At 62.8% G+C, this 60,948-nt stretch overlaps 8 protein-coding genes across 14 annotated transcripts; 4 read left to right on the top strand and 4 right to left on the bottom strand.

Moving 5' to 3' along the window:
* The first annotated feature begins 5,549 nt into the window (after nt 1-5,549).
* CLDN9 (claudin 9) lies at nt 5,550-6,203 on the top strand. Its single transcript, XM_004474879.1, has one exon. It carries the CDS (start codon nt 5,550-5,552, stop codon nt 6,201-6,203), a length of 654 nt encoding a protein of 217 aa, XP_004474936.1.
* A 1,336-nt stretch (nt 6,204-7,539) lies between these two features.
* CLDN6 (claudin 6) lies at nt 7,540-8,205 on the bottom strand. Its single transcript, XM_004474878.2, has one exon. It carries the CDS (start codon nt 8,203-8,205, stop codon nt 7,540-7,542), a length of 666 nt encoding a protein of 221 aa, XP_004474935.2.
* Nucleotides 8,206-10,385: 2,180 nt separating this feature from the next.
* On the top strand, nt 10,386-12,323 carry TNFRSF12A (TNF receptor superfamily member 12A). Its single transcript, XM_058286586.2, has 4 exons — nt 10,386-10,512; nt 11,238-11,342; nt 11,525-11,659; nt 11,740-12,323. The coding sequence occupies exons 1-4, from the start codon at nt 10,422-10,424 to the stop codon at nt 11,793-11,795; spliced, it is 387 nt and encodes a 128-aa protein (XP_058142569.1). The 5' UTR covers nt 10,386-10,421; the 3' UTR covers nt 11,796-12,323.
* Nucleotides 12,324-12,579: 256 nt separating this feature from the next.
* HCFC1R1 (host cell factor C1 regulator 1) lies at nt 12,580-13,903 on the bottom strand. The gene is made up of 4 exons (XM_058286585.2): nt 13,724-13,903; nt 13,377-13,433; nt 13,137-13,265; nt 12,580-12,918 (listed from the first exon to the last, which is right to left on the bottom strand). Exons 1-4 carry the CDS (start codon nt 13,816-13,818, stop codon nt 12,783-12,785), a joined length of 417 nt encoding a protein of 138 aa, XP_058142568.1. The 5' UTR covers nt 13,819-13,903; the 3' UTR covers nt 12,580-12,782.
* A 50-nt stretch (nt 13,904-13,953) lies between these two features.
* On the top strand, nt 13,954-17,217 carry THOC6 (THO complex subunit 6). Of its 3 annotated transcripts, none has more exons than XM_058286584.2 (13): nt 13,954-14,259; nt 15,160-15,275; nt 15,385-15,449; nt 15,537-15,640; nt 15,724-15,761; nt 15,846-15,894; nt 16,027-16,098; nt 16,180-16,282; nt 16,368-16,417; nt 16,494-16,556; nt 16,655-16,765; nt 16,852-16,986; nt 17,057-17,217. In XM_058286584.2, exons 1-13 carry the CDS (start codon nt 14,221-14,223, stop codon nt 17,135-17,137), a joined length of 1,026 nt encoding a protein of 341 aa, XP_058142567.1. In that variant the 5' UTR covers nt 13,954-14,220; the 3' UTR covers nt 17,138-17,217. The 3 variants fall into 3 exon arrangements, with proteins under 3 accessions (XP_058142567.1, XP_071067537.1, XP_071067536.1); XM_071211436.1 differs by lacking the exon at nt 13,954-14,259 and adding an exon at nt 14,311-14,347; XM_071211435.1 differs by lacking the exon at nt 13,954-14,259 and adding an exon at nt 14,774-14,848.
* A 29-nt stretch (nt 17,218-17,246) lies between these two features.
* On the bottom strand, nt 17,247-24,536 carry BICDL2 (BICD family like cargo adaptor 2). Its single transcript, XM_058286583.2, has 10 exons — nt 24,454-24,536; nt 22,827-23,122; nt 20,191-20,406; nt 19,962-20,078; nt 19,708-19,854; nt 18,707-18,892; nt 18,482-18,631; nt 17,989-18,116; nt 17,765-17,885; nt 17,247-17,680 (listed from the first exon to the last, which is right to left on the bottom strand). Exons 2-10 carry the CDS (start codon nt 23,106-23,108, stop codon nt 17,513-17,515), a joined length of 1,515 nt encoding a protein of 504 aa, XP_058142566.1. The 5' UTR covers nt 23,109-23,122; nt 24,454-24,536; the 3' UTR covers nt 17,247-17,512.
* Nucleotides 24,537-28,873: 4,337 nt separating this feature from the next.
* MMP25 (matrix metallopeptidase 25) lies at nt 28,874-38,666 on the top strand. Its single transcript, XM_058286582.2, has 10 exons — nt 28,874-29,279; nt 29,683-29,815; nt 31,539-31,674; nt 31,752-32,041; nt 35,429-35,605; nt 35,707-35,791; nt 35,914-35,996; nt 36,237-36,389; nt 36,473-36,730; nt 36,855-38,666. The coding sequence occupies exons 1-10, from the start codon at nt 29,184-29,186 to the stop codon at nt 37,124-37,126; spliced, it is 1,683 nt and encodes a 560-aa protein (XP_058142565.1). The 5' UTR covers nt 28,874-29,183; the 3' UTR covers nt 37,127-38,666.
* An 8,905-nt stretch (nt 38,667-47,571) lies between these two features.
* Nucleotides 47,572-54,672, bottom strand: ZSCAN10 (zinc finger and SCAN domain containing 10). 5 transcript variants are annotated; one of them, XM_023587418.3, is made up of 8 exons: nt 54,442-54,672; nt 54,190-54,235; nt 53,083-53,331; nt 50,520-52,199; nt 50,046-50,313; nt 49,798-49,862; nt 49,607-49,664; nt 47,572-49,317 (listed from the first exon to the last, which is right to left on the bottom strand). In XM_023587418.3, the coding sequence occupies exons 4-8, from the start codon at nt 50,913-50,915 to the stop codon at nt 47,765-47,767; spliced, it is 2,340 nt and encodes a 779-aa protein (XP_023443186.2). In that variant the 5' UTR covers nt 50,916-52,199; nt 53,083-53,331; nt 54,190-54,235; nt 54,442-54,672; the 3' UTR covers nt 47,572-47,764. The 5 variants fall into 5 exon arrangements, with proteins under 5 accessions (XP_023443186.2, XP_023443188.2, XP_023443187.2 ...); XM_023587420.2 differs by lacking the exons at nt 54,190-54,235; nt 54,442-54,672 and having other exon boundaries at nt 50,520-50,990; nt 52,034-52,199; nt 53,083-54,037; XM_023587419.2 differs by lacking the exons at nt 54,190-54,235; nt 54,442-54,672 and adding an exon at nt 53,664-54,037.
* Nucleotides 54,673-60,948: the final 6,276 nt, after the last annotated feature.

Genomic DNA, 60,948 nt, shown 5'->3' with positions numbered 1-60,948 from the left:
GACTGTTTCTAGAAGGGAGTTAATAGAAGTTGGGGGACCTGGGGAAAGTTGCTACGGCTTCCTACTGATATCTGAGGCAGACTGGCTGGGTTTCTAGATTTTGCCTCTGAGTAATTCCCCTGACCTCATAATGGACTGGTTTGGTGGGGCATTTCCTCATCCCTTTAAGGAGACATGACCGTGTGGTCCCTGGACCTCAGATCTGTCTGTCCCCTTCTTTCCTCTTACTCATATTTAACTGGAATTCAGGCTCCCGCACAGAGGCCATGCTTGGCTGTACTGCTGCCACGTGACATGGCAGGAAAAGATTAGCATCTTCCTTTTTAGATCATAAGTAGTTGGGTTGCCCTGAATCCTGAGAAGTCACCCCAATGGGGGGTCTGCTGGAATGCCAGAGAAGCCACATGCATTGTTCAAGGGAGAAAAGGGGAACAAAGCCCATCAGCTGATCCCACGTCCCATATCCTGGCCTGACTGAACTTTTGCTCTCCAACCTGAGGCTCCCAAGCCACGTGAGTCTTGCGGGATGCTTGGAGTAGCCTCCAAACCAAAGTGCCCAAGTTGTTTACGTCTTAGGGGACATTGAGCTGCTTCTCTGGTTCCCAGCATCCTGGAAATTGCAGAGCCCATGCGCCCGGGCATCCCCGGGATGAACTGGGTCTTGGGAGATGTCCAGACCTGGGTTCTGGACCAAAGCTACTCAGCTGCCTTACTCTTCCTAGAAAAAGGGCTGACTCAAAACCTTTCTTTTGGCCTACCCTTGCAGAAGTCTTAGAAAGGCTGGCCATGAGAGGGCGCATTTTATGGCCCCTGCCGAGGACTGAGTTTATAGTTGAACTGGACATTAAGAGGCACATGAGGGAAACGGACTTTGGCCCAGTGGTTAGGGCGTCCGTCTATCATATGGGAGGTCCGCGGTTCAAACCCCGGGCCTCCTTGACCCGTGTGGAGCTGGCCATGCGCAGTGCTGATGCGCGCAAGGAGTGCCGTGCCATGCAAGGGTGTCCCCCGCGTGGGGGAGCCCCATGCGCAAGGAGTGCGCCCGTGAGGAAAGCCGCCCAGCGTGAAAAGAAAGTGCAGCCTGCCCAGGAATGGCGCCTCCCACACTTCCCGTACCGCTGACGACAACAGAAGCGGACAAAGAAACAAGACGCAGCAAATAGACACCAAGAACAGACAACCAGACAACCAGGGGAGGGGGGGAAATTAAATAAATAAATAAATCTTTAAAAAAAAAAAAAAAAAAAAAAGAGGCACATGAAGAAGCAGAGGCTGACCTGTGGCTCACAGGCAAACAGCCTTGAGGCCCCAGAGGTAATGGATTACCAGGAATCTCATGGCCTCCTCGGGGCTGAGTAAGGAATAAACCTCTGGGCATGGCCCAGAGTGAGAGTTTTGGGGTCTTTGCTGATGAAACAAAAGAGGGCACAGGCATACTTCCATTACAAACTCACCAGTAAGGTGTTGGGGAGTGTTACTTGCCTTTTTGTCTCCTGGCTGGCTCGCCAAATATGTTAGTGGAAGGCTCTGGGTTCTGGGCCTTTAGGTTCTTGGCTATGTCACATAAAATAGTCTAAGGACATGCCATAGGTTAGGCAAGGGAGTAAAGAATTTATTAAGAAACAGGAGGGAAATGGACTTGGCCCAGTGGTTAGGGCATCTGTCTTCCAGTGGTTAGGGCATCCATCTACCACATGGGAGGTCCGCAGTTCAAACCCTGGGCCTCCTTGACCCGTGTGCAGCTGGCCCATGTGCAGTGCTGATGCGGGCAAGGAGTGCCCTGCCATGCAGGGGTGTCTCCCCTGTAGGGGAGCCCCACGTGCAAGGAGTGCGCCCCGTAAGGAGAGCCGCCCAGCGCAAAGGAAAGTGCAGCCTGCCCAGGAATGGCACTGCACACACAGAGAGCTAACACAACAAGATGACGCAACCAAAAGAAACACAGATTCCCGTGCCGCTGACAACAACAGAAGCAGACAAAGAAGATGCAGCAAATAGACACAGAGAACAACAGGGGGGTTAGGGTGGGGGGAGAGAAATAAATAAAATAAAAACAAAAAAAACAAAAAAAAAAAACAGGAAAAGAGCTAAGTGCACAGTCGGAGGCATGGACCGTGGGCCGGGCTGCATGGTGAGCTGTGCACAGTGGCCCCGTTCTAGGCCTTTAGGACCTTTCCTCTCCCTTTTCCTAATGTTGAGGAGGGGGCCCCGGCTGTTTGTTGTTCTGACTGGTTACCTTACAGTCCTTACCTGTTAGTTCTCAGGGGACCAATGAGGAGGCCTGTTGTTTGGAGGTATCTGTGGCTTCCCCTTGACCCTGGAAAGATTTCCAAGTGGGACCTCATGGCCATTTCCGGTGGGGTCTTTCCAGCTTTGTCTGCAGTAGCAGGGGGTTTCCGGGCAGGGTGTCATGGCCATGTTCTCTGCCAGCTCTATTCTCTGCCAGGTCCCAACCGCCTTCCCTTTTTCCCTGTAGTAACCTGCCTCACCACCTCTCTCATGGCTGGCCCATTCTGGACAGATTAGGGGTTCCTTCTTTTTTTTCTTTTTTTAAATTTTATTCATTTTGTAAAAATATTACATTCAAAAAATGAGGTCCCATTCAACCCCACCCCCCCACCCCACCACTTCCCCCCCAGCAACACTCACTCCCATCATCATGACATATCCATTGCATTTGGTAAGTACATCTCTGGGCATCGCTGCACCCCATGGTCAATGGTCCACATTATAGCCCATACTCTCCCACGTTCCATCCAGTGGGCCCTGGGAGGATTTACAATGTCCGGCAATTGTCCCTGAAGCACCACCCAGGACAACTCCAAGTCCCGAAAACGCCTCCACATCTCATCTCTTCTTCCCATTCCCTGCACCCAGCAGCCACCATGGCCACTTTTCCCACACCAATGCCACATTTTCTCTGTGGACCTTGGATTGGTTGTGTCCATTGCACCTCTGTTAGGGGTTCCTTCTTGATTATGCACAGATATGGGGTCAAAGAGGAAAGAGGACCTAAAAATGGGGTTCTCCTAGTGTCCTCTTAGTGCAGACAGCTGCCCCCCACCGGCCCCATTCCTGAGGGTTGTGAGGTTCGGGGTCTAGAGCTGCCTGTGGAACTAAGGGCTCCTTAGGCAAGGCTTGATGGTGGGATGACAGAGGGTTCTGGGATGCAGGACTCACTGCTAAAGCCAGGGAAGTCCCAGGCAAACCAGGACAGTTGGTGACCCAGGGCTGAAGCGAGTGAGAGGCAGGGGGAGGGGAGAAGCCCCCCCATCCCCCTGGGGTTGCTGGTGGGGGGGAGACTGGGCGGGTCAGGGAGCCCCTTCAGAGACCCAGGCCCGTGGCCCCGCTGCCTGACACCTACCCAAACCTGTGCGGCTGGATTCCTGGAGGCCCCTGGCTGGAGGCTGCAGGGGGAGCCGGGACAAGGCGCCTCTATTTGCCATCCTCTGCCCCGCCCGTGCCTCTCAGCCCTGAAATCCGAGGCCCAGCGCCTGGGTAAGCTGGACAAACCTGCCCCAGAATTCCTCAGCGCGCATCCATCCCAGCAGGCGGGGGCAAGGGGGCACCGGCTCTCCTCCAGCCTGCCGTCATCGGCGCCCCCCCCCCCCGGTAAAGAGCCACGGGGCAGCCCGAGACCCCCGCTGCAGAGCCCACCCTCCTCCCCCCATCTGCAGGGCCACCCATTCAGCCCCTCACTCGGATGGGAGCCACTGTCCTAAAGCCCATTGGGAGGCAGCGAAGGGCTCTGGCCTCAGACTCTCGCATTTGGAGGCATTTTGGGGTCACAGTCTGATGACAGCCATAAATCTCTCCTCAAAAAAAAAAAAAAAGCTAAAGCCCTTTTCCAGGGGCAACGCCCCCACCCCCGGGTTCTTGGAGTTAGAACCCTTTGTAAATCCTGGCGAACAGGTGGCACCCAGCAGGGATGTCCCTAGGCCCCTGTAGGAAAGGCCTTGCGGAGGGGGCGTAGATGGGACAGGGTACAGTCCCCAAGGCAGGCCTTCCCTGGAGGAGGGGGGAGGTGAGGAGCCCCCCAAGCCAGGACCCACTCTGCACTTGACAATCCTCCCAGCCACCTTGGGACATGGACGGAAGGTACGGCCTCGCTGGAATTGAGGGACCCCCTGAGATGCGGGGTGCATGTCTGTGGGGACACAGTCCACGGCTTCCGAAGGGGTCTTTGCCCTAAGGAGGCTAAACCCTTGACCTTGACCTTCCAGGGCCAAGGATCTGAGCCTTGGTCGGACTCTCGGTGCCCTCCCGTGGGGGAGGTCTTCCTGGGGCCCGGAAGTCAGCGTTCAGGGGCACCTCGAGTGTCTCCACGTCACCCCCTTGCCCACCTCTGTAGTGTCTCGGCCAGAAAGGCCTGGCCGGCCTCTCATTTCCCACGGAAGAGCGCGGGGTCCTGGGCCGCAGTCCCCCCACCAGGTCCCTGCAACCCCCGACCCCCTCCCAGGCCCCCGGGTGCCCTGCCCCCCCACCTCCACAACAGGCTCTTTATCCCCTGGCCTTCAAGGACCTGCAGCAGCTCGGCTCAGCCCCCGCCAGTTTCAGCAGCGGGGGTGGGGAGGGCACACCTGAGCTGAGGTAGAAGTGGGGGGGGGAGTTTTCTAGGCCGTTGCCTGGGCGATGCCACCTGAGCTGGGCCCAGGCACCTGTTGCCTGGGGAACAGGGCGGGCGGGGCCCCTCCCTCGAGAGCTTCCAGGGCCACTGGGCTGAGGCAGGAGACAGATCAGATTCCGGAGAGTCCCGGTGGGGGGACAGGGGCGGGGTGTGCGATACTGGGGCAGCTGGGGAGGGTTTGCACGGAAAATGAGGGGGCCCCTGCAAATCGGGCAGGGGGAGGGCGCAGGCAAGGGTCCCCTTTGGCCACTTCTCTGTCCCTCTGCCTCCCCGCGGCCTGTCTCCTCACTGCTTCGTCCCTGGAGCCCCTGCCTTACACCTCCCTGTCCCCTCCTGGCTACTGTGTCCCCCCTATTTGGCCCTGAAGCTCCCCAGCCCTCCCCCGCATCATCCTGACCCCACCCCCTCCTCCCTGTCGCTCTGGTTTCCCCAATCACAGCCTCCCTGCTCTTCACCCCGCTTCTCGCCAGCCTTAAAACCCCGCCCACCAGCCGAGAGTCCTCTGTCCCCAGGTGGCACCCAGCGGAGGGTGCACGGCCCAGGGCGAACCTGCGCCAGCCAGAGGGGTCCTCTCGGTCCTGAAGGGCCCCGGCGAGCTCCGCCAAAGCCTGGCGGCATCTGCGAAGAGGCGGGGGTCGGCCAAGGCGAGCCCCGGGCGAGGTCCAGCGCCCAGGAGAAGAGCCTCGGGTCTGAGGTCGCTTGGAGTCCAGCGCGGGCCAGAGACACACTCGTGAGAGGGCAGGAGCGGAGAGGAGGCCCCTTGCAAGAACCCCACGGATGTGACGACTGTCCTGGCCCGAGGACCCTGCCGGACCTTCTCCCCCTCCTGCCGGCCACCGAGACCCCACCCCCACCGGGCGTCCACCCCCAGCGCCCGGAGTCCACCAGGCTGTCCAGTAGCCAGAGGACCGACCCTGGGGGACCGATGGCTTCGACCGGCCTGGAACTGCTGGGCATGACCCTGGCCGTGCTGGGCTGGCTGGGGACCCTGGTGTCCTGCGCCCTGCCCCTGTGGAAGGTGACCGCCTTCATCGGCAACAGCATCGTGGTGGCCCAGGTGGTGTGGGAGGGGCTGTGGATGTCGTGCGTGGTGCAGAGCACCGGCCAGATGCAGTGCAAGGTGTACGACTCGCTGCTGGCGCTGCCCCAGGACCTGCAGGCCGCCCGCGCCCTCTGCGTCGTCGCGCTGCTGCTGGCCCTGCTCGGCCTGCTGGTGGCCATCACGGGCGCCCAGTGCACCACGTGCGTGGAGGACGAGGGCGCCAAGGCCCGCCTGGTGCTCACGGCCGGCATCCTGCTGCTCCTGGCCGGCCTGCTGGTGCTGATCCCGGTGTGCTGGACGGCCCACGCCGTCATCCAGGACTTCTACAACCCCCTGGTGGCCGAGGCCCTCAAGCGCGAGCTGGGCGCCTCCCTCTACCTGGGCTGGGCCGCCGCGGCCCTGCTGCTGCTGGGCGGGGGGCTGCTGTGCTGCACGTGCCCCCCGCCCCAGGCCGCCCGGGCCCGCGGCCCCCGCCTGGGCTATTCCCTCCCCTCCCGCTCGGGCGCGTCGGGGCTGGACAAGAGGGACTACGTGTGAGGCTGGGGCCTCGCGGACCCCCGCGGCAGGAGCCCCCCTCCGCCTCCACGAGGCCCTCTTGCTTGCTCGCCCGGCTCATCTCTCACCTTATTATACCCTCACCAGGCCATTCCCACAGGTGAAATCCACTTTCCAGAAAGCCCGAGGCAGACCCGGGCTCTCAGCGGTGCCCCCACCCACAAGGGGTGGCCCCGAGTGCACTCGCCTGGCCTTTTCCCCCCCAGATTTTCCCGTTCTTTTGAAGTATCGGGGATCGAACTCGGGACCCTGTGCACGTGAAGCAGGTGCTCAACCAGAGCTGCAGCTGCTCCCCCCAGGCAGGTTCTTACCTTCTGAGCTGGCCGGGCTACTGAGCCTCTGCCTCCCTGGAACTTGGCCACACCCCAAGGGCAAGCAAGGAGCTGATCGTGTCCTTGTCCCCCACCCCTTCCCCCCCCCCGAACTGCCACCACCACCAGCACCCACCAGGCCCTAGCGGAGATGCCCAGACCGCCGCCCCACCCTCCACCCCACCTGAGTTGGGAATAAAAATCATTTGTAACTTGGCTCCCTCTGATCTGTGCACTGGCCGCTGGGCAGGGCTGGCTGGTGGCCTCCCCGGGGAGGTCAGACCAGGACTGCTGCAGTCCTTCGAGGATGGGTGCCCCCCCCCGCCCAGGCCACATGGGGAAGGAACAAACAACGAAGGAGTGGGAACAGCAGGCACGACTGTCCTGCCCGTTCCAGGGACGCCAAGAGCAAGTAACAAAACACCATTTATTTTAACAAAAGTTTTGCGAGCAGGGAGCAGGGCTTAGGCCGGAAGGGGCAGGGCATGGGGAGGAGGGTGCTGGAGCTGAAAGGGCCGGGGGTTCTGCTACCCAACCGGGGCTCAGGAGGGGGACGGAACCAGTGTGTAGGAGCCACGTCGGAGACGGGGACACGGGGTGCTCTGGCCACTTATCTGCTGCTCTTCTGAAGCCAAGAGGCTCAACAAGCTCAGGGAGGGCCCCCAGAGGCCTGACCGGGGCGCACAGTGTCCCTGCAAGGCCAGGGAAGTCCCTCCAGCAGCGCCTCTTGGGGACAGGCATCTTGCTGCTAGAGAGAGCAGCCCTTCGCACTGGGCTCACAGCTCCAGGTCTGTGCCTCTGCGACCGGGACATGTCCACGGGCTCCAGTTTCCAGGGTTTTGAGGAGAAAGATCCAGAACCCAGGGCGGTAAGGAGTCATCTTCTGGGCTCAGTTATCCAATGGATTAAAAAACAGACACAAAAACAGCAAAAAAAGCAAACAGAAGAGATGAAGAGATAACAGCCCCGCCCTAGGACGGCCAAGCCGGCAAGGCTCCCCCACCCGCTCATACATAATTCTTGGTGGGGTACTCGGAGGGCCCCCGAGAGGGGTTGTGCGGGGCGGAGGCTGCATAGCGGGCCATGTAATTGCCGGTGCCCGGGGACCCCCCGGAGGGGCACGTGCAGCACAGCAGCCCCCCGCCCAGCAACAGAAGGCCCGAGGCCGCCCAGCCCACGTACAGGGAGGCCCCCAGCTCCCGCTTTTGGGCCTCAGCCACCAGGGGGTTGTAAAAGTCGCGGATGATGGCGTTGGCCGTCCAGCAGACGGGGACGAGGGTCAGGACCCCCGAGATGATGAAGACAACGCCGGAGCCGAGCACGAGGCGCGCCTTGACGTCCCTGTCCTCCACGCAGGTGGTGCACTTGGCCCCGGCGAGGTAGACCAGCAGGCCGAGCAGGGCCAGCAGCAGGGCGACGACGCAGAGGGCGCGGGCGGCCTGCAGGTCCTGGGGCAGCGCCAGCAGCGAGTCGTACACCTTGCACTGCATCTGGCCCGTGCTCTGCACCACGCACGACATCCACAGGCCCTCCCACGCCGCCTGGGCCACCACGATGCTGTTGCCGATGAAGGCGGTCACCTTCCACAGGGGCAGGGCGCAGGACACCAGGCCGTTCACCCAGCCGAGTAGCGTCAGGACGATGCCCACCAGCTGCAGACCAGCCGAGGCCATGGCGAAGCAGAGTCAGGCTGGGGGCAGGGGCAGGGCCGTGTTAGGATGGGCTGGGCCGGACCCCTTGATCCCCCCCCCGAGGCTAACTACCGCCACGTGCCTCTGCCACCGCGCAGGACCCGCAGGGACGCTTCTCCACCGCAAAGCCGACCCCGGATCCTTCAGCATTTCCCCTCCTTCCCAGTTATGTGGCAGCCACTGGCTTTTACGAGGTGGGACGGGCAGGCCAGCCTACCCTGGCCATCTGGAGCCCAAACGAAGGGGGAAGGTCGTCACGCAGTAGTGCTGGGCCCCTGAGCCACTCCAGCAGCCACTTGGACGGCATTCCATCAAGCAGCAAAGTGGCAAAAAGGGCACCGCGCAATCTGCCGTTGGTGACTGCAAGGCGCACAGGCGGCTGATGGGCCTGAGCTAGGAGCCCCACGGCCACCTGGATCCACACCCTGGAGACAGTGACCAGATGTCCCCCCCCCAGGCTTGACCCTCCCGCTGCCCTGGGCGGGGACTCCTCCGAGGGGTGGGCCTCAGGCCAGCCCCAACCAAGCCTGCGCGGGGCAGGAGAACCGGAAAAGGGGAAAACCCACTAATCCTTTGATCCAAGGCCTCCCTCCCCCAAGGGCACTGGTGGCCTCCCAAGCCCGCCCTCCAGCTCTTCCCTCGGGCCACACAGCCAACTCCCAAGGTTGGGGACCCGGGTCTCTGGTGCTTTCTTCCCACCAAACGCCCTGCTAGGGTCCTCTCTGATCACAAATGTCCTCGAAGGAGCTAGAAACCCCGGGTCTGCCCAGCGAACCAGCTCCTCTTGCGGCCCGGCCGGCCCGGGCCACGCACCTGTCTCAGGTCACACCTCGGGGCTGGCGGGGTGGCCCCGTGGATCGGCTGCTCGGGTTGACGGTCCAGCTGGGGCTGCCTTGGGCCCCGGGTCCTTCCCACCCGGCGAGGGTCTGAGCCTGGCGCCGTCGCAGCACCCCACTCACGCCCAGGCGCGGGCCCCCCGGGGAGCCTGGCCCCGCGGGCCGCCGGCCCTTGCCCCTTCCCTTCCGCACTCCAGGCTCGGCTCGTCCGAGGGACCCGCGCGCCCTCGGCCCCTATTTCCCTTCCGAGCCGGCCCGAAGTAGGGTCCCCCTGGCCCCCCGCCCGGAGCCGCGCGTCCCGAGGGGGCTAATGGCGGCGCGGGCTGCAGGGTCAGCTCCCGCAGGTGAGGGGGAGGGGCACCCCGCCCCGCCCCGGAGAGGCAGCGCAGGTGGGGGAAGGGCGCCCGGGCATCTGCGCCTTTGTCCCGGGGGAGGGGGGAGGGGCGGTTAACCCTTGCGGAGCCCCGCAGGAGTCCACCCGCACCGAGCCCGGGTGGGCCCGAGGGGCCGCCACCCGCAGCTCTGCCCCGGGGCCCTGGGCCCCCTGCCCCGGCGCCTCCAGGCTCCCCCCACCCCGCCCGCAGCGCCCCCACCAAGCACACCTGTAGAGGAGACCCGAGCAACTCGCTGGAGCCGGCGGAGTGTAGGTACTTGGACCTGGGCGGGGGTCTTAAAGGGGCGGTGACGTCACTCGACCACCGCCCCCGGGGAGGGGCTGGGACCGCGACCCTGGCCCTGACGACGGTGGGCTCGCGAATCCTGGCACCATCGGAGGGGGGCGCTCGAGAGCCGGGCGCTGCTCCCGCACACTTCCCCGGGCGGGACCCCGCGGGCTGCGTTGGCGGCGGTGGGTCAGGGCGCGGCGCGAGGAGCCCAGGGAACCCGGCTGCGCCGCTCACTAGTGCAGCGACCTGGGGGAGTCACCTCACCCTCCCGAGCCTCAGTTTCCCACTCTGCGCGACAGGGATCGCGAGCCTGCGGTCCAGCAGGGACCGCGTCCTCAGAGCCTGATGAAGCGGAATGGTTAAGTATTTTTGTCGTTTTCTAAGGAAGTTGCGGTTCTCTCTGCGGGGCGGGGTTTCGTGTCCGAACCCCCCCCCAAACACCCCCTCGGATTGAGCTCCGAGGGGCAGGGCGGGCGTCGGTGCCTGCGGGGTCCCGCGGCCAGCGCGCCGAGAGGCGCTTGTCGACTGACTGGCCGAGCGCGCCGCGCGGGGCGGGGCGTCCCGGGGCCGAGTGGCCGCGGGCGGGAGGCGGGGCGCGGCGGCTCCGCCCCGGAAGGCGGGGGCGGGCGGGGCGGCTGCGGCGAGTCCGGGCCGGCTGGCGGCGGGAGCAGACGGCGGCGGCCGCGGGACGCGCACCATGGCTCGGGGCTCGCCGCGCCGGCTGCTGCGGCTCCTGCTGCTGGGGCTCGGGCTGGCGCTGCTGGGCGCGGCGGGGGAGCGCGCGCCAGGTATGCGGGGCGCGGGGCGCGGGGCGCGGGCTCAGGCCCGAGACCGGGACCCGCGACCCGGGTCTGGAGGACGGGGCAGAACCGGGCCCAGGCGGACGCGGGGATCCGGGGCCGGGTGGTTTCTAGACCCAGCGCTCCCTGGCCGGGTCCGGTCCCATCCCCTCTCCGAACTTCATCATCAGTCCGGGCCTCAGTTTCCCCGCCCGGCCAATGGGGGCGGGTGTCTTCGGTCTTGAAAGTCGGGACTCGAGGAGAGGGAAAGTTTGGGGGCGGGATGTCTTCTCTGGGAGGGGCACGCCCCCGGCCTGACGGTCAGTGCGGGGTCTGCGCAGCCCCGGGGACCGAAGACGGGGCGATCGAGAGGCGCGGGGGTCTGTGCCCCCCATGCCAGGGGGGGGTGCCCCCTTCCGTCCGGTGACTTCAGTGCCCAGCTATGCGGGGGGAGGGGTTGGGGTCGGGCCCAGCGCCCGGGAGTGAGTCACCCGCCGACGGCGGGGGGGGGGGGGGAAGCTGCGGGGGACCTGACCCCCCCAGCGGCCCGCGCTGCGGCTCCCCTTTGCCACTGCTGCCGTGTCCCGGTCGGGCCGTGCGGTCACCTGTGAGGAATGCAGGGGGGCTGGGGGAGGACGCCGGTGACTCAAGTTATTCGAGCCGGCCGACCCTGACCTCAGCCCCCAGAATAGCGCGGCCCGCCTCCAGCCTCTGACCCGCGGCCCCCTCCCCAGGCACCGCCCCCTGCTCTCGCGGCAGCTCCTGGAGTGCGGACCTCGACAAGTGCATGGACTGCGCGTCGTGCCCCGCGCGACCGCACAGCGACTTCTGCCTGGGCTGTGAGTGGGGGCGGCTGTGGAGGACAGGGGGGCAGTGGCCCTCGGGACTGGAGGCAGAATTAATCGGGGAGAGGTGGGAGTGGGGAAGGGAACTCTGATCAGGGAGGGGACCACTGAGGGTCGGAGGGTGGGGGCGGGGCTGGCCCGCAGGGGGGCGAGGTCTGACCAGGCCCCGCCCCCAGGCGCTGCGGCCCCTCCAGCCCCCTTCCGGCTGCTGTGGCCGGTCTTGGGGGGCACCCTGAGCCTGCTGCTCGTGCTGGGGCTGCTTTCTGGCTTCCTGGTCTGGAGACGGTGCCGCAGGAGAGAGAAGTTCACCAGTAAGTATGCACCCCTCCCCCCCGGAGCCCCCATCACTTCTTAGATGTCCCCTTCTCACGACAGCCCTCTTCTCTTGCAGCCCCCATCGAGGAGACCGGCGGGGAGGGCTGCCCCGGCGTGGCGCTGATCCAGTGAGAGATCCCGGCCGGCAGGCGCGCCTATTCCTCATTCATTTCACCCATTCATTCTGGAGCCAGCTCCTGCCTCCCAGACACAGCCTGTGTCAGGCCCCACCGAGGGAGGGGGGCGTAGGCAGGTTGGGGGGGGGTGTCACCTCTTTCTGAGGCCTGAGCCTTTTGAGGTGTCTGATTGCCTCCAGGACAGACAAGCAGCCCCCTCCTGGCTTCCACAAGACGGTTGACACTAAGGAATTGCGGCTTTTGCACATGGGATGGGGCCTCCCCCATCCCGATGCCCTGGGGGCCTGGCTGATTTGAGGGGCTACACAGACTGCGAGCCCCTCCCCCGGGTATACTGAAACTCCCCCACTGGGCTCAGCCTGGGGGCTTGGGGACCTGTTCTTAACACTAGGGGCTGGCCCTCTAGGGGGGCTGGCTCTAGGACTCTGCCCCCACCAGCCCCCAAGGAAGGGGAGATATTTATTTTGGGGAGAAAGTGGGGAGGGCAGTAGAATTTATTAATAAAAGAATCTTTAACTTTAAATGGCTCTGAGAGTGGCATGATCCCCAGCCGGGCTGTGCGGGCCAGGGAGGGCGGTGGGAGTGAGTCAGCCAGCCGCGGGGGCGGGGGCGGGGCTCTGACTCACGCATTCTCAATGCCTGAGCCCTGCCTGCCAGGGGTGGCGGGGCCCTCCCGGTTTTCCAGGGAAGCTCTGGAGAGAGAACCCCCAGCATCCCAGCCCTCCCCGCCCGCCCTCAAGGCTGGGGGTGCTGGCAAGAAGCCTCCGATTCCCCAGGAGTCTCTTTCTCTCTCTCAGTAGTCTTTATTCAGTTCTCCTGGGTTGGGAAGCCTGGCCCTCCCGGCCCACAACTCCACGGGCTCAGGGACGTGGCTGGAGGTCCTGGTACCCAGAGGCCTGGCCTGGAGGAGGAGAAGCGAGGCTGCTGGTGTCTTCAGGGGGTGCTGGTCTCCCCTGACACGAGGACAGGAAGGTGGGCACGCTCAGAGGTCCATTATGTCTCCAGCTGGGGCAGCAGGGTAGCGGGGGCTGGGAGTGTCCCCCAACCTCAGCAGCCGCAGAGTCTCAGGGATCAGGTTCCCGGGGTAGCGCCAGAGCAGCAGTTCCGAGCTAGGGCTCCTAGAAGAGGGGGCATGGGGCTGAGGCTGGCCTGGGAGCGCTGCCTGTCACCAAGTCCAGGTCCTCAGGGCTTCCTGGCACCTTGCGAGGAGCCAAGACGGGGAAACAACCCAGAGGTTAGCTGGATGCTAAAAATAGCAGGATGAGGCAGGGCCTGGAGGGTGGCGCTGAGGCCCGGGTGTGATCCTGCCGGAGGCCGGGCCAGTGGAGGTGCCTACCTGAGCGGGGGCAGAGCTGGGGGGAAAGCCACGGGGGGGCTGCAGTAGGGATGGTCATTGTGCAGGCTGAGTCGAGAAAAGTGGGTGGCCATGTTCTCTTCCGACAGGAACTGCTTGCGCAGCGGCTCCCTGGAGAGAAGGGGGAGGCGGGCGCGCTGGGGTCTGGGGAGGGGAGGCAGCCTGAGGGGCTCGGGAGAGGCAGAGACCTTGCTGGGAGTCCCTCCCTGCCCCCGGACTCACTGCTCCTCCTCCAGGCGCCGCTTGGTGCTCGTGGGCAAAGCTCCTCGGAGAGGGGAGCTGGGGAGAGAAGAAAGCCGGATGCACCCCACCCTCCTGGCCCCAGCTCAGGGATCTGCCCACCTGAGCCCGCAGCGTCCGCCAGGAGCCCCCGGCCCCGCCCCCTGCCTCTTTGGCGCCCTAGTCACTCGGGTCTCGCGGGCCACCGGCAGGCAGTCCCGGGGCCGGGCCCCCAGCTCCACCCTCCTCCCGGTTCCCCCCACCGCGGGTCATTCAGCAGAGCAGCCCCCAGCCCCCCACCGCGGTCCCCGGACTCCGCGGCCAGGCCCACCCCGGGCCCCCACACGCACTTGGCGTCCGGGCTCCGGGTCTCCTCCGAGGCGGTCCGCAAGTCGCGCTGGGCCCGCCCTGGGGGGCCTCGCTCCAGGGGCTGCTGCAGAATCATGGGGGACCCGGGGTCTCGCGGGCCGGCGGGCCGGGAACCGGGAGGCAGGGGCGGGCCCTCCGAGGGCGTGGCCAGCGCGGGGGGCGTGGCTCTCGGCGCGCGCAGCGGCGGGTTCCGCGCAGGCGCGGGAGGCGGCGGCGCGCGGCTGGAAGGCCGGCCTGCTCGGGGTGTGTGGGGGGACAGCCCGGCGGAGCAGGGCTGCGGGAGCCGCACGCAGCGTCGGGGGCCCTGCCGGCGCTCTCCTCGGCGGCCGGAGCTCCGGGAGACACGCGGCGGCTGCCCTCGCGCTGAGCCAGCAGACGCTGAGGCGGTGGGGCGCGCGGAGGGCGGCTGCTCGTGGGCACGCCAGGGCGCGGGAGGCCGCCGCGCGCGCGAAGCACTCTGGGACTTGTGGTCTTCCAGATGGAGCGAACGGCGCCCCACGCGGTACCGCTGGGTCAGGTGAGGTGGGCGCGGTGCTTTCTGGGGTTTGTAGTCCAGGTCCTGTTCGGACCCGGCGCGCGAGGAATCGTGGCCTGAACCGGGGCGTGTACGGCCTGCTTGTGGGATTGGAACTCGCACCCGGGAGTGGGAGGGGGGCGGGGAAGCGAAAGAGTAACCTAGTGCCGTGGGGGTGAGAGGGCGGGCCTAACGTGGAAGTCAAGAGCAGGGAGTTAGAAGTCAGTCTGTTTTCCTGGGGAGGGGGTAACAGAACCCCCCCTTTTTTTTAAATCCCCCCCTTCATGTGTTCATTCACTGTGTGTTCTTCTGTGTCCTCTTGCATTCTCGGTGGCACCAGGAATCTGTGTCTCTTTGTTGCATCATCTTGCTGCATCAGCTCTCTGTGTGTGCGGTGCCACTCCTGGACAGGCTGCACTTTTTTCACGCGGGGTGGCTCTCCTTGCGGGGCACACTCCTTGCGCGTGGGGCTCCCCTACGCGGGGGACACCCCTGCATGGCACAGCACTCCTTGCGTGCATCAGCACTGCGCATGGGTCAGCTCCATGCAGGTCAAGGAGGCCCGGGGTTTGAACCCTGGGCCCCCCATGTGGTAGGCAGATGTTCTATCAATTGAGCCACATCTGCTTCCCCAGAACCACTCTTTAAGCACTTTCCACACGGCGGGCCCTATGTGGAGCTCTTTGTATGCATTAGCTCCTCTAATCGTGACAGAACCTCCCATGGACCCCTTTTGGGAAAACCGAGAGGATAGGTGGGGGCTTTCTCCCACCAGGCTGCACCTGAGCTCTCTCACTCCTGCCTCTCTTCTTGGGGCCACCCCCAGGGCTGTCTGGACAGGTGCCCGTGTAGTGGGCAGTTCACGGCCGGCCTGAGTGGGCCTCAGACAGCCCCTCCCCGCAGGTGGAGGTGTTTCAGGCGCTGCAGCGGCTCCACATGACCATCTTCTCCCAGAGCGTCTCGCCCTGCGGGAAGTTCTTGGCAGCCGGCAACAACTATGGGCAGATCGCCATCTTCAGGTACCCGCCACTCCTGTGCCCAAGCACCCCTTAGCCCCGGCACTGGGCCCCCCTGGGACTGATTCCCCCTGCCTCTGCCTCCTGGGCCCCCTTCCCCTCTCCCCTTCAGCTTGTCTGCTGCTTTGAGCTCTGAGTCTAAAGAGGAAAGTAAGAAGCCAGTGGTGACCTTCCAAGGTGGGTGTGGCTGCTGGGTCTGGCTTTGGGGACACAGGGGGCGGGGGAGGCAGGATGGGGTCACTCAGGTTTAGCTTCTCCCTTTAGCCCATGATGGGCCCGTCTACAGCATGGTCTCCACTGATCGACATCTACTCAGTGCTGGCGATGGGGAGGTAAAGGCCTGGCTTTGGGCCGAGATCCTGAAAAAGGTGAGCGTGGGGCTGGGGGAAGGGCTGGGTGCCCAGCGCCAGAGAGGGGCTCTGAAGTCACCTGGTGTTTTCCCACCGTGAAGGGCTCTAAGGAGCTGTGGCGTCGTCAGCCCCCATACAGGTGAGCCACGGCTGTGGGGGTGGGGTGTGCCTGGGTGTGGAGGCATCACCCCGTCAAAGCTGACCCGCTTCCCCTCCCCCCCAGGACCAGCCTGGAAGTGCCTGAGATCAATGCTTTGCTGCTTGTCCCCAAGGTCTGAGGCCCCCGAGCTCTTTCTCACCCAGGGCTCTGCCCTGCCCTGTTCTTGGCCCAAACCCTGATCCTTCACCCTCTCTGTGTCCTGACTTGAGATCCACTTCCAGCCCTGCCCTGCCTTCCTCTGCAGGAGAATTCCCTCATCTTGGCCGGAGGAGACTGCCAGTTGCATACCATGGACCTTGAAACCGGGACTTTCACGGTAAGCAGGGCCCTGGAGAGGGGGGCCAGGGGGCCGTGGGGGCTCTTCTGGGACTGCCCTGACCTGGTCCTCTCCCTGCAGCGGGCCCTCCGAGGCCACGCAGACTACATCCACTGCCTGGCGCTTCGGGAGAGGAGCCCTGAGGTGCTGTCGGGTGGCGAGGATGGGGCCGTGCGGCTTTGGGGTAAGGAGGTGGCTGGTTGGAGAGAAAGATAGCGGTGAGGGCGGCTGGGGCGAGAATGGCACCTCTCATGGTTCTCTCCACATAGACCTCCGCGTGGCCAAGGAGGTCCAGACGATCGAGGTGTACAAGCACGAGGTGAGGGCCTGCCCCCATCCTCCCTCCCTCCCCAGGCATCCCCCAGGTCTTTACCTCTCCCCCTCCTCCCTCCCAGGAGTGCGCCAGGCCGCACAACGGGCGCTGGATTGGGTGCCTGGCCACCGACTCTGACTGGATGGTGAGCTGGGCCGAGTGCAGGGCCGGGGGGCAGGGGTGGGCCCTGCCTGCTGAGGGCCCACGGCTCACGGGGGCCGGGGACGCCGCCTCTGTGCTCAGGTCTGCGGAGGCGGCCCAGCCCTCACCCTCTGGCACCTGCGGTCCTCCACACCCACCACCGTCTTCCCCATGCGGGCACCCCAGAAGCACGTCACCTTCTACCAGGACCTGGTGAGGCCCTCTGTCTTGCTTCTGCCACCCCTGCCCGGTGCCCCTCTCCTGCCCTGAATCCTGAGCCCTCTCCCTGCCCACCCCAGATTCTGTCGGCCGGCCAGGGCCCCTGCGTCAACCAGTGGCAGCTGAGCGGGGAGCTCAAGGCCCAGGTCCCGGGCTCCTCGCCGGGACTGCTCAGCCTCAGCCTCAACCAGCAGCCGGCGGCCCCCGAGTGCAAGGTGGGCCCACACCCGGGGCTGCGGGGGCTGGGGGGGGGTGGCCAGCCAGTCACACCCCTCTTGCCCCCAGGTCCTGACGGCCGCGGGCAGCAGCTGTCGCGTGGATGTCTTCACCAACCTGGGCTACCGGGCCTTCTCCCTGTCCTTCTGACCCGGCCCGTCCCCCTCCGTCCCAAGGGTGTGCAGTGTTTTCTATTTTTCTACAAATAAACGTTCAGGTTTCTTTTCTAAGCTCCTTCTTCCTAAGAATGGAAGCCAGGTGAGTGTAGTGATTTATATATTACTCTGATTGATACATAAATATCCCACCCTGCCTTGGGGCTTGCGGGGGCTGAAAAGACAGACCTAGGGATTCACCCAGTAGAGGGCCTGCCCCTCCTGCCCTGCACCCATCCGGGGCCCTGGTCCCCAGAGCGGGCGCCTGCCCCCATGAGCCCCTGCCCAGCCTCCCGGGGCGGGGGAGGGCACCAGCCGGCCAGGGGAGCCATCTGGGCAGAAGAGGAAGCTGAGCCCCCCGGGGAGTCCGTCAGGTCCTTCGGAAGATGTAGCTGAGGAGGCCGCCGGCGGGCCCCGGGCCCAGGCGCAGCGAGAAGCGGGGGGCGGCGGGGCGCGGCGCGGCCGCGGGGGCGCGCAGCTCCTTCTCCTTCTGGCGCTGCGCGCGCAGCTGCTGCCCGATCACCACCTGCATGTCGTCCTGCGGGCGGGGCGGGGCCGGGGCGGGTCAGGGCAGGCCCCGCCCCTCCAGCCCCGCCCCCTTCCCGCCGGGCCCACCCCTCACCTGCCAGGCCTCCAGCTCCTGCGTCAGCGCCACCTTCTGGCCGATGGTGCGCAGCAGCTCCCGGGACAGGGAGTCCCGCTCCAGCGAGACGCGGCTCAACGCCAGGGACAGGTCCAGGGCCCTGCGGGCGGGAGGGCGGGTCGGGAGCGCGGGTCGGGAGCTGGGGCGCGGGGGGGGGGGGGGGGGGGGGCCGGGGGACGGGCCCGGGTGTCAGCAGAGCTCACTTGCTCACAGCCTCGTCCCGGTCCGAGAGGGCGCCGCTCAGGGCTGCCTCGGGGACCTGCGCGCGCAGCTCCTCCTGCCTTTGCAGCTCCTCCCGCAGCAAGTGCAGCTCTGCCCGCTGCAGCGCAACCTGCGGGGAGTGGGCAGCGGAGAGGCAGGTGGGCTCCCCCGCGCCGCGGGACTCCGGCCCGCCCCTGCCTGCTCAGCACATGCCCCACGGGCTGTGGGTCCCGTGCTGGAGACTCGGGTCGAGTCCTCTGAACCCCCCAGGCGAGCTGGGGTGGTGGAAGCGTGCAGGAGAGCTGCGGGGGAGGGGGGGTCAGGGCTAGGAGGGACTGGGGGGTGCGGTCCAGGAAGTCCTGGGGGAGACGCCTGAACCCTGACTGCAGCTGTGCGGGGTGCAGGCAGAGGAGACGCGGTGGTCAAGGCTGGGAGGTGGAGGCTGGAGAGACAGCAGGCAGGGCTCTATCCAGAACGCTGCCCCTCCCACCCCACCTCATCCCGCAGCCTGGCCACTTCTGCTGCCTCCTCCTCCAGCATCTCCTCTGGGCTCAGGGCTGCTCGCTTCTTGGGGGACTCCAAGCTCTCTTCCTGGGGCGAAGGCAGGACGCTGGAAGCCTCTTGGGTAACCGGGGGCGCAGTGGGCTGTAGGCCAAAGGATTCGGTCGGTGCGTTGGACCTCACGGGTCCAGGAAGAGGGGTGGGGACTGGTGGGCTCACCGGGGCGTCTTCGCGTCGCTCCGTGTCTTGGTCTTCGCCGAGGCTGTGGGCAAGCTCCGATTGCAGGGAGGCACCCGACACGTCGGCGTCTTGGAGGCGCGACTCCTCCTCCAGCTCAGAGACGCGCCGCTGCACCCTCCGCAGCGCGCTCAGGGCCTCGCCAGCCTCGGAGCGCGCGCGTTCCAGCTGCGGACGCGCAGAAGGACAGACGCGCGGGCCTTCAGCCAGGCGGCGCTGCCCTCATCCGCGGGCGGCCCACAGGGGGCGCCCGAGCGGCAGCCCCGCCGCCGGCCTGCCCCGCATCGCCGGTGGCCTTGGGCCGCGTATTTACGGTCGACAGAGGCCAATTTCCTCACCTATAAAAGCAGGGCGCGGCCGGGCGTCCCGGCTCTAACGTCTCCCACCTGCCTCTCCACCCTTCAGTTACATCACCTGGCCGAGTAGGGACGCCACCGCCCCAGCCGGCTGTCCTCTCTCTGGTCATTAACTGCCCTCACCCAGCATTTAGTGCTCCTTTCTTCTGGGCTGGGAGCTGTGCTGGACGCCTCATAGCTCACCAGATCCCTGTGAGGGAGGTGCCATTATTATCCCGCCTCACAGATGGGGAAACTGAGGTTCAGGAGCTGCACAGTAGACAGCAGGGACACCAGGATAAGAACCAGGCAGTGTGACTCCAAGGTGCAAACTCCGGTGACCACCAGCAGGCCGCGCAGCTGCTTCTCCCCATCCGAGCTTCCCCTGCCCCGGCCTGGCAGTTCCCCATCACCTGGCCTGAGCTCTTGCCTCAGCCCCCTCCCTGCCGCCAGCCGCCCTGCTCTGATACCTTCTGAGCGGGTGGACAGACTACAGATCCAAGTACGGTGCCTCTCCTGCTCTAAACCATTCCATGGCTCCCACCTGCTCTGGCTGATGGCCACACTCTGCGACTCCCAATGACCCAGCTCTGGCATCTCCCAGAAAGCGCAAGCTGGCAAGCTGGATTCATCCCCAAGGGCCGTTACCTCGAGGCTGTGCTCCCGCCGCTCCCTCCGCAGGAGCAGCAGCTCCTCGTGGGTGGCCCGCAGCCTGCCCTGGCTCTTCTCCGCCTCCTCCCGCAGGCCCCGGATCTGGGCCTCCAGGCCCTGCCGTCGGCTCTGCAGCATCTGGTTCTGGGGAAGGCCTCCAAGCTCTCGGGTGGGGAGTGTGGGCCAGCCCCGAAGGCCCCCGGCCCAGCCCTCCCGGCTCGGACAGGCCCCCAGCCTCTGCCCACACTCACCTCCCCCTGCAGACTCTCCAGCCGCGTCTGCAGCTCTGCCCCGGCCAGGGCCTGAGCCTGGCACTGGCCCCGAAGGGCATCCAGCTCCCGCTGAAGCTCCTGCTCCGTCTGAGAGGCCTGGGTGGGGAGAAGAGTCCTCAGCTGGCCCAAGCCCAGGGTGCCCACACTCCGGGGCGCAGGCGTCAGCCCCACTCCCCCTCCCCACCTCGCCCAGGGCAGCCCCACCCACCTGTGCCAGCTGCTGGCTGAGCCGGAGGTTCTGCTCGCTGAGCTCGCCCAGGGCCCGGGCCCTCTCGCGCCCGCTGTCCCGCTGCTCCGAGCGCTGCTCCCCCAGCTGCGTCCGCAGGGCCTCCACGTCCCCCTCCAGCTCCACGGCCCTGGCCTCCCACTCGGCGCCCCGGGCTGCCAGGCCCCGGCGGAGCTCATGGTTCTCCTGCTGCAGCCGCTGTGGGGGCCAGGACAGAGGATGAGGGCAGGGGCGGGAGCAGAGCCGGCAGGTGGATCAGAGGCAGACGCCCAAAGAGCCCGAGAGGTTCCAGAACGGACCCGCGAGCATGAGACAGAGGAGTCAGGGAGGAGGCGGGCGGAGGGTGAAAATCGACTCAGGGGAGCCGCGGAGTGCCAGGTGGCGGCTGCCCCAGCGAAGGGGGCAGCTCCCTGCTGCCCACTCACCTCTGACTGCCGCCTGCGCTTCTGAGTCTGGGGTCGCAGGCGCCGTTTCTGGCGCCGGAGCAGGGCGGAATTCACACCCCGGCCCATGGTTCCCCACCCGCTGTGCTCGAGGGCTCCAGAGGCCCAGCCTCTGCCCAGCCTCTCCCAGCCTCTCCTAGCCCCTTTCCCAGCTCTTGTGGGCCAGCTCCTCTAATTAACCCTGGTCAGCTCCGCCCTGTTCCCATGCCTCTGCCTGCCCTCTCCAAACCTGTCAGACCAGCAGGGGACGCGCATGACACGCCCGAGCGCCCAGCACTGAGGGGCAGGTAAGCTGGGGGGCTGGCCCCTGGCCCCTATTCTCTCCAGGCCCCCAAAGCAGGAAGGGCCTGGGTCTGGGCAGGGACTAGCAGGTTCTCCTGCCAGGTCCATGCTAGGACTTCACCTGCATTATCTCATTCAATCCTCCAGAGGTACAAGTGTTAACAGCCCCGTTTTACAGATGAGGAAACTGAGGCTCATCTTAGAGAGAGGAGAAATACCTTGCCCAAGGACACACGGTGAGTTAGTGGAGCAGGGATTCGAGCCCCAGCAATCAGGGTTTTAACCAAATACTGTAGGGGCAACACAATCTGAGGATTAAGCTGGCAGGTGCAATGTCCCATTGTCCTGGCCAGTGCCCAGCTCTGCTGTGTGGTCTGCACAAGTTCCTTAATTAACATCTCCAAGTCCCATCCACCCATCATCCTCCACCCATCTGTCCACACGTCCATCCATTCTCTATCCATCCACCCACCCATCCATCTATCCATCCATCCATTCAATATTTCCTGAGCTCCTGCCACACTTTGGGTCCTGGCTAATAGGCTAAGCAAGACCACCAAGTTCAATGCCCTCAGACAGCTTAGAGTCCAGAGGGCGGAGACTGGTCATAGGCAAGTGGTACGTGCTTGAACCAGGTAATTTCAGAGGGACAGGAAGGGCTGTGAGGAAACTCGGGGAGTGATGGGGCCGGATGAGGGCTTCTTTACAGGGGGGGTGATGTTTGAACTGACTCCTGCAGGGCCAGGGAGCGGGTCACAAGTCAAGGAACGGCTGGTACGGAGGCCCAGCGGGAACAAGCTTGGGGTACCAGGGAACAAAAAGGCTGGAGCATCAGAAGGGGTGGGTTGTACGGGGCCGAGGTGAAGTCAGGGGTACCATCGGGGCTCACCATGCCAGACTTCGAGGCCACGGTGAGACATTTCAGCTTCATTCTTATTGTGACAGGGAGCTGCTGGGGGAGTCTGGGGGAGGCATGCCCTGCTCTGATCGGTAATTTTGAAATCCAGTGGAGAACTGGGCTCTAAGGGGAGAGAATGGAAGCTGGGGAACAGAAAGCAGGGGCTGCAGCACCTGGGAGGGAGATGACAGAGGCTGCGACCCAGGCAGAGGCTGCAGAGAGGATGAGGAGTGGGTGGGTGGAGTCTAGAAGGGTGGAGAGGGCTTGCAGGTGGGGAGGGGGCGCAGCAAGAGACGGGGCAGCTGGTCCTGAGATGGATGGAGAAGGGAAGGATGGGAGGTTATGGGACCCAGGGAAGGGTTCCAGTTATGTTGAGGTAGCCACGGGGTGGCCTGGCGGAGGGGGTCCAGGGTGGTTGCTCTGGGGCTCAGGCAGTGGGCGGGGCCACGATGCACAAGCGGGAGTCTGCGGCACAGAGGGTGGGGAGAGACGGGCCCCCAGGGTGAGAGCCTGGCTGAGTCCGAGGCAGACGGGAAGACCCGTGCCCACCCGCGGGGCTGGGCGATGATTAGCTGAGCTGATGGGTGCAAAGTGCTCAGCCCCGTGCCAGGCAGGGCCCTGTAGCCAGGAAATGGGCCCACGCTAGGCTGCCAAGAGCTGCACCCAGGACCCGAGAGTGCCAGTGGCTTGCCCAGGGCCTCATGACCAGGTGGAGGCTTGAACCCAGGTCCAGCCTTATCCTAAGAGTCAGACCCTTAACCCCTGCGCCTCACGGCCAGGGGAACTGGAGCCAGCCCTGAGCTGTGCCAGAGGCACCCCGCTGCCCGTCTGTCCTCGCTCGCCCGGCCCCCTTCCCCTGCCCTCCTGCCGGCCCCCCGCCTGCTGTGCTCTCCTGCCCTGGTCCCCTCCGCCAGCCCACCCCTTCCCATCCGCCTGCCCCTGCCCACCGCGGCTCCCCTGCCTCCCATCCGGGTCCCCGCTGGTGACCCGCTCACCTCCTCGCGTTCCGAGTGCTGGGCGCTCAGCGTCTCCAGCTGCCGCCGCAGCTCCTCGTTGCGCTCCAGGAGCATCTTGCCCAGCTCGGCGGCCAGCAGCAGGTCCTTCTCCTTCTGCTGCAGCTGCACGGCCAGTTCCTCGGGCTCCTCGGGCCCGGGGCCGCCTCCCAGGAACGAATCCCGCCGCTCCAGCACGAAGGGGAAGAAGCCCTCGTCACCGCTGGGGGAGGCGCCCCCCGAGAGCAGCCCCGACGGCAAGCTGGGCCCATCCGGGATGCTCATGGTGACTGCAGCACCTGAGGGGACAGGTCGCTGCAGGATGTTCGGCTCTGCCCCCCACCGGCCAAGACCTGGCCCTCCCCCGACTCCCCACCTGCCCAGCCAGCCCTCCCAGGCCTGCCACGGGGCCTCCCTTGGGCCACAAAAGGTTAATGACCTGGGTCTTGGCCACCTAGCTCCGTTAATGTCCTCAGGGTAAACTGAGGCAGGGGGAAGAAGGAAATGAGCCGGCTTCCCTTCTGCCTCTGTCAGACATTCTCTGCTCCCTGCAAACCTTGTCCCAGTGCTCCAGGTCCACAGGCTGCTCCTGCCCCGAGCCCCTGCCCCTGACTCCCTGCCCCCATCTTCCAGCACCCAGCTGGTCTGGCTCCAGCCCCTGGAAATGTGGGAAACTCGGCCCTTCTTCCCAGGTTCTTGGGGGCTCAGGAGGAGTCCAGCCCCCTATCGTCCCAGGAATCCAGGACCCTTGCCCTTGGGACGCCTCCCAGGAGGCCAGCCCCTCCCCCTCGGGAAGCACTGGTCGGGAGCCCCTCAGGAGCCAGCTGCTCGCAGGTTCTGTTCCAGGGGCCTGCCCCCTCGCCCTCCCTCGCTGGGTTCCCCGCCCCGGGCTCCCGTGGCTGCCGGCCCCAGGCCTGCTGGCCCCAGCCTTCTGCCCCAGGTGTCCCTCCCCTCCCGCTTCCCAGGACCCAGGCGGCAGGCCCAGGGCAGGGCGAGGTAACAGGTTGTGCCGGCCGGCGCGCTGCAGCCACGGCTCTGGGTTTCTGTTTACTTCCCGGCCCGCCCCTCGGGACCCGGAGCCGGTGCTCCCCAGGGCCCGGCGCGGCAGGGGCTCGGGAGGGCCCGAGACCCGGGGCTTCCCCGGCCCTCCGCCTCGGTCCAGCGCTTCCGAAGCACCCCCAGCCCCTACACAGCCGGACACACACACACCCCGACCCCACCCCACCCCCGCCCGGCGCCAGCTACCCGGCTCAACCCTGCCTGCAGGACCCAGGGGTCTCCGTGGTGCCAGCCCAGCCGCCCCCAGGCCTGACCCGGGGGGTCCCACCGACGCGGGCCCCGGGCCCGGCCCCCGCCCTGGAGACCCCGGCATCCCGCCCATCGCCCCTCCTCGCCCCGAGCTGCCGCTCAGCACCGCGGCCCAGGCGTCCGGGCCTCCAGCCCCCGACCCCCGGCCCCGGGGGTCCTCGGACAACCCCGGCCCGCCTTCCTCCCCGCGGCCCTCCGCTTCCCCCCGGGGGTCGGGCCCAGACGCCCCGGCCCCACCCACCCGGGGCGACGCGGCCCGGACCTGCCCTCGGCTCGAAGGGGCCCTGCCCTCGGCGCCCCCCCCCCCCCGCCCCGTTCTCACCCTCCGCCGCCCGCCGGGCTCCCTCCGAGGTCCCCGCGGTCCCCAGTCCCCTCTTCCGGAGGCGGCGCCAGGTGCGAGGCCGGCACAGGTGAGGGGGCGGTACCGCGGGCGGAGTTGGCGCGCCCCCTGGTGGCCAGTATGGCCGGGCGGGGCCGAAGGAGCGTCGCCTCCACCCCGGTACTGGCCCACCTTGCTGCTGTCGGAAATTATCCCACGCATTAATTGAGCACCTTCTGCATGCAGACGCCTCCCTGAGCAGAGACGTGAGCTCCTTTCCAGCACAAGCGCCCCGCGGGATGGGAAATCATTAACAATGCCAATAACAACAGACTGAGATGAAGCCCTGGCCGAGGAAGCTCCTCGCAGGCTAGCTTGTTTACCATCCTGGCATCCTAATGAAGCAGGAGCTGCTATTATCCCCATTTTACAGGTGGGGAAACTGAGGATCGGAGAGGTCATCCAACTGGCCCAGGAACACTCCTGCACCCCAACACTTGGATGAGGATCCTGAGGCTCAGACAGCTAACGTGACTGGCCCCCAGCCACAGCCTGGCCTGGGGGGCTCTGCACTCCGGGTCCCTCAGTTCCCCGGCTGGGAGGGGCTGGGCCCCAGGCTCCAGTCAGGGACAGCGGCCTGGAGGTGGAGGCTGGGAGGAGCAGGGGCTGCAGTGGGGTCCAGCTCCAAGGCAGCAAGCCTCGGAAGATGAGGAGTTCAGCAGGTGCGTGGAGGGGGGCATCCCAGGCTGAGGGCCGAGGGAACGTGGGTCTTGGGGAGGCTGGCTCGTTGGGGTCCCTGGGACAAGCAAGACAGAACAATGCAGAGAACAAAGGTTAACATGCGGTCAAGTTCTCTGCTGATCTCTTTTTAAAACACCATACCCCAAACGTGATCGTTGCTCACCCTCCGTTCCCTCCTCCCTCTGCAGAGGCAACCCTGTCCAGGAAGGCCAGGTCCTGGGCGCAGACGCCTCCGGGCTCTTATGACACATACGGTGCCTAGGAACAATAAGTAGTATTGTTTGGGGTGTCTTTAAAATCTTTACATAGAAGATTTCACACTGAATGCATTGTCTGCAGCTTGCTTTTTTCATTTAATCTTATCTTTCCAAGTTCACCTCCCCAACTTAGCAAAAAACAGCCTTATTGAGATAGAATTTACATCTCACGAAATGCACCAATTTTAAGTGTTTCATGTGGTGACTGGCAAATGTACGTGGTAGCATAACTACCGCCACAATCATGACATGGAAAAATTCCGTCACCCCAAAAGTTTCCCTTACCTCTTTGCAGTCTGTCCCTCCCCCAATCCCCAAACTGTAGCAACCACTGATCTGCTTTCCACAACTACAGGTCTGCCTTTTCTAGAATGTTCTATAAATAGTCTCGTGCAGCATGTAGTCTTTTGTTTCCGGCTTCTGTGACTTAGCATGTTTCTGCATGTTCCAGTGGAATCAGCCCGTCTGAAAATTTTCAAACCTAAAGAAAAGCTACAAGAACAGTCCAACGAAGACCCTCGACTTGGGCTCGGCCATTGTAAATGCTTTGCCACACTTGCGCTCTCTCTCCCTTATGCTACACACACCAGCCCAGGTTTTGCTAAGCCGTCAGATATCTCAGCTTGCCTCTCCTGAGAACAAGGACGTTCTCCTCCATGAAACCACAGCGCCATTGTCATAGCTCAGAGGTTGAACACAATAAATAGATACAATAGCACTCACCTAATGTACAGCCCATGTTCAGATTTCCCCAGTAAGGTCCTTTGTAGCTGATTTGTGTTTAGACCCAGGATCCAATTAAGGACCACATGTTGCATTTGCATTTCATTCTTCATCTCCAAGTTTGGTTTTTTTTTTTTGCTGTTCACAAGTTTGGTTCGGCATTTCCCTTCCCCACGTTTTTAGAATGTCCTGTATTCCACAATTCAACCTTGGCTGCCACAACCTAGCAGATGGAAAGTGTGAGAACCTTTTATTTTCCACGCATCTGTAGTGGAAAGCTTAGCAGCAGACATTAACCACTCCAGGTCTGTCCGAGATGCATTCCTTCATCTCCTTTCATCTAAAATCACCCTCTTGCCTTCTTGTTTGTCTTTCAGGACATTAACATTTTAAGAGGCGAGGCAGTTGTTTTGCATAATGTTTCTGAGATTTGTCCAGAGTAATGCATATAGATTTAGTTTGTTCTTAACAGCTGCATAATATTCCACCCAAAGCCTATACCTCACTTTGTTTACCCATTCTCCTGTCAGGGAACAGGAGGCTCGTGGCGACTTCTCAGTGTCACAGACAACATTTTAATGAGCATCTTTGTATACAGATCCCAGTGGGCACGGGTGGGGGGTGCTCTTTCCTACATCTGCAAGGGAAATTGATGGCTGGCGGGGGTTCTGGGTCTCTGGCTGCAAGTAACCCCCTAAAACGCAGAGGCTTAAACCACAGGGATTCGTTTGGGTTTCGTTTTCTTCCCTCTTGCAGTTTTGGGTTTTGACTGGGTTCTGCAGGGTAGTTCTTGCTGCTACGTTTCTCATGACTGCAGACATTGGGGGCCAGGCTGGAGCATCGCAGGGTTTCCTTGCACCAGGTGCCCGGCTGGAGGCCGGATCCAGGGGGCCGACAGCGGTTCTCTCTCCGCGCAGGCTGCCTGCGCCTGCCTCCACTTCCTCGCCCTTCCTTCATGACACCTGACCTCCCCCAAAGCCCGATTCCAAGAGGCCAGGGCAAAGCTGCAAGGCTTCTTGAGAACCAGCCTAGGAGGACCCAGAGCCGCCCCTTCCGCGGCCCCCACCGGGCAGGCACTTCCTCAGCAGGCAAGCCCACCCCCGGCCGCGAGGGCAGGAAGTTGCAGCCGTCTCCAACCCACCGCAGGGGCTTCGCGCTTTGGCTTTACCAAATAGCATCAAACCCGTTTCCAGCGGGTGGCACCGTTCTACACTCTGTAGCGAAGAGTCGGACCCCGTTTTTGATGTTTGGCTGCTGAGAGCTTTGTAGCTCCGCCTCTCGCCCCGCCCCTTGCCCCCTCGTCTGGACAAGCTGATAAGACGCTCGGGAGGCTCTTTCTCGCGCTAGAAGGAAGTTTACGCCGAGTAAGAGCTGGCCACTGCGGGTGTGTGTGCGCGCGCGCGTGCGTGCGTGTCGCCCTCTCTCCAGCATCACCCTATCCACACGCAAAGCCCCTTCTTGCTCTCTCAAGCCATTTTCGGACCTCCTCGGGCGCCTGCCGCACCCGCCAGAAAGTCTCATGTTCGGCCGAAATCAATCTCTTCGTATCCTCCTCCCGCCCGTGGCCTTCTCTTTCCACTTCTGAACCAAATTCCGGGTGGAGGCTTGATCCCATCACCGGGCAACCGCAAAACGCTTTCCCGCCAGCAACGGGTGAATTTCGTCTGGCCACACTTGGTCAGGACTTGGAATCGTCAGACTTCAAAGTTTTTGCCCATCTGACAGCCAAACACCGGCTCTGGGCGTTTTTTTTTTTTTTTTTTTTTTTTTGCCTCTCCAATTTGTTATCTCACTCACTAGTCATTTTGTCCAAAACGGATCGTGTCCCACCCTCCCCCTGCGCCCTCTCCCAGCCCCTCGGGAGGCTGAGCAGCTTAACTCCCACCCACCAGGCCCACCCCCCCGCTAGGCAAGCCCCCCCCCCCCCCGGATTCCCCCGCAGCCTCCTCCGGGGCGGCGCCGAGTGTAAGGGGCGGCCCTGGCGGCCCCCAGCCCCCGCCTCCCGGGTCTTCCCCCGAGGCCCCCCGCCCGCTCCAATTCCTCTCCATTCATTCCCTCCGCGCTTCCCCGCGCCGGGCACCCTGCAGCCTCTCGAGCTTCTGGGCGGGTGTTAGCGGCCCTGAGTGCGGGGCCGTGCGCGCCCCGAGCCGCGCCTTTGCCGGGGACCTGGAGGTGCCAAGGCCACGGCGGAGCCCGCGCGGGATACGCGGCCGGGATGGGGGCATGAGGCCCGGGGCTGCGCGCCGCGCACCGGCGCACCCCCGCGGGGGCTCTGGCCCCCGACCCCCGCCGAGAAGGGAAGCGCGGCCGCGTCTCCGGCTTCCTGGCCCCCGCCCCGCCGGCGCCTCCCGCCCAGCCTGACCGGCCCGAGCCCCGGGGGCACCTGGGGGGCCCGCAGCCACGGGGGTCCCGCGGGAGGGCGGAGGGGGCCGGGGGCGGGGGCGCCCGGGACCGCGAGCGGCTGAGAAAGCAGAAGCGAGCCCTGCCGGGGAGTCCCGTCGAGGCGGGATCTGGGAAGAGAAACTTGCCGACGGCGCCGTGGGCGAGGCGGGGCCGGGGCTGCGGCGGGCATCCCTGGGCCGCAGGCGCCTCCCCCCGCGGTCCGCAGGCCCCGCCGCCTCTGACGCGCTCGGGGAGGGTCGGGTCCCCGGGGTCCGGAGGCCGCCCCGCGGCCCGCCCCTTCCCCCCGGAGGTCCCCCGCTGAAGATTGGGCCATTTCCCCCGCTGCGTGGTTATCGGTTATCGGGGTGCGCCCGCCCCGTCCCGAGGAGAGCAGCCGCCCGCGCAGCGCCGGGGACACGGCAGGACCCCGCACCCGGAGAGGCCGCCGCCGTGGCCCCGGAGTCCGGACCTCCGCGGGACTTGGCGGTGCGCCAGGCCCCCAGGCCCCTGCCCGGCCCTCCCACCGCGCACCCGGTCCCTCCCCCCCGGGCCCCGCCCCGCGTCCCCAGGGCCGCCCCCCTCCATCAGGACCCCTCGGAGCCCCGTGGGCTGCCCGGACTGGAGCGGGCGATGCGGGCGCTCGGGCTCCCGGCGCTGCTGCTCCTGCTGCTGCCGCCCCCCGCGCGCGCCCCCGAGCCCGCGGCGCACGACGTGAGCCTGGGCGTGGTGAGTGCGGGGCCGCGGGCGCCAGCGAGCGCCGAAGGCTGGAGTGGGGGAGGTGGGCGGCCTCCGGGGTCCCGGGGGGCTCGGGGAGCGCTCGGGAGGATGACCTTCCGGGGAGGCTGGGGCCGGGATTCTGATTCCCTAAGAGAGCCTGGATGGGGTCCTGGGGCCCGGATTCTTGGGTCCAGGAGGAGGTTGGCGCGCGGATTTGGAAACCTGGAGAGGTCCCGGAGCCGGCAAGTCAGGCTAGAGGGCCGGGACCCCGGGAGCGGAGCCGCCTCGCCCCTGGGGCTGGGGGTTCGGCCTCCAGGGCTCTGGCGAGGCGCGGGGCTGCCGGGAGGGCGGGCGAGGGCTGGGTCCCGCGCCTTTGACCGTCCTGCTCGGCCCCTGCTCTGCCGCCGCCCAGGACTGGCTGACCCGCTACGGCTACCTGCCGCCGCCCGACCCCGCCCAGGCCCGGCTGCAGACCTCTGAGCAGCTGCGGGACGCCGTCAAGGTCATGCAGCGGTTTGCGGGGCTGCCCGAGACGGGCAGTCTGGGTGAGTGGCCCTCGCCCCCTGCAACCGGGCCCTGCGCCCAGCCTGCCGCCGCCCCGCGCAGGCGGACTTTGAACCCCAGCCGGCAGGAGTCCCCGCAGCTCTGAAAATGTTGAGTTCAGGCCCCAACCCCAGAGGGTCCCCGGCCCTCCTATTCATGGGGATCCTTTCACATGTCCAGCCTTCCAGGCTCCGCTGAGACCAGAGCGAAGGAAGCAGATGAGAGCCCTGCCCTGGCGGGGCTGGCATTCTGCAGGGAGAGGGACATAAACCAAACACATAAGTGTGCCAGATCATTTCAGACCCAGGCGAGAGTTTTGAAGAAAATAAAATTCCAGCGGTATTGCAGGGTTGAGGCTGGCCCGGGCAAACCCCTCTGAGAGGGGTCATGTGAGCAGAAACCACAGAGAGGAGGCGCCAGCCATGGGCAGTGCAGGAGCAGAGTGCCCCAGACGAGTGTGTGCAAAGGCCCTGAGGTGCCTGGAGTGAAAGGAGGAATGAAGAGTGAGGCAGGGCCTGACAGGGGCTTTGAGGTGCTGGGGTTTGATTGCAAGTGTGGGAAGGAAGCGCAGAGGATTCTGAGGCCGGAAGCCGCCTGGCCTGATTTGCAGCTGCAAGCTTCCTCTGGCTGCTGTGGAGAGGGCTCCTGGGGCTGGGAGGCCACGGCCAGTGTCGGGGCAAGGGATGATACTGGCCTGGGCTGGGGGCAGGGAGTGGGGCTGAGAAGTGTTCAAATTCAGGGTGGTAGAATTTTGGAGGCAGAACTGAGAGGTCGAACTCTTGGATTAAAGGGGAAGGGAGAGAGAAAGCGAGGGCTCCTTGCTAGCTGCTGGTGGAGAGGGGGCCTTTTTCTGTCTAGTTCACTCTTGGGAACAGCCTTGAACAGTCTACAGAACCTAGTGTGTTTTCCACAAAATGAGGGGAGGAGGTCTGAGCTTAATTTTTTTTTTAAAGATTTATTTTTAATTTATTTCTCTCCCTTTGCATGCCCCACAGTTGTCTGCTCTCTGTGTCCATTCGCTGTGTGTTCTTCTGTGTCTGCTTGTATTCTTGTCAGCGGCACCAGGAATCTGTCTCTTTTTTTTGTTGCTGCATCAGCTCTCCATGTGTGTGGAGCCACTCCTGGGCAGGCTGCACTTTTTCTGTGCGGGGTGGCTCTCCTTATGGGGTGCACTCCTTGTGTGTGGCTCCCCTGTGTGGGGGACACCCCTGTGTGGCACAGCACTCCTTGGGCACATCAGCACTGCGCATGGGCCAGCTCACCACACAGGTCAGGAGGTCCGGGGTTTGAACCCTGGGCCTCCCACGTGGTAGGTGGATGCCCTATCCGTTGAGCCAAATCCGCTTCCCCTGAGCTTAATTTGAAGACGAGAAGCTCTGGAGCCCACGGGGGCTTTGGCATCATCTGGATGTGATGGGAACTTGGCAGCTAGGGTGGGGAGCTCCAGCCTCAAGGACAGGGGTCCTGGGTCCCTCCTTTCTCCAGCATCCTCCCTCCAGGGCTCAGGGAAGGGGCACCCAGGTGCTGGCCTGAGACTGAGCACCAAGGCTGGCAGCCCAGGGCGGGCGCAGAGGCCCCTGGACATGGGTGCGGCTTGATCAGCTGGCTCCAGAGTCAGGCGATCCGGGTGCAAATCCTGTGCGGGGGTGACCGGCAGACAGCGCTGGCTGTCCCGTCAGCAGGGTGATGGCCGCTAACGGGGCCGCCGCCCGCCCCCTCCCGCAGACGCCAGGACAGTGGCCGCCATGCGGAAGCCCCGCTGCTCCCTGCCCGACGTGATGGGCGTGGCGGGGCTGGTCCGGCGCCGCCGCCGCTACGCCCTGAGCGGCAGCGCGTGGAAGAAGCGCACCCTGACCTGGAGGTGGGTCCCCGTGCCCACCGCCCGCCCTGGCCTGCCCGCCCGGCCCCCTACTCCAGCAGCCCCCTCGCCCTCCGCAGGGTCCGCTCCTTCCCCCGCAGCTCGGCGCTGACCCAGGAGATGGTGCGCACCCTCATGGCCCACGCGCTGGCCGCCTGGGCCGTCGAGTCGGGCCTCCGGTTCCAGGAGGACGCCCGCGGCCCCGGCGAGCCCGACATTCTCATCGACTTTGCCAGAGCCTACCACCAGGACAGCTACCCCTTCGACGGGCTGGGCGGCACCCTGGCCCACGCCTTCTTCCCCGGGGAGCATCCCATCTCTGGGGACACGCACTTCGACGATGAGGAGAGCTGGACTTTTGGGTCAAAAGGTATAAGCTCCCCCCACCCACCCAGAGGCTCCCCCCCCCCACCCAGAGGCCCCTCCCCAGGTCTGCCCTCTCCAGAATGAGGTTTCAATGACAGTGGCAATGGCAGCGCAAGGCCTGCCCAGCTGGGGCTGAGAACTTAGAGATATGACAACACACCTCCAATATCTCTGCCAGGAGGTGAGTCAGAGAGTAACTGGCAGTTACCACACACGATGATAGCAACCCCAACAGGAAGTCCTGGGGGCTGGGGGGCGCTGAGGGGAGGCTCGGGGCCAGGGGAGGCTTCCTGGAAGGGGCGATGCCATTCCACTTTGTCCCGGGCCGCAAAGGACCTTGGAGACTGGGCGGAGCAGTTTGACAACGGGGCGGTGAGGGCGGTGGGCAGCCACGCTGGCTGCAGTGGGGGGCGAGAAAGAGGCAGCGAGGAAAGAGGAAGCTGCTGCCGGCCTGGTCAGAGAGGCCGGCGGGTCACCCAGCGGGGAGGTTAGTCAGGATGGGCAAGTAGGGGGATCTGATTGGATTCTGGGGGCCAGGGAGGTGGGGGGCCCGGGACACCGTCCTGTGGGAGGAGCAGGTCCCGGGGTGTGTTTGTGGAGCTCGGGGGGGCGCCTGGCGCAGGTGGTGCCTAGGCAGCTGAGAACCTTGCTCTAGAACAGGGGTTCTTAACCAGGGTCCGTGAACTTGAACTTAAATAAAAAACCATTATTCTTGTGGGGACGTGTTGGTGCAGGTGTGATATATTTATGACATAACACACAGTACAGTGTGCACCTAGTAAGGGGCCCGTGGTTTTCACCTGACCGGCAAAGGGATCCGTGGGACAAAAAGGGTTAAGAACCCCTGCCCTAGAACTTGGTCTCCCCTGCCTTAGGTCAGGCTCCCCAGATGTAGAGCTCGAGATGGAGATTCCTAGCACCTGATTTCTCTGGGCCATGCTTTGAGGGGACAGGGAGTGAGGAAGCAGGAGGAGGGGCGAGAATGGAGCTGAGCAAGGCCGAGGGCTCGGCTGGAGGGCAGCGTCAGCTCGCAGGGGGCTCCTCCTGGGGTGGGAGGAGCCCCTCCCGGGGGTCCCACCTGGAGTCAAGGTGGGCCTCTTTGCAGCCCTATGTCAGTCTGCCATTGGCTGAAGGCTGCTGGGGGCAGCCAGGGGAGGGGTGCACAGGCCCCGCAGAGCAATTTGGGTGAGGTTCCGGCAGCACCCCCCACCGCGAGACCCTGTCACGCCGCAGATGAGAATGTGGGCTTTGAAGGTCAGGAGTCTCCTGGGAGGCTGTGAAGAACGTGAGAGGCAGAAGGTCAAGTTCAGAGCCGGGGAGAAGCCCACAGCCAGGGGTGGGCAGCGGTGGAGGAGGCATCGAAGGAGATGGAGAAAGAGCAGGCCGAAAGGTGATCAAAAACAAGAGCGAAGGAGGAAGTGGTCAGTGATGGCCAAGGCGGGCAGCAAGCAAGTCCGGTTAGCTGCCCGGGCCTGGGTTTGGTCATCGCGGGGTGAGGTGACCTTGGCGCCCGTGGGCTCAGTGGGGGTGGGGGTGGAGACTCCAGACCGCAGTGGGGTTAAGCGTGAGAGAGCTGAGGAAGTGAGGGCCGAGTTTAGATGACCCAAGAACTTGGCCATCCATGGAAGGAGGGGAACTATGGGAGGAGGGATGCAGTGGGGAGTCTGGAGCAGCGGGGTGGTGGGCGAGCCAGAGGAGGAGAGGGAGTGGGAGTGGGTGACAGCGGGTGGGTGGGAGGACAGGGCAGGAGGCTGGCGAGGAGGGGTCCCAGCCAGGACAGGGCCCGCGCGGGTGGCGGGAGGCGGAAGTGGCAGGTTACATGGGATGGCCTTAGCTGATGAAATAGAAACCACAGTCGTCAGCGTTTGTCATCTGAGAGTGGGGGGTGGGAGGTGGCTTGTGGAGGGGGTGGGCCTGGAATCGAGGCCCCGGGGGCTGTCTGCGGGGGGTCCCAGCAAGGACGGGGCAGGCGCTGAGGGCCGGTGGGCTGCCTCCCAGGGATGTCCTGGCGCTGGCCGGGACAGCTGTGTCATTTCCTCCAGGCTCGGCGTGAGAGGGGACAGGAAGGGGCGCGTGTCCCGGAAGGCCAGCTGAGGTTTCTGGGGCAGCGTGACTGAGGGAGGGGGCACAGAGCCAGCATGCAGTTGAACACGAGGCGGGGGGGGGGGAGATGAAGGACAGTGCAGCCACCTGATGTGCTGAGATTCCTCAGAAAACGTTTTCAGAGTGATAAGCAGCCCACAGGCGACAGAGAGAAGCCCCCGAGATGCCCGGTGTGGGGGAGGACATGTGAAGACCCTGCCCACAGGCAGGACAGCGTGGCCAGAGGGCATGGCCCGAATCCCAGCTCTGCCACTTAGCTTGACCTCTCTGTGCCTCAGTTTCCTCATCTGTAAAATAGGAATACCAAAAGGGAAGTCTTGCGCGAATTAAATGAGGACGCGTCTGCTGCTCTTATTTTGACTTATTCAGGTATTCCCGTTCTCAGCTGCTCATCTAGCAGCCTCGGGGAGGTGAGGGAGACACACTTTTTAGTTCATTTCCTTTCATCTCGCTTTCAGCATTACTAACCTGGTTAGAGAGAGCCATTAAGCAGACGAGCAGACCATCTCTAGGGAAATCTGTGCGTCCCTGGGGTGCAGCGGTGCTGGCGCTGTCTCGGCCTCTTCCGACCAGCCTGGAGCAGGCGCCGGCAGGAGGCAGGAGGCTTGTGGGATCGATTTGGGGCTGGGGTTCAGCCAAGACTGGGGTGGGAGGCGGCTGGGTTCCTGGGAAGAAGCCGCTGCGGCTGGAGAGGCTGTGGGCGGAGAGCGGCTGCTGGCACTTCACAGTTCCTAGAGGGAAGAGGAAGGCAGGGAGGGGCGGGTGGGATGGAGGGCGTGGGGGTGGGGGTAAGACTGCAGTGGGGGTGCGGGGGAGGTATGGGGAGCGGAAACCTTCCCAGCGGGTGGCAGTGGGAGGCGGGGTGGGGGTCTCTTGATGAGCTGGGAAGAGGGGCTGCCCCACAGCCGGGGCTTCCTCCAGAGCTGCATGCTCACCCGCCTCTCCCCGTTCCTGCTCCCCCCACAATGTTTCTAGATCCATGGGGTCCTCCCTACCTGGGTGGGGGAGGGGCTACATCGCGGGGGTAAGGTCACCCCTTCCTCCTTCTGGACCCTTCTTCAGCCTGTACCCCAGTGCCCGGCACTGCCATGTAGGCCAAACTCAGAAAACACAGATGGAGTGAGTGAAGATGTGAATGATAAACGGGCGGGCTCAGGGGAGGGCCTGGGCAGGGGGGTGCTGGCCACCCGGGGTCTCTGGCCACAGGGGTCTCCGGGCTGTTCCAGCAGCCCCCCCCTCATCCAGGTGTGGGGACGGCCGCAGCTCCAGCCAGCCCCCTGCTCCCCAGATGGTGAAGGGACCGACCTGTTTGCCGTGGCGGTCCACGAGTTCGGCCACGCCCTGGGCCTGGGCCACTCCTCGGCTCCCGACTCCATCATGAGACCCTTCTACCAGGGCCCGGTGGGCGACCCCACCCAGTACCGCCTGCCCCAGGACGACCGCGAGGGCCTGCAGCAGCTCTACGGTAGGGAGGTGGGGGGCGAGCAGGAGGGGGCCTGTCCAAAACCGGCCCGAGGCTCAGCGGCAGGACCAGGGGAGCCCACGCCTCTCTGACTCTCCCTGCAGGGAAAGCACCCCAAACCCCATACGACAAGCCCACCAGGAAGCCCCTGGCCCCACCTCCCCAGCCTCCGGCCCTGCCCCCGGACAGGTGAGCCTCCAACCAGCTGCATGACCCCCCACCCCCCGGCCACTCCCTAACCTCAGGAGGGGGGGGGCATGAGGAAATGAGCTTCCCATCCCCTCTGCTCACCTCTCCTCGTCCCCCCCCAGCCCCTCCTCCCCCATCCCTGATCGGTGTGAGGGCAATTTCGACGCCATCGCCAACATCCGCGGGGAAACCTTTTTCTTCAAAGGTGAGTCCCTTTGGGTCTCATTTGACCCCATTTGGTGACTTCCCGGGTCGAGGGGCTTGGGTGCTAAGACCAGAACAGGCCATACCCCCACACACACACACTGCACACCGGCTTTCTGGGTGGCTGCGCTGGGGGAGGGGGGACCCAGCACCATGTCCTGACTGCCCCCCCATCCCCACGCCCTGGGCAAGGGATACCCCCCCTGTCTGACTCGCCCCCTGCCCACCCGTTCCCCCTCAGGCCGCTGGTTCTGGCGCCTCCAGCCCTCGGGCCAGCTGGTGTCCCCGCGGCCCGCGCGCCTGCACCGCTTCTGGGAGGGGCTGCCGGCGCAGGTGCGGGAGGTGCAGGCGGCCTACGCGCGGCCCCGCGACGGCCGCATCCTGCTCTTCAGCGGTGAGTGCGGCTGGGGGCGGGCATGGGGGTCGCGCGGGCAGCCCCCCTGATGCACGGCCGCCCTCTCCCTCCCCCCCCGCCAGGCCCCCAGTTCTGGGTGTTCAAGGACCGGCAGCTGGAGGGCGCCCCGCGGCCGCTCACCGAGCTGGGGCTGCCCCCGGGGGAGGAGGTGGACGCCGTGTTCTCGTGGCCGCTCAACGGCAAGACCTACCTGGTCCGCGGCCGGCGCTACTGGCGCTTCGACGAGGCGGCGGCGCGCCCCGACCCCGGCTACCCGCGCGACCTGGGGCTCTGGGAAGGGGCGCCTGGCGCCCCCGACGACGCCACTGTGGGCAACGCAGGTGCGCAGCGGGGCGGCCCCGGGCGCGGGGGAGGGGGCGCTGCCCGGGTCCTGGGGGGACGGAAGACCCCGGGTGGCAGGGGCAGGCCTGGGCGCAGCCCCTGAAGCGCCCCCCACCCCCCCAGGAGACACCTACTTTTTCAAGGGCGTCTACTACTGGCGCTTTCCCAAGGGCAGCGTCGTGGCCGAGCCGGACTCGCCCCACCCCATGGGGCCCAAGTGGCTGGACTGCCCCGCCCCCAGCGCTGGCCCTCCCACCCTCCGGCCCCCCAAAGCCCCCCGCCAGCCGGGAGCCTGTGACTGCCAGTGTGAGATCAACAAGGCGGCGGGGCCCCCGCCCTTGCCCCTCCTGCTGCCCCTCCTGCCGCTGCTCGCGGGGATCGTCGCCTCCCCCTGAGGGGGGACACCGGGGCGACAAGGCAAGGGGGCTGGCATGTCCCGCCGCTGGACCTGGCCGGGGCTGTAACCGCTGCCCACCCGCCATCGTCTGTTCCCAGCGGCGGGGGCTCCCCGCGGCCCCCCACTGCGCCCCCTCCTGGGCACCTGCCTCCAGGGAGCGCTGCGCACGGGCAGGGGGCTGGGGGGCCCGCCTGGGACCGAGGGGCACAGCTCCCCCCCACCCCGAGGCCTCCCGGGGGCCGGCCAGCCCTACTGCGGGCAGAGAACCGGCCCTTGGCTGGGAGGGGAAGCCCCGCCCAGGAAGGATCCCCGCCCTCGCCCCCCGCGGGGATCCCCCCTTTTCCTGGAAGAGCCTGGTTTCTGCTCTCCCGGCCCTGCCCGCCTTTTAACCGCAGCTGGCGGCGGGTTTGCTTCCACTGCGAGAACCCGCGTGATGGCATGATCGGGGAAACTTCCGAGCCCAGCTTCCCTCCCCACCTCTGCTCTGAGCTTTCTCCGGAAGCTTCTCACCCTGTCCTGCTCCCACGAGTCCCAGTGCAGTCACGCCAAGTGTGTGCCCACATCCCACTCCCCGAATGAGCTCAGGGCCTGGCCCCCACTAGGGGACAGCCCTCATGGCTGATGAAGGAATCCAGGAGCTAAATCAGTGCTTCTGGAATATTCCACATGAGACTCATTTGGGGAACTTAAAAATGCAGATCCCATAACCTCACCACTGACTCCCTGAGTCCTTGCTTGCTCTGGGGATGGGGCCAGGAATCTGCATTTTAACAGGGTGGAGGGCGGTTGGGTGGCGCGGATGGACAAGGGAGCTGAGAGTAAGTGGATCGTTTCTCCGCAATTCTGGATCTCTGCCATTCTCTGCTCTGCCCCCCAGGGGCCAATACTCTTCATAAATTCTAGGGCGCAAAGCTGAGCCTTGGTTGCTGGTGTCCAGCCCCGGGGGTGGAGCCGGCCGTGGGGGGTTCCATGCAGCCTCAGGGCCCCACTAGCTTCCCTGCGCCGAGGCTGCTGGCAGCAGTCCCTGCCGGCAGGGGACCAGTCCACGGTGGGCCGTGGACACCAGAGCAGCGGCCAGTACAGGACAAAAGCCGCGAAAGCCAGGCATCTCCGACCAGTACATGACCTAAGAATTCTAAGGCACCAGAAAACAGTCTGGGCTTCTTAGGTTCCTTTCCAGTTACTGTATGAGGAGGGGAAACTTGGGTTTTAAAAGCTCCTCAGCCTACTGATAAGGGCAATAAAAACGAGCAGGGCAAAAGCCCTTCTTCTGAGGTAGGTAGATGGGCTCGTTTGGACCTGGGGTCAGGTTAGGTGAGGGACTGGGTGAGTGGAAGCCCTTTGTTTTGCAGAAGTTAGAACCCAGGGTCCCTGGGGGGCTGGGGGAGGAGGAGCGGCAGGGGAACGATGGGGGGGGGGAGGAAGTGGAAAGTTGGGTGGGGGGTGGCCCAGCTGAGGGGTATGCAATGTGAAATTTGAGATTGTTTTCATTGTTCCATGTCAACATCTCCAGCCTGAACAACTTATTAAATCTATTACCCCAAAATACCATGTCAAATCAGTTATTTTATTTTAAACACATACAGTCTCATCATCAAAATTTTAAACTTTTATGCCTCAAAGGACACCATCAAGAAAGTGAAAAGACAACCCACAGAATGGGAGCAAATTTTTGCAAATCCTTTCTGATGAAGGACTTGTATCTGGAATATATGAGGACCTCTTATGTCTCGATGATAAAAAAAGACAAATAGCTCCATTTTAGAAATGGACAAAGGAGCTGAAAAGGCATTTCTCCAAAAAGATACACAAATGGCCAATAAACACTTGAAAAGCTGTTCAGCACCATCCGGCATCAGGGGAAGGGCAAATCAGCACCACAGTGAGCTACCGCTTCACACTCAGGACAGCCGTCGTGAAAAAGACGCAAGAGCAGTGGGGGGGAGGATGGAGAGGCCTGGAGCCCCTCCAGTGCTGGCGGGAGTGGACGATGCGCAGCGCCATGGCAGGCAGGCTGGCAGTTCCCAGGTTATGGGTTGCCCCGTGACCCAGCAATTCCCCTCCCCGGGATCTACCCAAGGGAAATGCTGGCAGAAACCCGTACGCTTGGTTCGCAGCCTTGTTACTCCTAATCGCCCACAGGTGGAAAGCCCCTGCGCCCCCCTCGGGCAGTGGCATGTGGCTGTCCCCGGCCCTGAGGGCGCTGCCACCGGGTCCTGACACGCCACCAAGAAGCCGCAGCGGTGCCCACTGGACTCTGGGACCAGAGCCGCCCCCGCAGACACCCCCCAGCCTGCCCCAGGCACCACCCCCAGCCTGACTGATTTCCCTCCTGAGGAAGTTTCACCAACTTCTTCCCAACTCTGGACTTTCAGCCCCTCCCCCTGCTCAGAGGGGGTGGGGGGCGGGCCCCCTGCTCAGGCTGTTCAACCAGGCCGCGGGGGGGTCCCCGCCCTTGCCCCTCCTGCTGCCCCTCCTGCCTCTGTTCTAGTTTGCTGAGCTGCTCAAGCAGATGCCATGAAACGGGCTGGTTTTTAACCTGGGAATTCACTAACTTACAAGCTCATTGTTTTGAGGCTGAGAAAAATGTCCCAATCAAGGCATCAGCGGGAGGCTTTCCTCCTAAGCAGCGACCGCCGGGGTCCCGGGCTCCTCGGCCACGTGGCAGGCCACGGCGGCTCTGCTGGACCCTCCCTTCTCCAGGTTCGTGGCCCTCGGCTTCTGGCGTCCGTGGCTATCTCTCTCTGAATTTCATGCTCTTAGAGAGGCCCCTAGGAAGAGGGTCCTGGATGCGGGGGGTCTTAGCTTAATCTAAGATCCTACTCACTGTAAGATCTGCTCACCACGGCCACACCCACAGGAAAGGGTCGACTTGAAGAAATCCTTTTCCAGGCCCATCCAGCTTCACACCGTCCCGAGGGCCAGGGCAGGGGCCGCGGCGTGGGGGGTGGACACGCTGGGCCCTGGCACCCCGGAGCTGGGGCTCTGTGCCTCTTCCTCTCTGCCCCCACCAGTCACACCCCTGCACACGCCTGTGCACACAGGCACACTCAACCCACCTGTGGGGCGGGGGAGTCTCCAGCCTGCGGGAGCCCCTCCCTCCTGGGTGCAGAAGGGGCGGAGGGGGAGGAGAAGGGGGTTGTCCACTGTCACCCCAGGGAAGGTGGCGCCGAGGCTGCCAGGCGCTCTTCCGAGCAAGGGACAGCAAATGCCGAGGGGACAGACATCCCTGCCCCACCTGCGCAGGCCCCAGCCTCGCTGATGGGCTGCTCCCGGCCTGCTCTCCGGGGGCCAGGGGCACCCACAGTCCAGGGGTCCCCATGCTCCGAGGGCCCCGACTTGGCTGCACACTGTGCCATCACAGTCTTGAAATTCTGAATATGCCTGTGAAGAGTGGGCCCCGCATTTCCACCCTGGTGTCACCCTGCAAACGAGGGGGGCAGCCCCGGCGATGGGGCCGGGATTTAGCTCTGGGAAGTGAGTTCTGAGGTCGGCTGTGCGTGCATTTGAGTGTGCGTGTGGAAAGGCGCGTGCTTTCAGGATTTACGGGGAGGTGTCCCAGCCCAGCCGGAAGGGTCTAGGACGGTGAGCGTGATGGGAGAGGGGGCAGTTTTTTGTTTGCAAAGCAGCAAAGGCATTTATTTGGGGTCTTAGAATTCCAATGTCAACCCAAATCATGTCCCCTCTTGGCATTTCCAGGTCAGGGTTATTAAAGAGAAAGATCAGATTCATCGTTTATGGTTGGTGGCTGTTCGGGGGCGTTCCAGTCGAGGAAGCGATTTAAAATCAGACCTCGCAAGGTTGTCCCTCATGTGAGCTTGCACCACCCCAATCGTTTTTATTCCATTCTCTCCCCGTAACACCTTTATTTGGGGATAGGTAGGTGTTTTCTCCACTTCAACACTTTATTTGATTTTTAAAAATATTCTAGTTTCTATTTTTCCACTTTTAAAAGTTAGAGCAGTTGTCGGTTTACAGAAAATTCATGCAGAAAGTACAGATTTCCCTGTACCCCCCTCCACGGTTTTTCCTATTTTTAACAATTTGCTAGAAGCCCAGCCACCAGCAATGCAAATACCGGGACTGCTTCTAGGAAAAGAAAACAAAAAAACAGACCCTGTCTGCATTAGTGCATAGCAAACTTGTGATTTTGTTACAATTGTTGAACCCACATTACTATAATTATGCTGTGAACCCTAGTTCCTGGTTTATACGGTGTGTTGTAAAGTTCTATGGGTTTTTTCCTTTTAAGCGTGTATTCTGGGAACACACATAGACCTAAAACTTCCCATTTCTCCACTTCCACATGCACAGTTCAGCAGCGGGTGGACAGGGGCCCCGCTCGGTCTGGAGGCGGCATCCACCTCCGGTCAGTCCCGAGCCATGCACGGCCAGCTGCCCCACGGTGGCCATGTGGTGGGAGTCGGGGGGGATCTATAGGGACCTCCCGCCTCTGGGGGTTCAGCCAAGTGCCCGGGGTGGGGTTGGGGTGCTGGGGGCCCGCAGGTGGGTGTGCGGGAAGAGGGTGCAGCAGGGAGGAGGGCGAGGCATCTCCACCAGCAGGTCAGAAAGAAATGGCCGCGTCTCCCTCCTCCTTCCCACCCCCCACAACTCCTCTCGGCCGACTCTAAGCCGGGACCAGAGAGGGCCAGCGTCGGTTTGGAGAGACACCCGACTGGATGGCAACCTGCTGCAGCACAGGTGCCGGGTCGCCAGCCGAAGCTCGACTCCTCCAGGCTGTGCTGGAACGACGTTGTACAGCTGGAGAAGCGCCAGCGCGGGGTCTGCTTCCGCGGCGGGCGGCAGTCCCCGTGGCCAGGGCGTCTCCCTCCCCGGGCGGGCAGAGATTCGTTCTACCTGCAGCAGCTCTCCCTCTCCGTGCTCCTGGGCCCCCTCCTCGCCGGGGACAGGTGCACCTCCTGGGTGTGAGCTGGATGTCGTGAAGCGGGCCCTCTAGGGTCAGAGTGTGTCAGGTGAGCAGCCCCTTATCTACGAGGGCAGTCAGGGTTTTGTCCTGCCAGGCCCACTCACCTGGCCCTGAGCACAGGAGGTGTTTGTGGGTCCCAGGAAAAGGCGGCAGGTCGCGCTAGGCCTGTCCCTACCACGGCCAGGTATGGGGGAGACAGAGTTCCCAGCTGGCCAAGTTCACCCGGCACACTCGGCTGCACTGTGTGTGCAGCGGTGCTTATGCGTGCACGGTGAGGGCTCACCTGCGTAAGTGTGAGTGTGTGTGTCGCATGTCTGTGGAGGGGTCACAGAAGGGCAGAGCGTCCCTGCCACCTTCACCGATGGACCAGTGCCGGCTTGGAGGGTCTGCGGGCCGGGGTGGGAAACAGCCGTCCCCATGCCTGTACGGGGCAGGAGTGAGCAGGTGACCTGCCGTGGGATGCCGAGGACATCCAGGCCCCCTGGGGGCTGCTGAGCCCCACTTCTGCATCTTCACAGCATCGGCACGTGGATGGATGCAGCGGCTCTATTTGTGAGAGGCTCCCTGTAGCAATGTGATATGGTTATGAATTCCAAAAATAGATATTGGTTTATGTCTGTGATCTGGTCTGTACCTGGGCGTGATTGAGCTATGATTAGGGGTCTGACTGGGCCACAGCATTACTGCATTGAATCCCCACTCCTTGGAGGGTGGGGACTCACAGGTAAAAGGCAGGGCAAATGACAGAGTTGGGGGTTCTTAATGTCGGAGTTTTGATGTTGGAGTTTGAGGCTGAAGTCTTGAGCTGGAGCCCTGGGGAAAGAGACAGAGCTGTTTGCCTCATAGTCTACAGCTGTCCTTGTGGAGAAAACAGAGGAGCTGAGCCCAGAGGAACCCAGGAAGCCTGAACCCTCCCAGACGTCGGCAGCCATCTTGCTCCAACACATGGCAGTAGACTTTGGTGAGGGAAGGAACTTATGCTTTATGGCCTGGTATCGGAAGCTCCTACCTCAAGTAAATACCCTTTATAAAAGCCAATCAGTTTCTGGCATTTTGCACCAGCACCCCTTTGGCTGCCTAACATGCTCCCTGAGCCTGGCCAGGTGGGTCGGTGGGCCCCTAGCACCCGGCCAGGTCAGAGGCCCTCACCCCCACGCCCTCCAAGTTGGGGTGACTCCTGATGGTGGTGATGGACCCATCTCGGGTTGGCGCGTCCCTTACAAACGGCACAAGGCCCTGCGCACCCACCAAGCCCTCGGGACGCCCCTGCGTGGTGGGCGCGCAGGTGGGGGGGGAGGCTGAACCCGGGAGGCTTGGGGATGGGTCAGTCTCCCCGGCCTGGCGAGGTCAGCGCCAACGGGGAGGCATCTGGGCCAGGCTCCTGGGGTGGACCCTGTTAAGCAGAGGGCGTGACGGGGGCTCGCCTGGGGCCCATCGCGCTGAGTGTGGGTTCTCCGGCAGGTGGGGCCCCTGGAGCAGCGGTTGAGGGGAGTTCGGGCTCCCCCACGGCTCAGCCCCCAGGCTCAGGCTTCCCAGATGTGGGAGTCACCTGCATACGACAGGGAGGCCCCCTGCGGAGTCAGCCCACAGCAGGCGGGACGAGGGGCCAGGCACCCCCTCTCCCCAGAACGACGTCAGGAGAGTGGGCGGGTCACTGCAGCCACTCCCTGTCAGAGGGACCCCCCCGGGCAGTCTGGGGGACCTCTCAGCCCTTCGCCCAGCTTTCCCATCACCCCACTCTGGTGAGTCTGGGGCCCCCCCAGGAGTCAGCTCTGGGTCACAGCCCCAGGAGGAGTGGCCTCGGGTCAGTGCACCCCCAGTCCCGCCCCGTCCCCCCAGGATGCTACTGCCTTCCTTCCCGGCATGTGCCAGGCATTCCGTGGCCAGGAATTCCTGGCCCCTCCCTGCCTCAGGAGGGTTCAGGGCCCAGGAGCCGAGGACAGCCTTGGCGGGGGCACCCGAGGGTGGGGCCCGCAGGCGGGAGTGGCCGGCGTCCATGCGCGAGGGGCCTCCTGGCAGGGCTCCCCACTGCAAGGGGCCCCGGGAGCCCGCGACGCCCCACGAGCCCCGCTGGCCCTCGCCGACCCCTCTGGCCCTCCCTCGGCTCTGCCCCTCGCGGCCTGGACCCCTTGGCCCGGGCCTGGCAGGGCCGAGCCCCGCGTCCGCGCACAGCGGTTGCCGTGAAGGTTGGCTCGGCGGAGCACCCGTGCCCGGGGCCTTCTCTGCCAGGCGGGCCCAGGGGTGGGGGGTGCTGGGGCAGAGTCTCTGGTTCGTGGGTCCCAGGCCTGCGGGAGGTGGCACAGCCCCCTGAGCTCGCTCAGCTGCGGATGAGGACACGGGCATGAGGCAGGAGCGGCGGGTCTGGGCACCACCCACCCCGGTGCCCGGCGCCCCTCACCTGTGCCCCCCGGGGTGGTGGGGGCCTCCTCCCCTGGGTTGGCCACGAAGCCCGGGACAGCCGAGGCTCTGAGACTCCCTGCCGTCCACCCCGCCGTGCTCCCTCCTCCCTGAAAGCTTCAGCCCGGGCGCTTTGGGGGCACCCATGACGCCCTGCACCCCAGCCGTGCGCCGAGCCCCCAGGGGGCCTGCCCCAGCTCAGCGGGGTCCAGAACCGCCCCCACCTTGCCCCCCGGGGGGGGCGCGGCCTCTCGGGCCCCTGAGCCCTGGCTGACCACGTCAGTTCCGACCGCCCGACAGCGGGGCAGCAGGACACACCTGCCCGGCCGTGGGGGCCCATGAACGGACGCACAGTATTGTCCCCACGGAGCCACAGGCTCGAAAACAGGAAGTGAGCGTCCGCCGGGCCCGGCCTTTTTTCTTCCCTGTGTTCCTACCGGAAATTGCAGGATGTAAAGTCTCGCCTCTGATTTTCCTTTTGGAATAAAGAAAACATTCCAAAAGCGCCTGAGGTGACAGCAGCACAACCCTGTGACGAAACTTAGGGCCGGTCACTCTGGATGGACGATACCGAGCCCAGGCCGTACAACTCGGGGGGTCCAGTGGTGGACGAGGGGCCGGTTAACAGGGCAACTGCGAGGACGCGCTCGGGAAGGATGACCAACGCGCAGCACTAATCCAGGGTGTTGGTAAGCACGTGTGTTGCGGGAAAATACACCAAATGTAAGATATGGGCTGTCGTTAGTAGTTCTATTTTGACGATGCTCTTTCATAGTTTGTAACAGAAGTTTCAGGGAAGTGGACTTTGGCCCAGTGGTTAGGGCGTCCGTCTACCACATGGGAGGTCCGTGGTTCAGACCCCGAGCCTCCTTGACCCGTGGGGAGCTGGCCCATGCGCAGTGCTGATGCGCGCAAGGAGTGCCGCGCCACACAGGGGTGTCCCCCGCGTAGGGGAGCCCCACGCGCAAGGAGTGCGCCCCGTAAGGAGAGCCGCCCAGCGTGAAAGAAAGTGCAGCCTGCCCAGGAATGGTGCCGCATGCATGGAGAACTGCACAGCAAGATGACGAAACAAAAAGCAACACAGATTCCCGGTGTCGCTGATAGAATAGAAGCGGTCACGGAAGAATACACAGCGAATGGACACAGAGAGCAGACAAAGGCTGGGGGGGGAGAGAAATAAATGAAAAATAAATCTTTAAAAAAAAAAAGTTTCACAGCAATGCAAGGTGGTGGTGCAGAGATGGATGGGAGCCTCGCATCGTGTTATGTATCTTTGCTTTGTAAGTTCACAACTCTTACTACACACTTATTGTTTATGTATGTGTATGCATGAATGACCTACTTCAATAAAATTTTATTTTTTTAAGATTTATTTTCTTTATTTCTTTCCCCCAAATTTTATTTTAAAAAAGAAAAACAACAAAAAGTCCCTCCTCCAGGGAGCAGCCGCCAGACCGCTTTGGGTTCAGAGGTGCTGGGTGGTGCTGTGTCCCCACACGGCGGACGCTGCCTGCAGGCGCGTCGGCCTCGCCTGTGCTCGCGCCTTCGCTTTGGATTAGCCCCTCACGTTCCAGAACAAGCAGTTTCTCGGGGCAGTGCGCGGCTACCTCCTCTGGAGACTGTGGCAACCCAGGATACTCCCAAAAATCGGGAAAAGTTGGGGGCATTGTGGGTGGAAAAAAAGAGGAAAACGACAAGGTGAAATGTCCAAACGTTTGTCTGAAAGGTCCGATCACTTTCTGGTCTGGGAAAGGACTCCCTGGGGTCATTTAGCTTTGACACCAAGGACGGGAAAGGTGTTGGCCGAAGCACTGGGCTTTGCCTGGAGAGGTGGACTTCAGAGCCAGGGCCTCCCCGAGCACACTGGGGCTCGGGGACTCAGGCATGCAGCACCCCCTCTGACCCAACTTCTCCACCTGCCAAACAGGCATTGGCTGCGAGGGGTGTGCATGCCCATGTGGCCAGAACCCTGTATGGGCCTGGCCTGCAGCTTGGAGAGGCCCTGGGGATCTGGACAAGAAGAAAGTCACCTTCCCTTGGGCTGAGGGCCCTTGTTTCAGAGCCCTCCCAGAGGGAACTGGATTTGGCCCAGTGGATAGGGCGTCTGCTACCACATGCGAGGTCTGTGGTTCAAACCCAGGGCCTCCTGGCCTGTGTGGAGCTGGCCCATGCACAGTGCTGATGCACTCAAGGAGTGCCCTGCCACGCAGGGGTGTCCCCCTGCATAAGGAGTGTGCCCCGTAAGGAGAGCCGCCCAGCGCGATAAAGTGTAGCCTGCCCGGGAATGGTGCTGCACACATGGAGAGCTGACGCAACAAGATGCAACAAGAGAGACAGATTCCCAGTGCCGCTGAAGAGAATACAAGCAGACACAGAAGAACACTCATCGAATGGACACAGAGAGCAGGAAAGGGGGAAAGGGGAGAGAAGTAAAAAATAAATCTTAAAAAAAAAAGCCTTCCCAGAAGGAGCTGCCGGGAAAAGAGGCCAACTACATGCCAAGGGGAGGGGTCTGGCCAAACCCACGGGCACCAACCAGCTCTGGGAGCAAAGGTGACACTCCAGGCGGCTTCTGGCTGCGACCTGGGATGCCACCTTGGAGGGAGGGCGGGGCTCCACTGTGCATGGGCCTCTTGAGCTCGGCTGAGGGGAGGGGCCAGCAGAGCCCCCAGGAGATGGGCATGGCCTGGCACTGATTGTACGTGCACCGGCAGCTCTGCCCAATGGAAGTTTCTGCAAGACGGTCATTTTGTGTCTGTGCCGCCAGGGGGCAGCCACTGGACACACGTGGCTACAGAGTACTTGAAACGGGCCAGTGGGACTGAGGAAATGAACTTCACAAGTAGCCACATATTTGGCTCTGGATTTCTGAATGGCCCACAGTTCAGGGTGTACAGGCAGGAGAACACTTCCAGGTGGCAAGGCTGTGAGATTCTGCCCTGTTACCCCAGCCGGCCAACCCCACCCCCAGCCGTGGCACAAGTCTCCCACTGACCTGCTACCACACAGCCTACAAGACACAGTGTGGGGATGGGGAAGGAAAGCGCCCTCACGTGCTCGGTGGGGCGATGCCTGATGGCATTTTGGAGGAAACCAAGAAACTGCAAGGAAACAAATATAAAGCAGGACCACGTTCAAGAAGGTGTTTTACTTTGGCATCGGGAAATACACTCCTGAGGTCAGGAAGGGGTGACTCCAGGGAAAGGCAGGTGTGTAACGGGGGGTTGGGGCCCCAGGGTGGTAGGGTGCGTGAGGTGGGCTGCAGAGGACAAGAGATAGGTGGAGAGGGGCGGCCCACCTGGCCCCGGGAAGCTAGTAGAGGGTCTGGCGGGCGTGGGTCCGCAGGTGGCGGAGCAGGTGGGAGTTCCGGCTGAAGCCGCGGCCACACTGCGGGCAGGAGAAGGGCCGGGCCCCGGTGTGCACCAGCATGTGCCGCAGCAGGTTGCAGCTGCGGCTGAAGCGCTTGCCGCACTCCAGGCACTCCTGGGGGGCCTCGGCCACCTGCTCCACGATCCGCGTCTCCTCCTCCCCTCCGTGGGTGGCCAGGTGCCGCTGCAGGTGGGCGTTGCGCCGAAAGCTGCGGCCGCACGTCGGGCAGCTGTAGGGCCGCTCGCCGGTGTGGCTGCGGCGGTGGCGCGCCAGGTTGGAGCTGTTGCGGAAGCGGTGCCCGCAGGTGTCACAGGCGTGCGGCTTCTCGCCCGTGTGGATGCGCTGGTGGCGCACCAGGTGCGCGCTCTGGCTGAAGCGCTCGCCACACTCGCCGCAGCGGCAGGGCTTCTCGCCCGAGTGGCTGCGCCGGTGGCGCGTCAGGTCCTGCGTCTGGCTGAAGGTCTTGCCGCACTGGGCGCAGTGGTGGGGCCGCGGGCCGCCGTGGGTCAGCAGGTGGCGCGCCAGGCCTGCGCGCCGCACGAAGCGCTTCCCGCACTGCGGGCAGGCGTAGGGCTTCTCGCCCGTGTGCACGCGCTGGTGGCTGACCAGCTGGGAGCTCTGGGTGAAGCTGCGGCCGCAGGCCTGGCAGGAGAAGGGCCGCTCGCCCGTGTGCACGCGCTGGTGGGCCACCAGGTGCTCGCCGCGCCGGAACGCTTTGCCGCATTCGCCGCACACGTAGGGCCGGCGCTCGGGGCCCACGCGGAGGCTGCCCGAGCACTCGGAGCACTGGTGGCCCTTGTCCCTGGCGTGGATCCGCAGGTGGCGCTTGAGGCTGGAGCGGCGCTGGAAGGTCTGGCCGCAGTGGGAGCACAGGACGACCGTCTCCGGCGACTCGGTCTTGGTCTCCGGGGCGCACGGCGACGTCTGGGCCTGGCTGTGCGCCAGCAGGTGCTGCACGAGGCTGGCCCGGCGCTGGAAGCCCTGGCCGCACTCGGCGCACAGGAAGGCGGGCTCGGAAGAGTGCGTCTGCAGGTGCTTGCTCAGGTGGGAGCTCTGGCGGAAGCGGTGGCCGCACACGTGGCAGGCGTGCGGGCGCTCGTCGGTGTGCGTGCGCATGTGCAGCTTGAGGATGGAGCTGCGGCCGAAGCTCTTGCCGCAGCACAGGCACAGGAAGGAGCGGCCGCCGGCGTGCGAGCTCTGCCCGTGCGCCTCCAGGCGGGACAGCTGCCGGAAGCTCACCCCGCACTCGGTGCAGATGAACTGCATCTCCGGCTCCGCCTTTGGGGGTCTGCTGGCCACTCTGACCTCCACAACATCACTTGTGCCGGGAGGGGACCCTCCCCCGCCGGTGTCATCCCCCCCCGGGCCCCGCCCTGGCCTCTGGACCTGTCGCTCCTCCGCCACCCTCAGCTGCCCTGGGATGGCGGCAGGTGGGGCAGCGCCTCTGGACTCTTCCTGTTTAAATTCCTCCTGGCTTGGGGTTCTGCTTGAGAATCCTGGGGAAGGAGAAAACGGGGGTGCCCAGGCTTACTCTGTGGGGCTCCCCGAACCTGGTCGGCCTGGAGGTGGGAAGAATCCTGGATCCTTCGGAGGCAAGACGGGGGGGTGAGGTGACCAAGTGCTTACCCTGATACGTACCAGGTACCTAACTACCTTACAATTCAGCGCAGGTGGACCCTCCCCACCGTCTAGCCCCAGGATGTTTCCAGGTACCCGCTAAGGAGTCACTTCCTTGGTCACCTTTTATTCCGGGGACCTCTCTAGACCTGCAGAGAAGGACCTTACCCAGAGGGTGCCTGCGCCAAAGCTTCTTGTCAGGGACATCCTCAAAGCTCAGGGACTCCTGTAAAAGGCGAGGCAGAGAGTGAGGGCTGGGGGCCTGAAGCGCTCTCCAGGTTTACGTCTAGACAGGTGAGGGTTTGCTCCAACTGCGGAGGCAGAGGGAAGCCCCCGAGAGTGGAACCAGCCCAGCTCACCAGCACCTCCGCCAGCTCCTGATCTCGAGAATTCTCCTCTGGCCAAAGTGTAGGACCCTGGGGGGCTGACAGTGTTTGGGGAGAAAGAAAAAGCTGTTAGCAGCCAGCGCTGACCAGCACCGGCCGCAGGGACCCCCACCCCCTTGACATCTCCCACCCTGGTGAGCCTCTCCGGCCGTCACACGACCTGGCCGCCCAGCTCCCACCTGCACCGCCCCCTCCACCTTCCTCGGGCACCCGCCCCTCACCTGTCTCCTGCAGGGCCTGGAACGTCCTCTTGGGACCCTGGCTCAGGGGCTGCTTTGAACTTGGGGGGAGTCTCCACGGCCCCGGCTCAGCAGGCTTGGCGGGCCCCGGCTGCGATGGGGGTGGTTCCGTCGGCAGCCCCAAGGCTGGAGGCTCTTCGGACGGGGCTTCCTTTTTGGGGGTGTGGCTGGGCACCTGGGAAGGGCCCCCCTGTTCCTCCAAGGTGGTGTCTGCATGGGGGCAGTTCTTGCCGGCATTAAAACTAAAATCCTGTGAAACACACGGCAAAGGAGAGGGTAGTAATCCACAATCCACGGCCTGCTGACTCCCGAGGGAAATGGGACAGAGGAAAAGGGGAGCGTCAGGGCCAGAGTTAGGAGGTGGTGAGGGAATTGGTGAATGAAGAAGGTGGACTTGCCAGAGGCTTCTTTGCGGGGCGATAAAGGCCCCGTCTCTCCCCCACCCCCGCCGCGTACCAGCGGCCCCGCGTTGCTGGGCTCGGCCCGCACGCCCTCCAGCAGCAGGACCACCTCCTCGCCGTCCCGGAGCGGCTGGCCCTGCAGCCGGGCCAGGAGGTGTGGGGGCAGCACGCTCAGGAACTGCTCCAGCACCAGCAGCTCCAGGATCTGCCTCTTGGTGTGCAGGGCTGGCCGCAGCCAGTGGCCGCACAGCTCCCGGAGCCGGCTCAGGGAGGCGCGCGGCCCCATGTCCTCTTGGTACTGGAAGCATCGGAAGAGCTGGTGGGCCACCTCGGGCCGCGGCCTGGCCTCCTGGCAGCGCGCGTCCTGCTGGCCGGCCCCCTCCTCCTCCTCAATCTTGACCGCTCCCAGGTGCTCTTGCTCCTGGGCGGCTGGGCCCGGGTCCGCCAGCATCCTTCACTTCGGCGGCTGCCTCCGTGCAGCCGGGCCCGTTCTCAGGTCCTCTCTTCTCCTTGCACACCTGTGGGGCTGAAGACCTGGGGCTGAGCTGAAGACCCCCGTCCAGGTGAGCTCAGGCTCACCTGCACGCTGCCTCCCAGAGATTCGAGGCTAAAACCTGCCTATATAGGTGTTCCCGGCTGACGGCTTGCTGAGGGCAGGGCAGCCTCAGGCCTCGTTTGACCAAATGAAAAGGCAGAGAAAGCTGAGCGTTCCATACTATCAACCCTTCCTGCTGCGCCTAGTATCGCAGTCACATCGTTTTACCCCTGGGATTGAATTTAGCACCCGAGAGTGGATTAATCCGACCTTCCCTGCCCCTGACCACGTGGCACGCCCAGCTCCTCCGCCAGCAGACCCTTGTCGGAACGCCTCATCTCAGTCCAACCTAAGGCTTCCACCCAACTTCCAGTTTAAAGGGCAGGGCGGGGATGAGGACCAAGGGACAGCATTCCTTGAGAAACCAATCAAATCCCAGATCTAAGACCTTCCCCAGAGCAGCCTGGATCCTGCTGCCTTTTTGAAGGGCCCTACAACACCTGCTGGGCACCGCCGGGCAGATCTGAATTTGGGTGGGATCCTAAGTCCTAACAGGGCTAACTTAATTTTCTGAGATGGGAGGGTAGTCTTGTATTTAGGAAGTGTTTTTATTCTTAGGAGATGCTGAAGGGTTTGGAAGTGGAGTGGCAGGAGATATGGAGCGACAAGGCAAACGTGGCAAGATGATGGCCGTTGTAGAATCTCAGAGATGGTGTGCGGGTGTGCGTGTACTGTTCTTTCAGTTTCTTGGCAGATTTGAGAATTTTAAAAAGAATAGGTTAGGGGGAAAGTTCGTGCGTGTGTCCTCTCCTTGGTGAGGCATCCTGAGCCCCACTTTATGGCTCTGGAGGTGACTCCCAGAGGTCAAGGCCAAGGCCACCTGCTCACTGGTGCAGCACTGAGTTCCCACTTGCGGCTCAAATCTCCTGGCTTTCCACTGCTCCAGCCCCAGAGGCCAGGATGGGTGGGAGGGCGTGGGGTGGGGGTGTCAGACGGGTCGGGTGTGACCCCAGCGACCCAGCCAGAGCACACACCGGAGCCCGGCCAGGCCAGGTATGAAAGCCGAGTTACTGGAGGAGAGCAGAGGTGCCCGGGCAGCAGAGGTGAGGCGGGCGCGGAAGTTTGTGGCGGGCGTCTCCAAGGCCACGTTTAGTGGTTGCACAGCCAGGCCCGCGGGAGCCGCGCTCCTGCTCGCAGATCCTGGCGAGGAAGTGCTGGGTGAGGTTGGGGCCGTGTCCCAGGAAGTGGCCATTTCCTTTCTTCCCTATTTTTTCCCCCAATTCCCCCCCATCGTGCACCCCCAGCCCCCTCTGGGAGGCACCCACCTCAACCCAGAGTCCAGCTCCCGCAAGAAAGCATGCGTTCCTAACTGGCCACCAGGGGGCACTGGCTCCACGGGACAGACAACCTCCTCCCAGCCCACCCCTGGCCCTGCGCCCAAAAAGGTCCAGTGACCCTAAAGAGTCCAGTGCCGCTTCTCCTCCTCCTTCCTTTTCAGGAACCGCCCCCAGAGGGGGTTCAATTCAGTCCTGCTTCCTTCATTTCTTCAGTGCCACCCAGAGGCTGAAACTTCTCAACAGGCGGGTACTTTGGTTAAAGAGCTTGGAGGCACTTTGATGTCTTTACAGATTCAGGAACCCAGGCTCCAAGAGCTCTCGGCCCTCCAGCTCCCCGGGTGGGCGTGGGGCGAGGGGAAGAAAGCCTCGTGCACCCCTTCCCACCTAGCGGAGGGCGGAGAACCCCCCAGCGCAGGTGGTGTGTGTAAGCGCAGGTGGTGTGTGTAAGCGCTGCCTGTTACTCTTAATGTCCCCGGGCAATATGTGGTTTGGAGGGCCAGCAACCGCCACCAGCCACCGCAGGCTGGTCCTGGCCTGGCTTGACCCGCCCTTAGAGGTGGAGCAGGGAGACGCTGATTTGCTCAGGTCCCTTCTTGCAGGGCGGGGCCACCCCCCCCCAGGTGGGGCTAGCGAGGGGTGTTGCCTGGAGCCCAGGGAGCCTGGAGGTCCCGCACTGCCTAGAGAGGGCCGGCCCGCCCCCCCCCCCCCCCCCCCCCGGAATCTCCCCGCAGCCTGCCCAGCCTCACTTGGCCTTGCAGTTCGGCCTCTGGTCCTCCGCAGAGCCGTTCCTGTCGACCCTGCTCGCTCCACACGGAGCACCCACCTCCCTCGTCCCCACCAGTGTCCCGCTGGGCCGCTGCACGGTCGAGGGTGTTTCACGGCAGGCCTGAGAGCGGGCACTGCCCGACGACGTTCACCGGCCCTCGAGGCTGCTTCAGGTTGGAGGGTAACAGCTGCCTTGCCTTGGGGAGGCTCAAGGGGTGATGTCAAAATGTCTGGCGTGGAGAAAGGGCTTTGATAAATGTTCAAAAAAAAAAAAAAAGGGTTTGGGCTTCACTGCCTCTTAGCAGCATCAGCAAAATCCTCCGAGACCCGACGGCTTTACACTCCGTCCCCCGAAGGAGAGCGGGCGGCTCCCCGCTGCGGGCCCCTCCCAGCCCCCCAGCCTGCGCGGGACATATTCATTTCTCCAGTTGACAAACACAAAGGCCACGCTCAGAGGACCGGGAGCCTGCTCGCGGTTACAGGGGCCCAGGTTTACCCAAATTCGAGGACCTTGGCCGCTGTGCCTCAACTCAGAAGCGGGAAGGCCCCGATTCCCTCCTACCTGTGTGTCTTCATCAGAATACCTCGGCGCCCTGGCTCGGGAAAAGCGGAGGGGGGGGTTCCAAAGTCCAGCCCTCAGGCCTAGCCCCACAGGGTGGCCGGAATCTCCAGGTGAGAGCGGGAGGTGGAATTCCAGAGGCAGGTTGGCTTCCCAGCCGCTCTCCCTCCCCCACCCCCCAGGTTTCCCGGACAAAAGCTCGGCTCATTTGCACATTCCCTGGGGGAGGCCTGGGCGGGCAGGGCCGGCTCTCAGGCCGTCCAGTATAGGGTCAGCCTCACTGGGAGCGCTGAGGGGCAGGGTGAGCCCAGGCAGGAGCCGCAGGGGCTGGAGATCCCGCCAGGAGACCCACCCAGGGGCCAGGAGACCCACCCAGGGACCCGAGGGCCCAGACCTGGGGAGGGGGGGGGGGTGGCCCTGGGCAGGAGCGCTCCTTCCCCCACATCCCAGTGGGTGGGAGCTGATTTCCTCGTCCAGGCCGGCTCCCCACACCTGGGGTGGGGGGGTGGGGGGGCTCTGCCTGCCTCACCTGTACCCCCGGAGCCCCGCGGGGGCACGTGGAGCCCGCCTGCTCCCTGCAGTGAGTAGAGTGGGCCCATGTCACAGCAAGCCCTGGGACCCCGGTGCCCCCCCCCACGGCACTGGGCTCCCCAGTGCAGACCCTCCCCCAAATCCTCCAGCCTCTCCGCCCACCCCTGAGGCCTCAGCCCCCTCCCCCTCCTCGCTCCAAGCTGCTGGGAGCCACTGGGCAGCCGGCACCCCAGGCCGCCCTCCCACTCACCACTGGGTGTCCCCCACTACAGAGCGGGGTGCTGGGGGCAGTCTCTGATGGCCCCACGGCCGGGAGCTACCTCGGCCGGCCCAGGGAAGCACACCGGGAAAGTGGAACAGGAAGTGCCCGGCTCCAGTCCCATCCAGGTGAAGAGGGGGCATCGTCGAGTTAACCCTTCACCTGCCGGTCGGAAAGGGGAGAGGGCGGGGCCAGAGGGATAAAGAGAAAGTGGCCAATCCAGATTCCAGTCTGGGCGTGTGGCCCCGGACGACCCCAGGGCTCGGCCATCGGTCCCGCCCCTTGGGGCTCTGGGCTGCCATTTTAAAGCGCCTGCTGTGTGCCGGTCTCTGCTTGGCGTTTTTCATTCATTGGCTAAGTGGGCGGTGTGCCGGGGTCCTGGGTGGGCGCCGGGCACCGGGCTCAGGGCCCTGCGCTCGGGCTCCCATTCCAGGGCTCTCGACAGCGACGGCGCCGTGGTGGGAAGCGAGGGCGCGCCGTCGGCACTGCCACTTAAGGCCCCCAAGAGCCGGCGAGGTGGCCTCCGTCTCGGGACGCCCCTCGCCAACGGCGTCAAGCCTGCCTCTGGCTCCAAAGCCAACATCCCCTTTGCTCCAACGTGCCTCTGGGGGTCGAGCCCTGGGGTGCGAGGCTCCGCGGCACCCCCGTCTTGGGAAGCCGGGGCCCCCTGCCCTTCTGGTCCCCCACGGGGTCATCGTGTTCCTGCACCCGAGCCCCTCCTGTCCCTGACCGCAGCTGTCTAGCGGCAGTGTCCCCTCGACGGCAAGCTCCGTGAGGAGCAGCCCCACGGGGCCCGCCGCCCTCCGCCCTCGGAGGTGTCTGTGACCCGAGACGCGGGCAGGGTGGCCAGGGTGGCGGGGAGGCCTGCGAGGAGCCGCGCGGCGGGGGTGGGGGCACGCGGCGCTCGCCACGCCTGGCTGAGTGGGCACACGCACGCTCCCGCACACGGGGCCCGGCTCCCACCCGTGCCTGCCGCCCCCGCCCCTTCCCAGGGCTGCCCTCTCCCCCACAGCCGTGGCCTTCGCGGACGCGGCCCGGTGCGTGCGGGCTGGAAGAAGGCGGCCTCTGCAGAAGGCCCCGACCTGCTGCCCCCGGCCTCCCCGGCGGCCCTCATCAGAGCCCGGGCTGGGCAGGAGGGCAGCGGGAAGGCTCGAGGTTGGCTGTTGACATTGGCATGTACTTCCCGGCTTCCAGCCACGACTCCTTTCCTGGAAGCATGTCCAAATAGCAGCGACCAGCTTGGTGCACTTATCAACAATGGCACCAGGCAGAAGACAGGTCTCCAGAGTGAGTCACGGCCAACGCTGGCCATTGGGGCCCTTCAGCTGTAAACGTCTGCCCAGGCTCGGCCTTGACCGGCCTTCCTAATATCCCCGAGCCTGGCCCACCGCCTGCCCTACCACGTGTTCCTTCATCCATTCCAGAAATACCCGAGTGCCAGGCAGTGGGGATGGAGCCGACAAGTGCTGCCCTCCCGAGGCTGCGGTCTGGCTATGGCCAGGTCACCAAAGCAGGGATGTCCCTTGACTTTTTTTTTACATTCTATTTTCTCTTTATTTTTTTATTATCTTTTTTTTTTAAAGATACATAGATCACACAAACTGTTACATTAAAAAATATAAGAGGTTCCCATACACCCCACTCCCTCCCCCCTACTCCTCCCACATCGACAACTTCTTTCATTAGTGTGGTACATTCTTTGCTTTTGATGAGTACATTTTGGAGCACTGCTACCCAGCATGGATTATAGTTTACGTTGTAGTTTACACTCTCTGCCAGTCCATTCAGTGGGTTATGGCAGGATATATAATGTCCTGCGTCTGTCCCTGCAATATCATTGAGGACAACTCCAAGTCCTGAAAATGCCCCAAATATCACACCTCTTTTTCCCTCTCCCTGCCTTCAGCAAAAATTTAATTTTTGTAAATTTGGAAGAAAGTTAATTTTTAAAAAAATCTTCCTAATCTTTGCAGATATATTCCCTTCTCCCAGGATTCTGTCCACTAATAGAAGCAAATTCTTGTGAAGTTTCTGGATTGTGTTTCCTCTCCGCTCAATAAGCAATAACCAGCCCCCCAAAGGGGAGACTTTTAATAAATATACAAACCTACATATTTGGGGTATATTTCAATAGTGCCTATTTAGAAAATGCACATTTAAATTATTCTAGCTGTTACCTTAGATATTCTTTAGGAAGTAGTGTCTGGAAAATTACAGTTTATCACTTATTTGTTAAATGTGAAAAATATTAACGTCCAGTATCAATCGATCAGCAAAAGCACCTGTGAATATTGACTCATGGGCTCTCTAGCTTTCTCTTGTCTCTTTGTATTTTCAGTTTCCACAGGATTCCTCCATTTAGAGAAATTCAGGACAAAAGAAGAAATTGTTCTCCGGCATCGTTAAAAGCTTTATTACTAGGACGTGGATGTGGTTCTAGCAATTGAGCTCCAGCCTACCACATGGGAGGTCCCAGGTTCAGTTTCCGGTGCCTCCAGGAGAAGACTAACAAAATGACGCAACAAGGAGACACAAAGAGGAAAGACAATGAGAGACACAAGAAAGCAGGGAGCTGAGGTGGCTCAAGTGATTTAGGGCCTCTCTCCCACACGGGAGGTCCCAGATTTGGTTCCTGGTACCTCCTAAAGAGAAGATGAGCATACAGCGAGCACAATGAGGGGGGGTTGTATAAAATATATATATTTTAAAAGCTCTATTGTCCCTTATAAATAGCCTCTGGTTAATCCCGCAGCTTAGGTGCTTGTTTTTCACTAACTAGTAGCACCTCGTCCTTTATCCTTAACCCCCCTATTTTCCTCTGGGCCTTTGAAATTTTGAAGGGGTAATTGCAGAGTGCTTGTGGAACAGCCAGAGGCCCTCACCTAAGGACCGGCCCTGGCACGGAAGCCCTGAGAATTTTGACAGGACCAGCTGCCACGGTGCCTGCACACACCTTTCTTCAGAGTCTGGACCTCAGCCATCCTCCCACCTTCTTGTTCTCTGGTCTTACTGGCCGTGGCCAGCCTTTGGCTCCGAAGGCCTGAGCGGCTTTGCCCCTTGCTGCCATCGTGTGACTTTGGGACATTTACTTGAGTCCTTTAGCTCTCAAAGCTCTTCTATGACTTTCCATTGCCTTGAGACCTAAAACCAAACAGCTCCTCCTGGCTGGGCTGCCCCAGCCCCTGGCTGGCTTGGATCTCATCTCCTGCCCTCTTCTTTCTTTTCTCTTCCTCTGCTCCTTTCACTGCCTTGACATGCCAAGCTGCCGCCACCTCGTGGCCCTTGCTAGCTCCTTTTCATCCCCAAAGCCCAGCCTCCTCGGGGAGATAGCCTCTGCCCTGCCTTCCAGCGCGTTTTCTCTCTTTGCACCCTGGTTTCCCGCACATCTGTGATGAGCCGCCCTAGTCTTGCTTGCTTGGTCCCATCTCCCCTGCTGCAGTGTGAGCCGCGGGCCACGTTTCCGCGGTTCAGTGTTTCCCAGCTTGATTTCCCAGTAGCATTCGATCTTGTGGACCCCCTCTTCCTTAGAACTCTCTGCTAACGTCTATTTTTTTTTCTCAACTTCTCGGGTTGTGTCTTCTCCGTCCTCTTCACCAGCTGCTCTTTCTTTGGCCAACGGTTAAATGCACGCATTTGGCATCACTGCATCCCCACTCCTGGCTCCAGCGGTCCCCGGGCCTTGTTATTCCCGTCCTCATGGAAACCACTCCCCTTGAGTGTGGGCTGGACTTAGTGATTTGCTTCTATTGCATAGAACACAACCACAGTGGTGATGGGATGGCAGTGCTGAGATCAGGTTAGAAGGAGCCTGTGCCTCCCCTCTTGGGGTCCTCTTGTGTTCCCCCTTTCTCGCTTGCTTGCTGTGGGGAAAATGAGTTGCCATGTCTGAGCATCTGTGCAGAGGCTCATGTGGCAGAGGGACCTAGCCCTCTGCTTGCCAAAGGACAACCTCACTGAACTGGGACCTCCTCACCTCTCCCACCCCACCCCAGCCGAGTGTGACTGCACCCTGGGATCGTGGGTCAGAGGCACCTGGCTAGCAACATGGCTTACAGAAATCATGAGCAAATAAGCATTTGTTTTAAGCTGGTAGGTCTTGGGGTCATTTGTTAAGTAGCCACAGATGACTGACTGATACACTTCCCTAGAAAGTTTCATAGTTGCTGTGGCCTCATTAACATCTCAAGTATACCCCCTCTGTACTTTTGTTTTACTTCTGGACTCGACTCTTGTCCATATGACCTTGCTACTTGGATGTCTCATGAATGCCTCAAAGTCTTCATGTCCCAAAGCCAAACTTATCCAGCCACTTAAAAGTAGCATGAGAGCACGTTTGTTTTAGTTCGCTGCTGTATCTCCAGTACCTGGCATATAGTAAATTCTCAAGAAATGTTTATTGACTGAATCTTCTACATCAAACCTGTGTCATTTCCAGTATTGCCCATTTCGATGAATACAATGCAATCCATTCAGGTACTCAGGCCAGAAATTGGGGTTCCTCTTTAACCCCTCCTTCTCTCTTCCCTCACTCTCCAAGTTCTCTAGGGTGCGACCCTAACTAGTCTTCAAATCTGCCTGTTTCTCCACTCTCTTGCCTGGGTCACAGCCATGGCCCCTGGACTTAGCTATGACAAGCCTGTCCTCACGCTGCCCTCTGGTGGCTACAGTGTGAAGTGCGGGCCACCAGGGTTATCTAAGGAGGTAGTCCGGGGGGTGGGCAGGGAGACAGCCAGAGGGGATGGGAGGGCCGGCCCAGGGCACAGCTCTAGGTATAAATGGGGGAAGGAGAAAGAACCCCTGAGCTTCCAGCCCCAGGCCCTCCTCGGCCCAGCTGGAGTGAGCTCTGCCCGCAGAAGCCCAGTTACCTCCTCAGTACTGCGTGAGGAGGGACCTCTGCTGCCTGGGTGTGCTGGGACGACCACAGCGCCAACTAACGTTTGCCAAAGCGCCCACCCTTCAACACAATAAAGGCGGATGCCTCTGCGGCGGAACCGAGGGGAAGCCGAAGAGAACTTGGTCCCTGGTACGGGGTGGCGTTGGAAGGAAACCTTGGGAGCGGCAGCCTCGTCCAAGAGAAATACAAGGCTTCCCACAGCTGTAATTTAAAATGCTCTCACGGCCGCATGGAAAAAGCAAAGGAAACGAGTGAAGTTCATTTTATTTATTTATTTTATTTTATTTTATTTTATTTTTTTGAGATTCATATTTTATTTACAGGTAAATGAAAACCGCCCCCTATAAAGTCTAATTTGGGATAAGGAGAGCAATATAAAGAAGTAGTTGCCGGCTCCACAGTGACATGAGAAAGGAGTCTGTGTTACTGTTTCTTTAAACAAAGATTTGTTATTAAAAAAAAAAAAGCAGCCACATGATTTCTTCATGTTGCATATGTGAAAGACTTCAAAATAAGAATGATTTTTCAACACTCTACAGTCTCTGGTCAAATAAGCATGGTTACTAGGATATCACTTTCATTTCAGTAGCAGCCTTTGCTTCCCAAGAGCAATGGCCCTGAGCAAAAGACTTAACACTCATCCAGAGTATCTGCTCCAGGAAGGGAGAGACCTCGATCCTTAAGAGCCTGAACTTTCAGCTTCTCTGCTTCCAGCGTGGTCTGCTGTTCCACCCTTTGTTCTTCTAGGATTTCTTCAATAGATACTCGCTGGAGGGGTGTGTCACTCTCCTTTTCCAAGTCTATTTCTCCTAGTAGGACTACATTTTCTCCTCTGACCACAAAAATCCCTCGAGGAATATCACCGTATTTTTTGCCCACATGAATACGCTCCACAGTCTGATGTAGCACTAAGTTAGCAAATTGATCAATGCTTCTTAAAAAGCCTCTAAGTGTTCTTCCATCTCGAAGCAGGACAAGTGCTTTTTCTACAGGCTTCCTCCGAAGAGGTGCCCGCCAGGAAGGTAGGGTCTTACCCCAGACTTGACTCGGAGGAGATGAGCTACTCACTGTCGATGTCCTCGATGAGGCTGGCGGTGCCGGGCATATAGTTCATTTCTGAGCTGAGAGAACGTCGCAGCGTGCAGCCGAGGCGGGCAGGCGCGTCTTACACCTTGCTCTTTTCACCGCAGTCGCCGCCTCGGCAGGACCGGGACGGGAAACCCCGACAGACACCAGCAAGAACGCCCGGGCTTTCAGCGGCTGAAGTTCATTTTAATAATAGATTTTATTTAATAGCATGTCAAAATATCATCTCAGGGTGATCAATATTCAAACTTCTCTTGACATATTTCACATTATTTTTTTTTTCCGCACTAAGTCTACACATCCTGGTGCCTGTTTCACACTGCGAGCGCAGGCTCACTCAGACGCGCCCCATTTCCAGGGCTGCAGAGCCACAGGCGGCTGGCGAACACCGCCCTTTGGGACAGCTGAGTTTGGAGATTGCTGAAAGAAAAGGCTCTGTTTGTGGTTGGTGGAGGGCGAGGGAGAATAACAAAGGAAGGAGGGAGGAGAACTGGGGCCCCGGGAAGAGGGCGGTAGGT

Source organism: Dasypus novemcinctus, chromosome 23 (assembly GCF_030445035.2).
Source record: "Dasypus novemcinctus isolate mDasNov1 chromosome 23, mDasNov1.1.hap2, whole genome shotgun sequence".
Taxonomy (NCBI): Eukaryota; Metazoa; Chordata; class Mammalia; order Cingulata; family Dasypodidae; genus Dasypus; species Dasypus novemcinctus.
The sequence above is the reverse complement of the archived record's forward strand: the minus strand, read 5'-3'. Positions and strand labels throughout refer to the sequence as shown.

Excerpts from the sequence above, each read along its gene's own strand:
- CLDN9 (XM_004474879.1), top strand. The coding sequence starts at position 5,550 with ATGGCTTCGACCGGCCTGGAACTGCTGGGCATGACCCTGGCCGTGCTG.
- CLDN6 (XM_004474878.2), bottom strand. The coding sequence starts at position 8,205 with ATGGCCTCGGCTGGTCTGCAGCTGGTGGGCATCGTCCTGACGCTACTC.
- TNFRSF12A (XM_058286586.2), top strand. The coding sequence starts at position 10,422 with ATGGCTCGGGGCTCGCCGCGCCGGCTGCTGCGGCTCCTGCTGCTGGGG. Across the intron at positions 11,343-11,524 it reads CAGCGACTTCTGCCTGGGCT|GCGCTGCGGCCCCTCCAGCC; the intron begins GTGAGTGGGGGC and ends CCCCGCCCCCAG. Across the intron at positions 11,660-11,739 it reads CAGGAGAGAGAAGTTCACCA|CCCCCATCGAGGAGACCGGC; the intron begins GTAAGTATGCAC and ends CTTCTCTTGCAG.
- HCFC1R1 (XM_058286585.2), bottom strand. The coding sequence starts at position 13,818 with ATGATTCTGCAGCAGCCCCTGGAGCGAGGCCCCCCAGGGCGGGCCCAG. Across the intron at positions 13,434-13,723 it reads ACCCGGAGCCCGGACGCCAA|CTCCCCTCTCCGAGGAGCTT; the intron begins GTGCGTGTGGGG and ends TTCTCTCCCCAG. Across the intron at positions 13,266-13,376 it reads CGGCGCCTGGAGGAGGAGCA|GGAGCCGCTGCGCAAGCAGT; the intron begins GTGAGTCCGGGG and ends CCTTCTCTCCAG.
- THOC6 (XM_071211435.1), top strand. The coding sequence starts at position 14,789 with ATGGGTCAGCTCCATGCAGGTCAAGGAGGCCCGGGGTTTGAACCCTGG. Across the intron at positions 15,450-15,536 it reads GCCAGTGGTGACCTTCCAAG|CCCATGATGGGCCCGTCTAC; the intron begins GTGGGTGTGGCT and ends TTCTCCCTTTAG. Across the intron at positions 16,418-16,493 it reads TCGAGGTGTACAAGCACGAG|GAGTGCGCCAGGCCGCACAA; the intron begins GTGAGGGCCTGC and ends CCTCCCTCCCAG.
- BICDL2 (XM_058286583.2), bottom strand. The coding sequence starts at position 23,108 with ATGAGCATCCCGGATGGGCCCAGCTTGCCGTCGGGGCTGCTCTCGGGG. Across the intron at positions 18,632-18,706 it reads AGCGACGCGAAGACGCCCCG|CCCACTGCGCCCCCGGTTAC; the intron begins GTGAGCCCACCA and ends TTTGGCCTACAG. Across the intron at positions 17,886-17,988 it reads CGGGACGAGGCTGTGAGCAA|GGCCCTGGACCTGTCCCTGG; the intron begins GTGAGCTCTGCT and ends TCCCGCCCGCAG.
- MMP25 (XM_058286582.2), top strand. The coding sequence starts at position 29,184 with ATGCGGGCGCTCGGGCTCCCGGCGCTGCTGCTCCTGCTGCTGCCGCCC. Across the intron at positions 29,816-31,538 it reads GCCCGAGACGGGCAGTCTGG|ACGCCAGGACAGTGGCCGCC; the intron begins GTGAGTGGCCCT and ends CCCCTCCCGCAG. Across the intron at positions 35,792-35,913 it reads CCGGCCCTGCCCCCGGACAG|CCCCTCCTCCCCCATCCCTG; the intron begins GTGAGCCTCCAA and ends GTCCCCCCCCAG.
- ZSCAN10 (XM_023587418.3), bottom strand. The coding sequence starts at position 50,915 with ATGCTGGCGGACCCGGGCCCAGCCGCCCAGGAGCAAGAGCACCTGGGA. Across the intron at positions 49,665-49,797 it reads AGGAGCTGGCGGAGGTGCTG|GAGTCCCTGAGCTTTGAGGA; the intron begins GTGAGCTGGGCT and ends CGCCTTTTACAG. Across the intron at positions 49,318-49,606 it reads TTGGCGCAGGCACCCTCTGG|GATTCTCAAGCAGAACCCCA; the intron begins GTAAGGTCCTTC and ends CTCCTTCCCCAG.